At 40.1% G+C, this 72089-nt stretch overlaps 1 protein-coding gene across 1 annotated transcript; it reads left to right on the forward strand.

The window, feature by feature from the left end:
* Positions 1 to 16993: 16993 nt before the first annotated feature.
* On the forward strand, positions 16994 to 23392 carry LOC116759632 (cytochrome c). The gene is made up of 3 exons (XM_032643629.1): positions 16994 to 17125; positions 18494 to 18670; positions 18784 to 23392. Exons 2-3 carry the CDS (start codon positions 18502 to 18504, stop codon positions 18930 to 18932), a joined length of 318 nt encoding a protein of 105 aa, XP_032499520.1. The 5' UTR covers positions 16994 to 17125; positions 18494 to 18501; the 3' UTR covers positions 18933 to 23392.
* The last annotated feature ends 48697 nt before the right edge of the window (positions 23393 to 72089 follow it).

Genomic DNA, 72089 nt, shown 5'->3' on the forward strand with positions numbered 1-72089 from the left:
CAAATGAAATGAAGTACAGCCAGTATTGCTTCAGTGAAAGAGCAGTCACTACACCAGTGTTTTCATGACTCCCAGGGACATCAGTCAGTTGGAATTCAGGAATGCCCTGATTCTGTGTTCTTCTGTCATCACAGAGTTGACAACCTTATATTCAATACCTTGTACCAAGCTGTCTAGTAGTTGATGTGACACTTTTTAAGCCAAGTAAATAAACTGGAAAAGTGTTTAGTGACTAGCGGTAAAATAATGCTATATACCCAATTCAAAAATGTGTTCAAGTGACAAGAGCAAGAAAACTGAATCACTTTACACAAAAACAAAAAGAGCTGACTGGCCTCAGAAATGACTTTTGCCTAGAGTCCAGGCTTTTTCTCTTACAAATCTTAACTTCTTGTAGCGTCTGTAAGAGACCAGGAACTTGCTAAGAATCGTGAAGTGCGAGGTATTTCAGAGAGCCCACCAAGATGCCAAGGCTGCTAAATTCAGTACAGATTTGCATCGCGTCATGAGAACACATGGCCAAACCAACCAAAAATGACTGGGATTGAAAAATATCATATGATGGAAAAGCAATGAGACATTTAAAAATATGTTTCTTATAGAAATTATTCTCATTATTTCATAGTCACACCATCCATAGTGACTTGCAGAAGCTATTATATAAACTCTGCCAATACTTAGATGGGTCATAGTGAAAGAAAAATTTCTGTAACAAGACACTAACATGAACATTTACGGCATAACCTGTACATTTACTTTGGCCTGGTAAATACAGACGTTACACAGCTTTCCCATAGCTTCTGTGGGTTCTCACTATGAGCACTAGGAATGCAGTTCATCTTTGAAAACCTTTCTCTAGCTCTTCTCCTTTAAGAGCCCAGAGCACCTGTACTCCTAGTGTGTGTTTCCTGTTCACTGCTTGCATGTGCTCTGTTGGAAGTCTGAATTCTCTCTGGTTGTATTTGCTGGGGGAAAAAAAAAAAAACAACGGAAATTTACTGTCTTACAGTTCTGGAGACTAGAAATTCAAGATGAAGGTTTCAGCCAAGTTGGCTCATTCTGAGAGCTGTGAGACACCCTGTTTCATGCCTCTCCCCTGACTTCTAGCAGTTTGCTGGTAATCATGGGTGTTCCTTGGCTCACAGATGCATCACCCTGATCTACCTTCATCTTCACATGGCATCCTCCCTGTGCGCATGTCTGTGTCCAAATTTCTCTTTCTTATAAGGATACCAGTCATATTGGATTAGGGGTTCACCTTATTCCAGTATGACCTCATCCTTACTAATTACGTCTGCAATCACCCTCTTTCCACATAAGGTCACATTTTGAGGTACTGTATGTTACAACTTCAACATACACATTTTTTTGGTGGAGGGATGTAATTCACCCACTAACACTGGTCTTGGATTTTTTACTTTATTTTCTAATTATATGTAACATTTCTCTATTCCATGGACTTCCTAATCTTGATTCTCTTCTAATTTAGACAACTCTCACACAGTTTTTTTTTTAAACCTCTCCTAGTTCTTTTTAAGAACTCTGCTAGTTCTTCAAATGATAGGAAAATTGTATCCCCATGGCCTTTTTTAATTGTTGGGGATTTTTTCCTTTCAGTATATGAGCTATTTTTGGCTTTTTGATTTCTAAACAGTACTTACTGTGTACACTGTGTATATAAACAGGTGGCATATTTTGTTGATTGAGTGCTTAAAGAAACAGATGACCTGGTTGAAAGGTCAGTCCAAGATGGTAAAGGATCATTTTGCACATTGAAACTGAATGCCTAAAAGGATTCTATAAAATAAAGTACTGGGATCCTCTAAAAACAAGGGGCAGGAATGGAAAGCAAAGAGAAATTCTTCCTGTAATGTTCCAAAAACGACAAAATTCATATATCTTCCACTTCATATTTTTATATCAGTTGCAAAAGTTATGCACTGATAAAGAATTCAGTATGATTTATTTTAAAAATAAAACTTATTTATTTATCTAGAAAAATTAAGAAAATTTCATGTTTTATATATTCCACCAGAATGCTAATTCCATGAGTATAGGCACTTTGACTCACTGTCATATCCCAGGGATTAGAACAGTACCTGCCACAAAGAAAGGGTCCCAATAAATATTTGATGATTAAGTTGTTTCAATTGTACTTCTTTGTATTCTGTTTTGTTTTGTTGGCTCAACTAAATCTCAGAGAAATCTGCTGCCCGTACCTGCCTGAACACCTCTACCACACACACAGCTCTAGCGGAGCCACGTTCCTGATGTCTCCATCACCTGAGGGTCTCTACACTGGCGTTAAAGCCCAAAAGCCAATAGCCACTTCCTCCCACTGTGCCAGCAAGGCCTTACGATGCAGTAGTTTTGAAAACAAGAGGTAAAATGTGATTTGAAATCAGAACAGCATTAATTCTTTTTATATTTGGAGTTTATTCAATAATAAAATTAAAGAAAGGACCCCGTCACAGACCAATGAAATCAGATTCTCTGAAGATGCCCTTTTTTTCTTTAGACAGAGCTTCCCATGATAGAACCAGAAACTAAACATTGTAGAATTAGTTGTTTTTATCCTACTTGTATTTTCAATTTTTATTTCCTTACCATTCTCTCTATGGTTTAACTTTTAAAAATTCCATCCTAGCTCAAGTGATCAGCACAAAGGTCAATGTTCGGTTCAGAGCATCAGAGTCTAGACATGGGTGTAGCTGTTGCAATAAAACTGAAAAGATCATCATGGAAATAAGACTCAGGAAGTAATGAGAACAATTTGATCAATTCCTCTTAACGCCTTGGAGTGTCTTTTCGTGGATGCAAACCTTGGGGTCTTCCCAGATATGTTTCATTAGAGAGGATGGTAAGCTCATACACTAGCCATCAATTCCATCCCACACTAGACACCTCAAAACAGAGAAGAAACCTATGGAGAAAGACAAGATACTAGAGGGAAGGTAACTGAAGGTGACAGAAGAGGTACATGGTAGACAGAGATAATATTTGTTGAATGAATTTAGGCTGTGAGGTAGGTAAGACACAAGAACTGTGCTATATAATGCAGCTCCTCTGTACATGAATATTTGGACCCACATATAGGAACACAATACTGCCATCATCAATATCAACATCAGCATCCTATTAGGAGGCAATAACTTTTGAGAGATATTATGGTGGAGTGTTTAAGAGCATGGACTAGAGAGTCCAACTGCATGGGTAGCATTCTGGCTCTGCCACTTACTCACCATGGACCATGGGAAAGTTCCTGAACTTCTCTGCCTCTACTTCCCAATCTGTAAAATGGGAATATTTGTACCTACTTCACAGATAACAGAGATTAAATGTTAGCAGCTACTATTTTTATTATATACTCTGCTACCATATAATGATTCTGTATGTGTGCAGCATGCTGAACCTTTCCATTGATAAAAGGTAGTGAAAGCTGTATCAAATACATGTATATATAGACACATACATATATAGGTATGACACTAAGTGATACATACATATATATACATGTATGTCTATATGTATAGGATGTATACAAGGTAGAATATCTAAGCAGTTGAAATTTTTATGATCTTATTAGGTAAATCATCAAAGTAAACTAATATTTTTCAATCCCTAAATTAGATAATTTTTGAAATTACATGAAGTGCATACAGTTAGGAAGAAATCACAGAAATGTGTGTTGAGTTTATAAAAACACTTTTCAGTGCAGTTGTAGACCAGGGACTGAAGAAGTAGCCAAATCCAACCAGAAGTCAGAGAACAAGGGGACCCAGGTGATGCAGTTCTTAGATAACAATGTCCTAAGGCAAAGAAGGGGGAAATGGATCTATAGAGGCAAAAAGAGGACAGCCAGCACAGTGACTCCTGAGGGCTGAGAGGTGCAGCTCCCTTCCCCGCCAGGCTACCAGAAAACTGACAGACATCAGCTCTCCAGGAGAAAGAGTTCCCAGCTAAGGTTGAACAAGGCAATGCTCTCCCTTCTTGTCTCAGCTCTCATATTGTAAACATGTGTCCTTTTTGCAGTCTACTTCATGCCACGTTTTTCATATTTTGTGCCCTTTGTTGGTGATTTTGCTGTGTAAAATGGCCCAGGATAGTGCATGTGCACTGTTCCTAAGTGCAGGAAGTCTGTGATGTACCTTACTGAGAAAATATGTCTGTGCTTCATTCAGGCTTGAGTTCTTAGACTTGACACAAAAAACATGATTCATAAAAGAAAAAATTGACAAATTGAACTTCATCAAAATTTAAAACTTTGGTTGGTGAAAGGATGAAAAGATATGCTATAGACTGGGAGAAAATAGTTTGCAAGCCATATATATAACAAAGGACTAATATCTGCAATTTATAAAGAACTGTAAACATTCAACAGTAAAATAACAAACAATCCCGTTAGAAAATGGGCAAAAGACATAAAGAAACATTTCACCAAAGAGGATACAAATGGCAAATAATCATTTGAGAAGAGACTCAACATCATTCATTAACCATTAGAGAAATGCAAATTAAACCACAATGAGATATCATGACACATCTATCAGAATGGCTAAAATAAATAGTGAAAACACCAAGGGCTGGTGAGGATATGGAGAAACTGAATCATTCAAACATTGTTAGCAAGTGCTGGAAAATAGTTTGCCAATTTCCTAAAAACTAAACATGCAACTTCCATATGATCCATAAATTGTACTGATGGACATTTATCCCAAAGAAATGAAGACTATGTTCACACCAACACCTGTACATGAATATTCATAGTAGCTTTGTTTGTAATAGTCCCAATTGGAAACAACCCAGATATCATTTAATGGATGAATGGATAAACAAATTGTGGTATATCAATACAATGGAATATTATTTGGCCATAAAAAGGAATGAAGTTCTAATATATGCTACCACATGAAGGAACCTTGAAAACATTATACTAAGTGAAAGAAGCCACAAAAGACCACATACTACATGATTCCATTGATACAAAAATCCAGGATTTAGTAAGCTAGAGAGACATAAAATAGATTCATGGTTGCTTAGGGCTGGGGGATTGGGGTGATATGAATGGGGGGATAGAGGGGCAGAGGAGTAATAATTAAATATATGGGGTTTTCTCCTTGATGTGATAAAAATGTCCTGAAATTGACTGTTGTGGTGATTACTCATATCTCTGACTATATTAAAAATCACTGAATTATATAATTTAAATTGTATGGAATGTGAATTACAGCTCAATAAATTATAAGGTTAAAAAATAAATTTGTGAAGGGATTACAAACTTCTTTGAAACACAATGAAGTATCTGTTAACTGAAGGGAGAATTCTGAATTGAAATGGGTTCCCTGATTTTAAAGGGGATAATAGAATCCCTGGTTAGCAAAAGCCAAGCTTACCACTCACTTCAGAGGCAAAATGGGAATGGCTATTGTAATAGGCAGCAGGATGGGAGGGTAATCAGAGGAGTTTGATACAGAAGGATGTTGGGCACTGGTCAGTTGCTCTTGGGTTACTCAGGATTGAAACAGACAAGCAGCACACTAAGGTCTATGTGCTGTGTATAACAAAAAAACATTAAAACTAAAAAGGATCCAACTTGAGTCACCGAAACAGAGTCATAATCCCTTGCCAAAACTCAGCTCAGAATTAGTTCACAATTCCTGAGCATGATTAATGAGGGTGAAACTGATTAATGAGGTGAGGAAAGACCCAGCAAATAACAAGTATCTATTCTAAATCTTCTACCTAACCTTTCACAAAGAGATCCAAGGGATAACTGTGCACTGCAAAAAAGGAAATACCTATTCATTTCAAGATTATTAAGCAATGGCTCTTACTAATCCCTTTAGACCCAGAAGACCATTGTGAGCCACCAGTCAGAGGAGGGAGGCCAAGTTTACTTCTTGATGGAGCTGATAAGAACCAAATTGTAATTATTTCCCCAGTTCTTGAGTGTGTCTTTGGAACAGATAAACTCAGCAACTGGCAGAATCCCTTCTTTGGCTCCCTAACCCATAAAGAAAGAAAAGGTCAGTGGAAGTATCACTGTAATAAGGAAGAACAAATCTGACTCCATATTGGATCTGTTTCTTTTACTTTAAGCTTTGAATTCTATTGCCATTGCTACAAGTTAATCACAAAAGGGATGTTGCCTATAAGCTTAAATTATACATGATGGCATACATCTGAGAATCTTGCCTCCCATGTAATGAGCATTAAGCTAAAATTTGTTAGTTTAACAATAAATTGTTTTGCTCACAGGAAACATCCTGACCAGGCCTATTTGTGAATGGCTGCAGGCAGGAAGAAATTAACACATCCCCTCCGAAGTCTGACCTGAACCAGGACTTTACCCCCTCCCCTTTTAGTATAAAAGAAGCCTGAATTCTAACTCAGGGAAGATGGTTCTTTGGGATACTAGTCCACCATTTTCTCTGTCTGCTGGCTTTCCAAATAAAGTCGCTATTTCTTGCCCCAGCGACTCATCTCATGATTTATTGGCCTATCATGCAGTGAGCAGTATGAACTTGGACTCAGTAACATATTGAGCACCCTCTCTCCCCAAAATAAAGTTAATGTCAAATCTTGCGGAAGGGGGTGAGGAAGGCACACTAGTATCAGGGCCACTATCCAAAACTTGAAAAATGCAGGGGTAATTATTCCTGTCACATCCCATTTAAATCACCTATGTGGCATATTCACAAGACAGATGGATTTAGGGGAATGAGAATATATTATTTTAAATTTAATAAGGCTATAATGCTAATTGAAGCTGCAGTTCCATATATATACATAAGTATACTCTTTTTCTGTCCTCCAAAAGAATGTATTAGTTACTGGGATTATTTCTTTCTTAAATGTTTGGTACAATTTACCACTGGGGCCATCTGGGCCTAGAGTTTTCCTTGTGGGAAGACTTTAAATTATGGATTCAATTTCTTTAATTTTAAAGAATTTTTTCTTTTCTATTCTTTTTTTAAAATATTTATTTATTTGGTTGCACCAGGTCTTAGTTGCACCAGGCGGGCTCCTTAGCTGTGGCTCGCTGGCTCCTCAGTTGCAGCATGTGGGCTTCTTAGTTGTGGTTTGAGAACTCTTAGTCGTGGCACGCATGTGGGATCTAGTTCTCCGACCAGGGATCGAACCCAGGCCCCCTGCATTGGGAGCATGGAGTCTTATCCACTGCACCACCAGCAAAGTCCCCTCTTTTATTTTTTTAAATAATACTATTTGTTTGCTCTTTATTCCTATGTCAGTTTTGATATGTTCACTTTTCAAGGAATTTTCATTTGATCTAAATCTTCAATAAAATAAAGCTCTTTTTTTCAGTGTCTACATGATTTGTCATTTTTCACATGAATTTTTAGTGCCTTTTTTCTTCTTCTTTCTTATCAGACATTTATCTGTTATATTACTCCATTCTTTTACTTTCAAACATTCTTATGCTTTAGATACACTTTTGTAAAGAGCAAATATTTGTTTTTAGAAAAAAAATTTTTTTTGAAATCGTTTGTCTTAAAACTATAGAATTAGACTTCCCTGGTGGCACAGTGGTTAAGAATCCACCTGCCAATGCAGAGGACACGAGTTCAATCCCTGGTCTGGGAAGATCCCATATGCTGTGGAGCAACTAAACCTGTGCACCACAACTACCAGGCCTTCGCTCTGGAGCCCATGAGCCACAACTACTGAGCCCACGTGCCACAACTACTGAAGCCCATGCGCCTAGAGCCCATGCTCCACAACAAGAGAAGCCACCACAATGAGAAGCCCGTGCACCGCAACAAAGAGTAGCCCCCACCCGACACAACTAGCGAAAGCCCACGAGCATCAACGAAGACCCAATGCAGCCATAAATAAATAAATAAATACTTAAAAAAAAAAAAAAAAAACTACAGAATTTAGGGAGTTCCCTGGTGGTCTAGTGGTTAGGATTTGGTGCTTTCACTGCCGTGGCCCGGGTTCAATCCCTGGTCAGGCAACTGAGATCCTGCAAGCCGTGTGGCCTGGCCAAGATTTTTTTAAAAAAGCATAACAAAACAAAACAACAACAAAAGACTACAGAATTAAGTTCATTTAATATAACAACTGATCTAATTGGGTTTTACTCTACCATCTTACAATGTGGTGGGGTTTTTTCCTGCCTGTTTAAGTTATTTTTCTCTTTTTTCTTGTCTTTTTTAAAAAAATTAAACACCACTTTATTTTTCCCATTACTTTGAAAATATACTATTTTAATATGATATATTACCTTATTAGTTTCCCTAGAAAATAGGGAATTCTCTGGCAGTCCAGTGGTTAGGACTCATCACTCTCACTGCCAGGGGCCTGGGTTTGATCCCTGGTCTGGGAACTGAGATCTCACAAGCTGCATGGCCAAAAAAAAAAAAAAAAAGAAGAAAGAAAGAAAGAAAGAAAATATACCCTCTTCCTGGAAATGCAAGGATCTTAGAATATTTCAATTTTATTGACTTTTCTATTGACTTATATGCTATTGCTGTCATGTATATATTTCAACTACAAAGGACATTACTCTTTGACCAGTGTTCATTTGGATTCAACCACATATTTACCTATTTTATTGCTCTTAAACACATTATTGACTGGAGACATGTTAATACATTTTTAGAGAGTGATACAATTAACATCACCATGCGAAGCTGTTAGAGCTTAACATTTATCAAGCGTTCATTATACAACTTGTGATTGTTATCATTCACATTTTGCTCCATTAGGTTTTTGTTCCAACCTTGTGTATATTATAAAAGTAAATTTTTCAAAAATGACCCATCACAAAATTTTGAGTGAAGAAGAATTTTTCAGTGAATTTTATGCAGATACTTTCTCTGATTGTCTCAGCAACATATATAATAATGTCTCAGAAGATGATAGTTCTTTGGAATATAGTTCTGATTCCGACGATGTGAATATTAGGCCAAGAAAAAGACAAAAAACCTTAGTGATTGGTTCTGATGTGGAAAGTAAAAATGAAACTCACGGTGCTAGAGAATGCTCCTTTGCTTCTATAGAAGAGTGGATTGAAGACATTTCACGAAAATTAGAAGACTTTACAGGTGTGTCAGGTGTAACTATTGAATGTAAATAACCTGCAAAGTAATAGTGAAATAACAGAATTAATTTTTGGCCAGCCAAAATAAAAATCGCCGGTCATGGGCATTAGTTTCTGCAAAAATCCCCTGGTCAATAGTGAGTTAATCTCGGGACTTCCCTGGTGGTGCAGTGGTTAAGAATCCACCTGCCAATACAGGGGACATGGGTTCGAGTCCTGGTCCAGGAAGATCCCACATGCCGCGGAGCAACTAAGTCACAACTACTGAGCCTGCGCTCTACAGCCTGCAAGCCACAACTACTGAGCCCGCATGCCACAACTGCTGAAGCCTGCGCACTTAGAGCTTGTGCTCCGAAACAAGAGAAGCCACTGCAATGAGAAACCTGTGCACCACAACAAAGAGTAGCCCCCGCTCGCTGCACTAGAGAAAGCCTACGTGCAGCAACGAAGACCCAACGCAGCCGATAAATAAATTTATTAAAATAAATAAATAAATAAGTAAAATGCCAATACGATCATGTATTTTTAAAAAATGAGTTAATCTCTAACTTCGTCTCTGATCTCCCAATCTGGAATCATTCTCCTTTTGTCTAAAGAACACCTTTCAGAATTTCCTTCAGTGTGGATATGCTGGTAGCAAGCTCAGTTTTTGTTTGAAATGTCTTTATTTTTCTTTCATTCTTAAGAGATATGTTTGCCAGATAAAGAATTTAACTTGACAGTTATTTTCTTTCAGTACGTTGAAGCTATCCATATACTGTCTTCTGGCTTCTGTTGTTGCTGTAGAAAACTTAACTGTCTAAAAGGTCTTCGAATGTGTTTTTCTCATTTTGCTTTAAGTTATTATCTTTGTCTTTGGTTTTTTACAGATTTGGGAATCACAGGGTTTCTTGAATCTCTGGACGTATATCTTTCAAATATTGCTTCTACCCCATTCTCTCTTCTCTCTTTCTGGGACCCCACGAAAAGTACATTATATGTTAAAACTGTATTCTCTTAAAATTTTTTCTTTTTTCTTTTTTTTGTATTATTATTTTAACAGCAGTTTATTTATTTATTTATTTTTGCTGTGTTGGGTCTTCATTTCTGTGCGTGGGCTTTCTCTAGTTGTGGCGAGCAGGGGCCACTCTTCATTGCAGTGCGCGGGCCTCTCACTGTCGCAGCCTCTCTTGTTGCGGAGCACAGGCTCCAGATGCACAGGCTCAGTAGTTGTGGCTCACAGGCCTAGTTGCTCTGCGGCATGTGGGATCCTCCCAGACCAGGGTTCGAACCCGTGTCCCCTGCATTAGCAGGCAGATTCTCAACCACTGCGCCACCAGGGAAGCCCTATATTATATTTTTAATTTTGTATTCTCTTTTGTTTTTATCAGTTCCAAAATTTCTATTTGATTCTTTTTCACATTATGTCATATTTTTTGAAAATATACTTTCCAGTTCCCTTCTAAAATTTTCAAGCCTGTCTTTTACCTCTAGAACATAAAAAACAAATGTTTTATAGTCTGTCTGATAATTCTAAAATCTGGAGTCCCTATGATCTCTTCCTTGCTTCTGCTGGTTCTCACTCATATTGTGTATCTAGTTATCTTTCTTTCTTTGCTGAGCACTTTATCTTAAAACTTTATTGTAGAAATAATTTGAGATCTAGTCTGATTTTATCTTCTTCCAGAGAGAATTTTCATTTGGTTTTGCCAGGTGGCTGAAGGCAACAGAATTCCTTATTCCATATTCAAAATTTTAGGTTTCCCTTGGCCAACCAGAAAAGAAGTCAGGCTACAGACCTCGTAAGAAGTTTTCCTTCCAGTTCACCCTCACACCCAGGGTGTAGCCCTTTGAAATGCTGACCTAATGCAAGAGTTGTTTACCAGGTACCAGGTTCCACAACCTCTGCAACAGCTGAATTGATATTATAGAGATATAGGTAGATATCTAGATATCTATAGATAAATAAGCATGTGGCTATTACCACCCAGTGTGTCCAGTGATCTCTGCATCATAGTATTTACACACTTGGGAAGGCCCCTCCTACATTGTACCAGCGTTAGTCTCTGTGACCAATGGTAGAAGTGATGGTATATCATAAGATTATAAAAGGTTATAGAAGACTGGCCTCTGTCTTGGGTTCTCTCTCAGTCTGGGGGAAGCAAGCTTCTACAGTGTAAGCAGTCCCAACCAGAGGCCTTCAGCCAAGAGCCGACAAGGAACTGAAGCCTGACAACCATACAAATGAGCTTGGAATTGGATTCTCCAGTCCTATTTGAGCTCTCTGTCCAACAGTTTGTGATTACAAACTCCTGAGACCCTGAGCCAGAATCAGAACACAGCTGAGCTACTTCCAGATTCCTGACCCACAGACATTGTAAGATGATAAATATGTTTGTGTTTTAAGCTGCTGAGTTTTAGGGTGAGTCGTTATGCAGTAGATAACTAAAACACCCGGCTTTTCAAATTGTCTTCAGCAAAGAGTTCGTCTGCATTAACTACTCTGTTGTTCCTGGAAGCAGAACTTTTGACATTCTGTTTATTTTTCTCCTTCCCTAACATCTTCAGGATTGGGTAAATTTTTAAATTCCATTTTACCTTTAAGTGTTTCAGAAGTTATACACTCTATTCCTATCCATTTAGTGGTTATGCTTAAAGTGTTAACATGACTACTTCAAGAACAATATACTGAACTTAAAACTAAACTCTGATCATACTCTCCCATCTTAAATTTTATAGTGAATATTTTAACTACTTTGGCTTTTACTTTCCAAATTAGACATTTTTATTTTTTATACAGTTAATGTTTTCATTAGATTTATCCACATATTTACTTTTTTCACCCTTCCTTCTTGAATTTCAGGCTTCCTTTCGGATAATTCTCTACCTTTTTTGAAGTACATTCTTTAGAGGTTTTTCTAGTAAGAATCTGTTGGTGATAAACTCTCACTTTGCTTTTCTGTTAATATTTTTTGCCTTCATTCTTGAATAAAAGTTTAGCTAGATACATAATTCTGGCTTTACACCTATTTTTTCAATCAGTTGAGATGTTAAGGACTTCTATTTTTTACTCTACTGTTTTACTTTACTGTTCAGCTACTCTACTGACTTCTGGTTTTCACTGTTGCTATTGAGAAACCTGTTTACGTCTATTTGCAATCTTTTAAGTAGATAATATTTTACATCTGATTTTTTTTTTTTTTTTTTTTTGGCCGCACCGCATGTGGGATCTTAATTCCCTGACCAGGGATCAAACCTGTGCCCCCTGCAGTGGAAGCACAGAGTCTTAACCACTGGACCTCCAAAGTAGTCTCTATACCTGATTATTTTAAACACTTCTCCTTGTCTTGAGGGTTCTGATGTTCCATCAACATGTGTCTTAATGTTGATTTTGTTTATCCTGCTTGCATTCATGTGCTTCCTGAATCTGAGACTCATGTCTTACATAAGTTTTGGAAAATTCTCAGACACTATATTGTCAAACATAGGCCTCTCCTCAATTTTCTCCATTTTATTGTTCTGGGACTCTAAATAGACCTCCTTGTTCTATCTTTCCTATGTCTTAACTTCTCTAATTTCTCTTTTCTATAGTCTACCATTTTTTTTCTATATTACCTTTAGTAATTTCTTTATATCTACCTTCCAGTTCATTATTCTTTCATTTGTGTCTTTTTTTAAAAAACTGTTTTTAAAATGTGCCTTGTGGCCCATTCTTTTGAGTTTTTAATGTGGGATGGCTGGCCATATTTATTTATTTTATATTTTTTAAAAACCAATTAATCTATAATCCAATCACTCAAATATTATCAAAAACCTCTATCTACCTATATGCTCCTCCTCATTCCATTCCCTGGCCTGCCCTCTCAGAATTACAGTATGTATTTGTGTTTATCATTTCCTTTAGTTGTAGCTATGGCTTAGATTTGCTTGTCCTTGAATTTTCTATAAAGCTTATCATACTATATTAAGTTTATTTCAATGATTATAACTTTCATTTATCCAAGTTATCTTTGGCTCTTTTTAAAACCTGCCACATTATTTTTGATAGTCCCTTGTTTGTTGCACGTTTTTGTTTATCTAAATGTTTTCAATGTCATTTCATACTATACCTTGTAAAGATAAATAAAAATTTTTTCTGTTTATAAAGGAAAAAGAAACCATTTCCGCTCTCTCCCTCCTTCTAAGAGTGTTTCCTAGGAAAATCTAAAGAGCCTAAATTCTCACTCTAACATTTTGGAATGTAAATAAGTCTCTCTGAAGGCCTGGGCTTCAACTGTTTTGAAATGTAAACACCTAGGAAGATACAGCTTCACCTTGGGAGCTTAATGTAGGTGTAACCATTTGTTTCTCAGGAAAATAAAAGTTTTATTTTTCTTTTGAATGAGGACAACTAATTAAACAAATGGCTACCACAAATCCCAAGTGAACTTAGGGTGAAGGAATGTGAAAAAATAAAAACTTAACTAAGAAGGATCTGGCCACAAACTGTGATGTCAAATCCTCCTATGGAAAACAAGTTACTATTAATCCAAATAATAAGTGATAGTCGTGCTGCCAAATGGAAAATAGGGTACTACTGATCCCAAAGCCTCATGTTATATGCTAGCTAAAAATAGCGTGAGAGAAAAGGATTATAATTAGCTTAGCTGTATAAATTGTGTGAGGTCTTACTCTGATTTGGTAGTTTCTTGTGGATTACCTATATACAGCTATTTTATAATGTGCTTATTCAACAATAAATGTGTTTGCTTTCTTTCCACAGTGATGTGAAGAGGTCTCTCTTTGTTGATAAGGTTTTTACTTCCCCAACGATATCTAATAATTCCAACACCTATGGACTGTAATTTTTCTCTTTGTTGTTTCTCATCATCATCTCATGCTTGGCATTTCTTAAGAGTGTGGGAATTCAAGGGGCCTGGGTTGAGACATTCCTCTGGAAATTTGAGTTTGTTTTTGCCAGACACCAGAAGACACTGCCCATACACAACTACTTTGCTCATTTTTCTGCTAGAGGTTCCTTAGACCATGCAGGTAAAATAAAATCAAACCCTAAACCTGCATGAGGGCAGACCTGTGGTTATGAATTATCAGGGGATACTTTTTCCTCCCACCCAGTACCTAAGGCCAAGCCAGACAAGACTAACTTGGTTCTTCCCTTTGCCAGTAAGCAGACTATATTTTATCCTTTAGATTCAAGTGTTCTAGTGTTATGCAGGGGTCTCAGCCAACCTTCCCCTCCCCTCTCCCCCACTCCTCCCTTGTATAAGCTTTACTTCTATTCCACAGAGCTGTTCTTAAAACCTAAGGCTCGGGCTTCCCTGGTGGCGCAGTGGTTGAGAGTCCGCCTGCCGATGCAGGGGACACGGGTTCGTGCCCCGGTCCGGGAGGATCCCACGTGCCGCGGAGCGGCTGGGCCCGTGAGCCTTGGCCGCTGAGCCTGCGCGTCCGGAGCCTATGCCCCGCAACGGGAGAGGCTACAACAGTGAGAGGCCCGCGTACCGCAAAAAAAAAAAAAAAAAAACCTAAGGCTCTTTCCCTTCAGCAAACGTCCATAAGGTGGCTCTAGAAATCAGCTTATGCTTATCACAGTTTTCAGTTCTTATCCCCTGCCTCACCCCTGCCCCCAACCAGATTCCCTCACTTTCTTGCACCCTCATTATAGTTTGATTGGAGGGGGTGGTATTCTACTCAATTTTTTTCATCACGAAGGTTTTTAAAAATATGTCACCCATTGTGTTGCTGGAAGGAGAAATCTAAGGCATTTGTTTTATAATGGTTATACCTCTTACCAGCCACTACTCTAGGAAAAGATGGAGGTAGAGAGAACAGATATGTGAATATGAAACAGAGCAACTTGCAGAATATTACTGTTCTCCTCAACTAATTCTCTCAGGTATCTTGAATATACTGTGAGCACTATGAATCTCTTTAGAACCTGAATACATGATATTAAGCACGAATTTTACGCTATCTGCTTTACTACAGGAATGTGCCAAGTGTTCATTTTTGCTCTTGTTCTCTTTCTCCTCGTTTTCCCAATACTTTCAATAACAAGACCCTTAATCCACAATTTCCTTAGTTAAAAGTATTAAGAACTTCTGGTTTTCTATTCTCCCCCTCATAGGAATAAACTTGAAATGTCAATCAATTCACTAGGCCAGTTGATTTATTGCTACTTCTACATGACCTGCAGCACCAGCACTATGCTGTTACTCCCCATCAGTCCATTGAACAAAGACTAGCAACTTCTGCTACCACAAACACAGAAGATTTTACCTATTTAAGGACCAAGTATTCCTTTAAGGGATATGGGCGGCAATATCAGGACTTGGCTTCAGAAGTATAGGCTGAATTTGCAAAGTGTTGCTAAGCTTGGTCTTTCAAAAACTTGGGTACCTAGCCAAATGAGCCTACTTCAGTAGTACACTTAAACACTACCTTGGTCCCCTCCAAAAGGCACAAAATGTCTTGAATATTCAAGTTGTGATTTCTGCTCTGTTTTATAGCACACTTCTGTGGCAGCAGTGTGTGAGATTAGAGAGAGGGAAATGGGAAATCGGGACACAGTTAGAAAACAATAAAAATAATCTAGTCATATGGGGAAATAAGTGGTCTGGAGCAAAAATTATAGGAACTGTGGTTTAAGAGGGATCTGAGGCAATCTAGGTTAACCTCCTGGTATCTATTGCTTAATCTGGAGGCGAGAGGAAGATGGTAGAATGTTAGCTCCACCAGAGAAGAAGTCCCTACTGATTTACTCCACGTTTCTAGACATAATTTTCTAGACACGTTTCTAGACATAATTTTCTAGACACGTTTCTGGCACATAATATGCATTCAATATACACTTGACTGAATGAATACGGCAGCGTTAGACAGAGTATGGGAAAGGAGGAAAAATGCATTCGAACTCGGGGGCTTAATTTGAGGGAGAAGGGAGTCGAGAAATTTCCCACTGACAAAACGGAGCATGTCAGGAAGGGGAGCTAGTTCTGGAGGAAAAGTATGATTACTGGAAGTTGTAGTGATCAAAACTGCATTTCTAATATTAGAATTAGAATTTCTAATATTAGTTACCCAATAAAGGGTTATTTATCTAAAGGCCAACCACATTAGCTTACTTGAACATGACCTTCGCCTAGGTTAGCTGGGATGCAAATTCTCTCTAGATTTCCAAGAATTCTCTAACCACGTAAAAATTTTTCTTCCTGGAGGCTGTTCGCACATACTCCTCCCTCTTTCTGCACACAAACGCGAGAAGCAGGTGTTGGCAGAAAAGAAGCCGGCAGCTGAAAGACCAGAGCTAAAATGCAGTCTCTGCCTCAACTGCCGCACCTGCCCCTGTCTTCTGGGCTCCACCAAGGGGAGATTTGGAAGAAGATGACTTAAAGTCACAGGGTGGAAGCAAAACCAGAACAAGGTCAGGAGCTCGTGTCCAACTCTTTAACTCCTGGTTCCGGGTTATTTCTCTGGGGTGCATCTGGCGCCAGCCGCGGAAATACGACCGAGTCTGGGTAAAGGTCGCCAGGTGAAGGGATGATAGCCAGGAGACCTCTACGTTTGTCAAAGTTGACCGTCCCCCTCTAAGCAGGCAAAACGTGCGGCTCAAACAGCATTAAGTCAACCAGCAAGAGACCTGTTACCTTACAGGCTAATGCCCTCGATCCACCCCTCGACTCCGCTCCACCCTCCCCGTCGGCACGCGCATGCACCCTAAGGCCCGAGGTTGACGTCAGCCCCTCCGGGCACAACCTCGGTGTCGTACCTCTAATGGCCTGTCGTAACTGCCCGGAGGGAAAGGCCGGGAGAGGAAGGGCATTCACGCTGTTCCCCTCACAGTACTAGCAAGTATGCGCGCGCGCAGGGTCCTAACTCAGCCTCGGAGACCCGAGCCAATGGGGCGCGGCGACGTCACTACGTATCAGTTCGCCAGGCCGCACGTCAGGAGGGCAGAGGGCGGAGCCAGTTTGGTTGCATTTTCACCCGTACATAGGCGCGGACCGGCGTGTCCTTGGGATTAGAGAGCTGGACGTTTGGCTTGCGAACGGGAACGGCTTAGTCGTACACAGAGAAAGAACGGTGGGCGCGGGGCGCGGAGGGCACGGCGGGCGAGAAACCGAGCCATGAGGGCGCGCGCCTGCGTGGGGGGCGCGCGGGTGGACTGAGGCCCGTGAGCGGGGGCCGGGTGGGGGACAGGAAATGGGGGGGCCCCGGACTGCGCCCACCCCGGCGGGCTACGGCGTGAGGTGGGGCGGGACCCTAATTAGGTCGTGGCGTGGTCTCGGTCAAGGTCCTGAAAGCTCGGAGGCGGCTTGTTCGCGGTTCCTTCCGAGACGCGGGCCCTCCGTTGTCGGGACTGCGGGGCTATGGCAATGATAGACAAGATTTCTTCTGGAGTGAGGGCGGGAGTCGGGGGACGATGCGCAGCGCGTCACGTCCTCTTTCCAAGAGAGCAAAAGCTGCTGCTCTTCCAATAAGTCATTACTTTTCCTGGCCACCTGTCGCTCCCCCCCTTAACCTGCTCAGGCACCTCGGAGAGGGAGGTTTCATCACAGTGTCCTTGAAACCGGCTTGGATTGATGACCTCGTGGTCTCCCCCGGGGAATCCCAGAGCTGGAGAATGGGCATTACCGGGGAGACCTCAAAAGCCTGCTGCTGGCCTCCCACCCACAGCAAGGCAATTTAGAGGGACCTGAGCAGGCTGAATCAACCATTATCTCCCTTTTTGTAAAAATGTATTTTTCCTTATCTTCAGAGGTGGCTTTAAATTGTAGTATGAATAATTAGACCGCCGTAAAAGTTGGAATTTTGGTGGTTTGGGTTTAATATATTCATAGTTCAGCGTATTCAGATTTGTGACTTTGTGACCTTGATGTCATCTTTTGAAATGGTTTTGAAGTAGGTTCCTAATTTGCTTTCATCACGTATGTCAACTGGAAAAAAATGCACAAAGTAAGAGCTGTAAGTTCTGTTTGGGGCAAAATGGGGACTAGAGACGGGGAGACAGCATTTCTTTTTTTTTTTTTTTTCTCGGCCCCAGCATGCGCTTGTGGGATCTTGGTTCCCCAACCAGAGGTTATTTATCTAAAGGTCTCTTTTGCCAGTTTTTCCCAGACCACAGAGTGCCTCATTCCTGATCTCTACCCTGAACTTTTCAGGATGTGTTGAAGGTCAGCAGCTGCAGTGGCTTGTGCCTTAACGCTTGTAGAGGCAGATGTCAAGTGTCAGTTTTTAGTTGACACACACACAGAGACGTGTTTTTAAGGAAGTTCTTCCAGATAGTGTTTTTTGTGTTAAAGAATCTTTTGCAAGTGAACTAAGTAAAACAAAATTCAACCTGGTATATAATGTCATAAGTTTGCAGTGCGTTGGTGGCTGGAGTTGATCATTGGTTTACACTTTCTTTACTTGGAGAAAAAATTAATTAATTGAGTCTTTCATTTTTAGATTTAAAAATGAGTGATGTTGAGAAGGGCAAGAAGATTTTTGTTCAGAAGTGTGCCCAGTGCCATACTGTGGAAAAGGGAGGCAAGCACAAGACTGGGCCAAATCTCCATGGTCTGTTTGGGCGAAAGACAGGTCAGGCTGTCGGATTCTCTTACACAGATGCCAACAAGAACAAAGGTAAGAGGCGGGCCATTGTTAACTAACACAAGCACAAATTGCATGAATGTAACCTTTGGTAAACACTTTTTCAGGAGTGTGACATACTTAACAATACATCCCTCCTTGTTTAGGCATCACCTGGGGAGAGGAGACGCTGATGGAGTATTTGGAGAATCCCAAGAAGTACATCCCTGGAACAAAAATGATCTTCGCTGGCATTAAGAAGAAGTCAGAAAGGGCAGACTTGATAGCTTATCTCAAAAAAGCTACTAATGAGTAATAGTTGGCCACTGCCTTATTTATTATGAAACAGCTGTCTCATGACTTTTTATGTGTACCATATTTAAATTGATCTCATACACTAGAATTCAGGTCATGAATAGCTGATGTAATATTTCTGTCCTGATTTAAATAAGATTGGCTTGTGGCTAAATGAATATGGTCAGCTTTTTGAATTTTGATAGTAATTCTGGTTCAGCAAGTACTGTCAGTGTTTTCCCCTTCTAAAGAGATGATTAAACTTGAATAAGGAATGTTAAACTTTTCAGGGATATGGTGAATGCCTTCTCAAACCCTATAGGAGATTGGTTTTATATTTAGATTTCTATAACTGGTTATATTAATATATTTAAATATTGAGAAGCTCCCTTCACTGTCTCATAGACCAGCAAGATTCACCTGTGTTTCAAGTTGTGTTCATTCACCCGTTAAGGCAAGGGCTGAAGATACACTGACAATGTCCACTTTATCTTTTTGGTCTTAAATATGCCAATTTAATTAAAATTCTCCGTCTAAAATATTGCGTTTTACTTAATGAAGGGCATTTTAGTGTGGTTTATGTATAGCATCAGATAAAGAATATTTAGTACTTCTCACATTTTAGAGATGATCTTTAAGATCAGATGTTTTTAAAATTCACTGTGACATGATAGGTTGGGAAACTTGCTTGTGAATTCTTCACAAAGTCAGACTAAGTTATAATTCAGGATTGTCTTTTAAACAGGTATTCAGAAACACAACTGTAGAACTACTGTAGGTGTGTGATTGGTAATGATGCTTTTGCCAACTCAGAAGGGTTAAGGTAGAGGAGCTCTATCAGCACAGATTTGTAAATTATCTGATCGTAAGGCTTGAGAATTAAAAACAAAGTCACAGATCATGATTTTTCTAATGTGCTTGATTTAATGACATACCAAGATGGTTGAAAAATATAATACCTCAAAATACGCAGCATTGTTACTAGTCATAGTACTAGATTGTGTTTACTTGGTCTTCTAGGACAGCCTGCCCTAGAACACTTCCGTAATCCACCCGGTTTCTTTGGCCAGAATGAGCACTGCAGCATTTATGCCAAATGTAGAAAGAAGAATGTGTTTCTGGCCATAGTTTTGTGGTATGTATAGTACATGGTTGTAGTATATGTACTAAATTATTTCATATACAGTTTGTGCTGTACATGTTTAGAGCAGTCCCTAGAAATTTTATGGAATGGTGAGCTTGAACTAAGCCATAAAGAATACTGAGAGAAATTCTCGGTGGGGGAAGTAAGTCTGTGCCGGTGGTGAGAGCCATCTCTTTGTGTGACAGTGAGGAAACCAGGAAGAAGCCTTATCAACAGTGATGGGGATGAGTGGGTAGGCCTGTAAGGCCTGGCAAAGCACTTGTAACTTGTGAATCTTATTTTCAGTCATTGGAGAAATGTGAGAAAGCAGTCAGTCTGGAAACATGTGCAGAAACAGTTTGGGGAAGCAAAAGAAAGCCTGCTGTAATTCAGGTGGTATCCAGAGATGGTGTAGCAATTAGCTTCTGAGAGAGCTCTGGACCAATATGGGAAGACATGGAGACCAGGGAACTGATTTATTTCTGTGTTTCCCAAGTCAACTAAGGCCTATGCTGGCAGAGAATTGCTGAGTCCCTGCTGCTTTCTAGGCCAGTTGTACTCAATAAGTGCCTCTAGTGATTTATAAGTTCCTATAGTTAATTCAAAAGAAGGGACATTCCTAGCTGTAAGGGGTGTGTGCTCTCTTAGAAATAAAGAAACCCAAAAAGCTAGCACTGTATAACCCACATGTCCTCATTCCTAGTGTCTCTTCATAGGTGGCTTGGTGAGTAGTATCAAAAGTGAGAGCCAGGTGTATTTAAGAAGTGTTTCTTCCAGGTGCCCCCTATATTCTGGATTTTGTCTAGAATAGCACTATCCAATACAACTTTCTGTGATGACAGACTGAATATGTGCTGTCCAGTTAGCCACCAGCCAGGTGTAGTTATGGAATTTGGGTAATGTGGCTACAGAACTGAATTTTCCATTTTATTCAGCTTTAATGAGTTTAGGTTTGCGTAGCCACATATGGCGAGAGTGTTAACAGCACAGGTCTAGAACTAGAGCCATGCGTGGTCTATAACAAAAGTGCTTCCTCTGAACTCTTTGTTTTCCTAATCTAGGATTCTTACACTAAGTGCCCTTGAACACTGATTCCAATTCCTGTCTCTAAATCTGATATGCTCACCTTTATAATTTTACCATACATTCTACATATTCCATTCATAAGTTGGCAATTTATTTTAGTTAGGTGTTATTCTCATGGTATGTAGGGATACACCTTTTGGTCATCCTTTTCCTCAAACTTTTCTTCAGTTTCTTTTTTTATTTTTTTTTAAATTTATTTTTGGCTGCTCTGGGTTTTCGTTGCTGTGCACGGGCTTTCTCTAGTTGTGGTGAGTGGGGGCTACTCTTCATTGCGGTGCACGGGCTTCTCATTGCAGTGGGTTCTCTTGTTGCGGAGCACGGGCTTCAGTAGTTGTGGCTCATAGGCTCTAGAGCTCAGGCTCAGTAGTTGTGGCACACAGGCTTAGTTGCTCCGTGGCATTTGGGATCTTCTCGGACCAGGGCTCAAACCCGTGTTCCCTGCATTGGCAGGCGGATTCTTAACCATTGCACCACCAGGGAAGTCCCTCTTCAGTTTCTTTATGGACATTATACTGTACATTTTCGCTTTAACCCCTAAAGATTGTTGTAAATTGAAAAGGGTGTGATGAAATTCACATGCTGTCTATGAAGAGGCCTTACCAGTGGCTTGCCCTCCCCAGTTGACTAGGCTAAAGCTATTTCATTTCAGTCAAGGTCACACAAGAGTAAACCAAAACCAACTTAGCTACAACTTAGCTTCATTTCTAGTGATGAGGTCTTTTGGCTCTTCATATTAGAGTACCTTGAGATACCAAGTAAGATTGCTGAGCACAGAATAAGAGTGGCTATTATGGTACAGTTCGTACAGGCAAGGCTGATGCCTATATGAACTAAAGTTGGCTATTTTAGTCACATTAGAGGTCTCAGTATTGGAACTGGAAGAGATCTTAGAGATTCTTAGAATCCAGCTGCACTATTATACAGATGAGAGGTGAAATTAACCTTTTTTAGGCTCAGGGAACTATGGGAGCTACTCAGTTGAGCTGGACCACTAACAGGACCTTGTAGTCCAACCTAGCAAATCACAGAGCAAGGGAGCTGAGGCATATGGCAGATACCTGGGTTTGGAGAGGAATAGAGTTAGTAACACCTATTAGTAACTCAGTCCTGAAACACCCCTACAGTGAGCTGTGACACCTTCCTCTTGAGGGGCTGAGGTATGCTGTGGGCAGGAGGCAAGTAGCCTGGGGTGGGACATAGCCCATACCCTTTCCAGAGTGTTGCTCCCTTCCCACATGTGAGGAGCCCTCCTGCCTGGGAGCTTACTTGAGGGGTTCTGGACCCAAAGTGACCATAGTCAGGTGCTCTTGCTCCAGTGACCTGGTCACAAAGTCCTCACTTAGGGGAGGGGAGCATGCCCTGCCTCCTTTTCCATCCTTCTGGATTTGTTACCATTTTTCTTGCACTCAACACCTGCCAATAAAGATTGTCTACACTGTAAAATAGTTGGCTAATGGGAAGCAGCCGCATAGCACAGGGAGACCAGCTTGGTGCTTTGTGACCACCTAGAGGGGTGGGATAGGGAGGGTGGGAGGGAGACGCAAGAGGGAGGGGATATGGGGATATATGTATACGTATAGCTGATTCACTTTATTATAAAGCAGAAACTAACACACCATTGTAAAGCAATTCTACTTCAATAAAGATGTTAAAAAACTGTATACTAAGAAAGATTAAAGAAGTAAAAAAAAAAACCACATTATTTACACTGGAAAAAACTAGCTGAGTGACATAGCTGAAACCACCACCAAGATACTTTGACCACAGTTTGGGCTTAGTCTAACCCCATTTTACCGGACATATTAATGGGCTGCTTCCTTTTTGCTCTTTCTTTTTTTTTTTTTTTTTTTTTGCTGTACGTGGGCCTCTCACTGCTGTGGCCTCTCCTGTTGCAGAGCACAGGCTCTGGACGCGCAGGCTCAGCGGCCATGGCTCACGGGCCCAGGCACTCCGCGGCACGTGGGATCCTTCCGGACCAGGGCACGAACCGGTGTCCCCTGCATCGGCAGGCGGACTCCCAACCACTGCGCCACCAGGGAAGCCGTTGCTCTTTCTTTATTCATTAGAAATGTGCCTGTGTTCACATTGGTGCCATTAAATATGTGTCTGTAGCTGGAAGTGTCCTTTGAAAAACGACCATTGGACTAGTTAATTTTATTTGTGGTATAACAAAGAATGCTGGGTTTGGGATTGGAAAATATGTGTTTAGAGTAGGGGTTAGTAAGCAGCCCATTGTCCCAAAGTTTTTGTAAATAAAACTTTATTGGAACATGGCCACATTTATTCATTTATGTCTTATCTAGGGCTGCTTTTGTGCTACAACATCAGAATTGAGTAGCTGCAACAGACTATGGCCCACAAAGCCTAAAATAGTGACTGGTGCTCACAGAAGTTCTTGGCCCCTGGTTTAGAGCTTTGCAGTTACTTTTTTTCTGCCATCTGGAGAATAGGAATAACCTGTACCTCATAAAATTGCTGTTGAGCGTTCACTGAGTGGCATCTGAAAGCTCTTAACTGGTAAGCACTGAAATAATTTGTTTATTTTATATCCTCATCAAATTCCTTGAAAGTGGAAAATTCACATAGTGGAAAATTAGGTTAGCAGTTACCTAATTGTCGTGTCTAGCTTTCTTTTCTATTCTCAAATGGCTCTGATGACTCTAGGACATTTGACACCCTAGACTGCTCTTATTTTTTCTACCTCCCTCATTTAAATTAATTTCACGTACTCATGGAATAAAATACATAGGCATCATAAAACCTTTATACACATATAGCTGTAACTGTCTGTTAGTAATCCAAATCAGCATGACATTTTACCCAAATTCTAGTCCCATCACTAAATTGCTTTATAGTTATAATGTATATTCACATTTCATTTCATCCTCACTAACTCATAAGGTATGTGGAACAAGAATTGTCCCTATTTTATAGCTAAGTAAATAGGCTCAGGTTGTTACTGCCAAAGGTCACACACAGGTACCTTACCTTGGTAGTATCACATGTACTGACACTGCCTTTTCATGGTTACGAAACTTCATATTAGGTGAGTCATCTCTATTAGCCTCTTTTTTTTTTTTTTTAATTTGGCTACGTTGGGTCTTCATTTGCTGCTCGCAGGCTTTCTCTAGTTGTGGCGAGCAGGGGCCACTCTTCATGGTGACAGGCGGGCTTTTCATTGCGGTGGCTTCTCGTTGCAGAGCACGGGCTCTAGGCACACAGACTTCAGTAGTTGTGGCACGCAGGTTTAGTTGCTCTGCGGCATGTGGGAACTTCCCGGACCAGGGCTCGAACCTGTGTCCCCTGCATCGGCAGGCAGATTCGTAGCCACTGCACCACCAGGGAAGTCCCTATTAGCCTCTATATAACTCCCACACCTCCTTTTGTTGCTAAAGACAGGGCCTTTAGCACTAGGCCTCTGCACTAATGCAGCCCTCACAAGTGGAGCCTACATGTTCTTCACACTGTCCACAGCAGAGGCTTTGTGGTCTTGGTATCTTCCAGATCTGCATTCTCCATTTCCACAGCTGATCTGGGTACTGTTTGAGAAAATCACACACTTCTATTGATTGCACCCCTGTAAACTTATCTTTGATTCAACTGAATCAGCAGAAACCCTGTGCAATTGTCCTTTTATATATTCATTCTCTCCCTGTTTTCCTCGCGGTTAATTTAGAAGGTCATCATGCTCCTCAAGCTTGTATCACTGGTCTCCCCTGCTCTCACAGCAGATGACCTTGCCTCCCATTTCAGATAGGAATTTTCTACTTCCTGAATACAGGGAAGGTTTTTGTCAAAACCTTTGAACTTCACAGAACTTCTTTCTGTGAAGTTCTAGGCATCATAAAACCTTTTGTCCCTACCTTCAACAATGTTGTTCTTAATTCAGATATGATTCAGAATGTTCAGTTACATCGAAACGTAGCTCCAGATGTTACAGATGCCCCAGCATGGTCAGTCTAACACCCATTCCCAACCCCCTTGTCCTCTGCCTCCCTCTCCCATAGAAAATGAAAGATATAAATGCTTGCTTTCATTTCAGTACAGGAACTTTGCATTGGGAGCTACACTCCAACAGAACAAGTTCACTGCCTGAGTTCTGGAAATTATGCCTTTTCTTATTCAGTTTATAAGTTGAATGAAATTCGGGATACCTACCGGAATCAGGCAGGGGTAATATGTCTGGACCAAGAGATGACAAATCTTTCCAGTTTGGGATAATAGGGGAAATCTGTAGATTTCTGAGTCACCTGCCTATGGTATGAGTTGGGGCATACCGTATTGTCTGTAAGACAAGAATTTCTTGTTCTTTTTACTGGTTAATGTTGGAAGACAGCCTAAGGGTCTGATTTCTCTGTTGATGCTGCTTAACAGAATCGTAGACACATTAGCTCTTCTGTGCCTTAAGTTTCCTCATCTGCAAACTGACCTTAATTATATTAGTCCTTAGGGTTATTGTGAGGCATACACAAGTGAATGTGCTTGGCGTGTTGCCTTGCACTCAGTAAATCCTTAAATGTTAGCTAATTTTGAACTGGTTGGATGGGGCAATTTGTCAAATTAACAGTTGGGCAGATTGCACGGAAGGGAGAGGACGCTTACTGGAATGACTTTTTTAACTGAAGTGATTTAGTGGGAGAGAAGTGCCTGGAATTAGAGATTTATATCCATGACTCAGGTCCATAATTCTAATAACTCACTCATTAGGTGATGTCTCATTCTCTGTTAGTGACCAGGACCAAGAATCAATGAAGTACAACCTTCACCAATGCCATTTACTTTGAGAGCTTTTTTGAGACATCTGGTCAAAAGGTTAAATGGGCACCTAATTTTCATAGACTCATCATCTAAATATGTCTAACTTTTCCGGTAACCTAACAGACATTGTTTTGTTTTGTTTTGTTTTGTTTTTTTGCGGTACGCGGGCCTCTCACCAGTGCAGCCCCTCCCGCCGCGGAGCACAGGCTCCGGACACGCAGGCCCAGTGGCCACGGCCCACGGGCCCAGCTGCTCCGCAGCACGCGGGATCCTCGTGGACCAGGGCACGAACCCGTGCCCCCCGCATCGGCAGGCAGAATCCCAACTGCTGCGCCACCAGGGAAGCCCAACAGACATAGTTTTTAATACTGTATTTACTAGGATTATGCCAGCCCTAGCCAACTTGTCCTGAACCTTTGAGGGTAATCTCAAGAAAGGAGACATATCAATATGGAAATACATGCGTTAGAGGCAGTTTAGAGTAGGAAATGTTTAGGAGGTTGGCTCCAGCCCACCACTATTCCCTGTCCCAGAAAGATTTATCTGTAGGCTTAATCCAGGTGATAGCAGAGTCCGCCTGTAAGCTTCTTACCTCACAATGGTTGCTAACTTGTCTTGAGTAACATTCAGTAGTTATAGGGCTAAAGAATGTTGGTTCTGGAAACCAGCACCTCATATAATTCTTGGATGGGGCATATGTGATATAAGAAAATATCACTATGCTAGCCAAACAAACACTGTATGCTGTGTACACAGGTTAGAGACTGGGAAGAGATCTATGAGAAAGATTTTTAACTTACAAGCCTCCTGAATCAGACTAGGTTAGGAGACTTAATTTTTTTGGTATGCATGTAATAATATTAAGGGGAAAAAAAGAACCAATGCTTACAAATAAATAACCTAAATTTACACCTAAAGGAACCAGAAAAAGGAGAACAAACAAAACCCAAAGTTAGTAGAAGGAAAGAAGTAATAAAGATCAGAGCAGATATAATGAAATAGAGACAGAAAGAGAGGAAGAAAGAAAGAAAGAAACTAAGAGTTGGTTCTTTGAAAAGATAAACAAAATTGATAAACCTTTAGCCAGACTCATCCTTAAAAAAGAAAGAGGACCCAAGTAAAATCAAGAATGAATGAGGGGGGCTTCCCTGGTGGCGCAGTGGTTGAGAGTCCGCCTGCCGATGCAGGGGACACGGGTTCGTGACCCGGTCCGGGAAGATCCCACATGCCGCGGAGCGGCTGGGCCCGTGAGCCATGGCTGCTGAGCCTGCGCGTCCGGAGCCTGTGCTCCACAACGGGAGAGGCCACAGCAGTGAGAGGCCCACGTACCGCAAAAAAAAAAAAAAAAAAAAAGAATGAATGAGAAGCCTCTTTCGACTGACACCACAGAAATATAAAGGGTCATAAGAGATTACCATGAACAACTATACACCAATAAAATGGACAACTGAGAAGAAATGGATAAATTCCTAGAAATATACAAACTCCCAAGACCAAGTCAGGAGGAAGTAGAAAATATGAACAGACCAATTACCAGTAATGAAATTGAATCAGTAGTTAAAAAAAGAAAAACAAACAAAAATACTCCTAATGAGCAGAAGTCCAGGACCAGATGGCTTTACAGGTGACTTCTACCAAACACTTAAAGAAGAGTTAATTTATCCTTCTCAAACTATTCTGGAAAGTTGAAGAGGAAGAAATGCTTCCAGATTCATTCAATGAGACCAGCATCACCCTGATACCAAAACCAGACAAAGCTGTAAAAAAAAAAATTACAGGTCAATATCATGGATGAACATAGATGCAAAATTCAACAAAATATTAGCAAACTGAATTCAACAATACAGTAAAAGGATCATTACAATGATCAAGTGGGATTTATTACAGGGATGCAAGGTTGGTTCAATATATGCAAATAAATCAATGGGATACACCACATTAACAAAATGGAGAATAAAAATCACATGGTCCTCTCGATAAATGTCAAAATTAAACATCCATTCATGATAAAAACTCATCTAAGTGGGTATAGAGGAAACATATCTCAACAAAATAAAGGCCGTTTATGACAAACCCACACCTAACATCACAATAGTGAAAAGCTAAAAGCCTTTCCTCTAAATTCAGGAACAAGACAAGGGTGCCTGCTTTCACCATTTCTATTTAACAGTATTGGAAGTCCTAGCCACAGCAATCAGATAAGTAAAAGAAAGAAAAGGCATCCAAATTGTAAGGAAAGAAGTAAAACTCACTATTTGCAGATGATGATACTATATCTAGAAAATCCTAAAGATGTCACCAAAAAACTGTTAGAACTAATAAATGAATTAAGTAAAGTTGCAGGGTACAAAATTAATATACAGAAATCTGTTGCATTGCTATACACTAACAATGAACTGGTAGAAGGAAAAAATAAGAAAACAGTCCTACTTACAATTGCATCAAAAAGAATAAAATACCTAGGAATAAATCTGACCAAGGAGGTAAAAGACCTGTACTTGGAAAACTGTAAGACATTGATGAAAGAAATTGAAGACAACACAAATATATACTGTGCTCATGGATTGGAAGAATTAATATTGTTAACATGACCATACTACCCAAGGCAATCTAGAGAGTCAATACAATCCCTATCAAAATACCAGTGACATTTTCCACAGAACTAGACCAAATTCTAAAATTTGTGTGAAAACCTAAAAGACCCCAAGTTGTTTTGTCTTTCTCAAAACAACCTTGAGAAAGAACAAAGCTGGAGATATCACACTCCCTGATTTCAATATTACAAAGCTACAGTCATTGAAACAGTATGGTCCTGGCACAAAAACAGACCCATTGATCAATGGAACAGAATAGAGAGTCCAGAAATGAACCCACACTTATATGGGCAATTAATTTATAACAAAGAAGGCAGAATATGCAATGGGGAAAAGACAGCCTCTTCAATAAGTGGCATTGGGAAAACTGGACAACTACATGTAAAAGAACCAAATTGGATTACTTTCTCACACTATACACAAAAGTAAACTCAAAATGGATTAAAGATTTAAATGTAAGACCTGAAACCATAAAACTTCTAGAAGAAAACATAAGCAGTATGCTCTTTGACATCAGTCATAACAATATTCTTTTGGAAATGTCTCCTAAGGCAAAGGCAACAAAAACAAAAGTAAGCAAGTGGGACAACGTCAAACTAAAAAGCTTTTGCACAGCAAAGGAGACTGTTAACAAAACGAAAAGGTTACCTACTGAATGGGAGAAGGTATTTGGAAAGGATATATCTGATAAGGTGTTAATATCCAAAATATACAAATAACTTATACAACTCAACATAAAAAAAAACAAACCCAACTTGATTGAAAAATGGGCAAAGGACTTGAATAGGCATGTTTCCAAAGAAGACTTACAGATGGGCAACAGGTGCATAAAAAGATGCTCAACATCACTAATCATCAGGTAAATGCAAATCAAAACCACATTGAGATAACACCTCACACCTGTCAGAATAGCTATTATCAAAAACACAAGAAATAGCAAGTGTTGGAGAAGGATGTGGAGAAAAGGGAACGTGTGTGTTGTTAGTGGGAGTGTAAGTTGGTGCAGCCACTATGGAAAACAGTATGGAGTTTCCTCAAAAAATTATAAAATGGAAATACCATATGACCCAGCAATTCCACTTCTGGATATTTTTCTGAAGAAAACAGAAATGCTAAGTTGAAAAAATATATGCACCCCTATATTCACTGAAGCATTATTTACAATAGCCAACATATGGAAGCAACCTAAGTGTCCATAAGTAAATGAATGGATAGAGAAGATGTGCTATAGCTACACAATGGAATATTACTCAGCCATAAAAAAGAGTGAAATCTTGCTATTTGTGAAAATATGAATAGGCCTAGAGGGTATTATGCTAAGTGAAATGTCAGAGAAAGACACATACCATATGATTTGACTTATATGTGAAATCTAAAAAACAAAACAAATGGACAAACATAGTAAAACAAACATCATAAATACAGAGAACAAACAGGTGGTTGTCAGAAGTCGGGTGGGGGATGAGTGAAATAAGTGAGGGAGATTAAGAGGTACAGACTTCCAGTTACAAAATAAATGAGCCACAGGGATGAAATGAATGGCATGGGGATGTAGTCAGTATAATGTAATATCTTTGTATGGTGGCAGATGGTAACTAGACTTATCATGGTGATCATTTAGTAATGTATAGAAATAATCAAATCACTGTTGTACACCTGGAACTAACACAGTGTTGTAGGTCAATTATACTTCAAAAACAGAAAAAAAAATTGGCATAAAGTAAGATTTAAGAATTACTAATAGATTTTGCTGTCCATACTCCTTTTCCTTATCACCACAGAGAAACGATGAGCTAACTGGTTTTTCAATGGGAGTGGGACTACGGAGACTCTATTAAGGATAAGTAGTAGAATGTTAGAGAAAAACAACACCAGAAGCTGTTTCTTAACTCCAGAATATGGAATAAAAATATTTTGCTTTCAAAAAAAAAGAAGAATCAGTGCTTAGTGGGAAAAGACAGGAAGGGCCTGCCGTTTTCACCACTTCTTAACCTACTATCTCTCAAGATAGGTAATGAAGAAGGGCCTTTTGTATCATAAAGCAAGGTCTTGAGTACTCTTTTTTAGCATAATAAAACAAAATGTAGGCTGTAATATATGCCAGGTTCTTTTTGTAGCTATCATGTCTGAAGATTTTGATAGCTTTCTTCTATTTTCCACCCTAAAGTTAATCAAGCAGGTCACAACCAAGCCCTATATTATTAGTAAATATGAAAAATTCAGGAAAGGTATGTGATTTTTAAAAAAATTATTTATTTATTTTATTTTTGGCTGTGTTGAATCATCGTTGCTGCACGCTGGCTTTCTCTGGTTGTGGTGAGTGGGGGCTACTCTTTGTTGCGGTGCACGGGCTTCTCATTGCAGTGGCTTCTCGTTGCAGAACACAGGCTCTAGGCACACGGGCTCAGTAGTTGTGGCTTGCAGGATCTAGAGCGCAGGCTCAGCAGTTGTGGCGCATGGGCTTAGTTGCTCCACGGCATGTGGGCTTTTCCTGGACCAGAGCTCGAGCCCACGTCCCCTGCATTGGCAGGCAGATTATCAACCACTGCGCCAGCAGGGAAGCCCAGTATGTGATTTTCTAATGGATCCTCTCAGGGGGAGCAGTTGCCCCCTCTACCCAAGCCGATTCTCCAGCAGAATACCTTGAAAGTGGAGAGGTAATGCTTTTCTTTGGCCTTCTTCACAGCAGGTGCCATATCTAGATCCACTTTCTTTTTGAATTCATTGGAAGACGGGGAACTGCCCTTCAGGACACAGCCACAAGCTCCCTACTTTTGGTTCCTCTCCTGTTTCACTGAACATTCCTTCTTAACCTCATTTGTAGGTTTCTTTTTGTCCACTCTGGAAGAGACTTTTTGCCTCCTTGATATCCACTTTCCTCTTCACTTCTAGTAACAGAACCTTGGTTATTTTTATTTTTATTTTTTTAGGGTGGTAATGGACCTATAAAAGACTACACTGTCCAACTTCCCTAGGTGTGGTCAGTGAGTCAAGTGAAAGTGAGTCACGTGGGACTTCTGGGAAGAGCAGACTCAGCTAGGAGAACTGCACTTTCGTCCCTTTTCTTCCTGCCTAGAACCTGGATGGGATTGCACAACTCCTCTGGCAGTCATCTTGGCTTGCACCATTGAGGATGGAGCTATGCACCTGAGAATGGCAGAGCAGAAAGATAGGTGGAACTGGTGTATAGGTGATCTGGTGAAGCTGCCATACTAGTCCAGACTTCTTTAACAATTTAATAAACGTCTTTCTTATTTAAGCCATTGTTGTTTGTTTCTGTTCCATGCAGCTGATTCTAATCCTAGCTGATATACCCACTCCTTATGTTATCAAACCAGGTTCATTTGCCCAACTCGCAGCAAGCCAAATGCTGAGACGCCAAGGTTTGCAGCAGAGAAACGATTTATACACAAGGCAGCCAAGCGAGGAGACGGGAGAACAAGTCTTAAATCCACTTTCATGAAGGTGAGGGGCTCAGGCTACTTACAGCATAAGGAAGCAGGGTGGTCTGAGGTGTGGGGAAAGATGGTTAAAGGTAAGAAAAATGTACAGTAATCGGGGTTCTGTACAGGCATATCTGAGTTACATGCTTCTTCATGGGATGCATGTTCAGAAAATGGTGGCATTTACATGTTCTGAGGGTGAAGTTTTTGGCCTTCTGATGTCAAAAGGTTATCCACTGGACAGTCACCCAGTCCATGGTCTCGACTGGTTTGATCTGGGCAAGGCAAGCTCTGTGTTCCTGAAAAACAATTTGAGCAACTGTTACTATAGTGACTCATATATCAGAGGTGTTATCTGTAGGAGGTGATTTAAGGAGTCTTGTGATATATTGTCTAAGCTCCATGAAGCTTGAAGGGTATGCAGTCTGCAAGAACAATTGAGGCAAGCTTGATTGAGGACAGGTTACAAGATATTTATCAAGCAAGTTATGATTTAAGGGATCTGATGACCTCCCTCAGTTTCACTTATATAATATTAGTGTTCCCCAAAGTTATGCCTTTCTTTACATTTTGTCCCCTTGGCAATATCCACACCCATGACGGTAGCACACACATGCCAGTGACTTCATAGCTATATCTGTAGTCCAAATACCCTTGAGCTCAAAAGCCTTATACTCAACTGCCTTTTAGACATCTCTGTTAGGGTCCCCCCAACACCCTACCCAGACATTGTGGTTGGCTGATTAAGGGCCTCCTCCAGATAGGTCCATGCATTAATCCCTGGAACCTATCATAAAAGTGACTTTACAACTGTGATGAAGTTAAGGATGCTGATATGGAGAGTTTATCCTGGACTATTCAGGGGGGCTTGATGAGTCAGAGAAGAAGGCAATGTAGCAATGGAAGCAGAGACTGGAGTGATGTGGGCACAACCAAGAATGCTGGCAGCCTCTAGAAGCTAGAAGAGACAAGGAATGGATTCCCCTTTTGAATCTCAGAAGGAACTACCCCTTCCAGCACCTTGATTTTCGCCCACTGAGACCCATTTCAGACTTCTGACCCCCAGACTTGCAAGATAATAAAGTTTGTGGTAATTCGCAATGGCATTGGGAAACTAACACAGGCACCTCAAACCCAACGTATCCAAAAGTATAGCTGTCCAGGGTTCCAGCAGAATCTGGGGAGTTGACTGGGCTCATCCCTAGGTGAGTCTTGATTTCTACCCTTGTCTCCTCAGTAGTACAAGACTGACACCAACTTGATTCTGTTCTTCAGAGCCCTTCTGCTTGACTTCCTAGCTTCCTGCCTTGTTCAATTGGAAAATTTGGCAAATGCCTTAAGGGCTGGGTGTTGGGCACATACTTTACCGTCTCCTTCTTACTGAGACCTTCACCTTTCAAGCCTCTGTTTTTCATTTCTTCCTCCCTGAGAAGTTTCTCTGCCTTTTAGTAGAGGCCCTCTGCCCAAGCTCTTCTCTCGCCTTCTTAGATTTTTGCCCCACACCCAGAATGGTTAACTGCTCTGAGAGAAAACGCAGCTGCAGACTGTTACCTTACCTCTCCCTGCAGTTCTCTCTTCTCCAAGATTTTACGTTATGAAGTCCTGGTTGCTTCTACATTATCTTCAAACAGCAGCTGCGAGTGACTTCATTTTAGCTCCGCACACGAGAGAGAGGTGGATACCAGGCCTCCTGAACTGCTCCCCTTGCCCTCTCTACCCTGGACCTTCAGGTAAAGAACTTGTCTGGTATCTGAGCTCTGCTTTAATAATAGAGGGATGACATTCTCTCTTTCCCCACAATCTAACAGCATCTCGGTCCTGTTTATGTCCCAACCGCCAAACTAGCCTCATTCTGCATCCCAGGCCAGAGTGTATAATACTTGGGCTTTCTTAGTTTTCCTGAAAATCAGGATTGCCTGCTTTCTAAATCCTGTGATTTTATTTTGTGGCCCTCTAACTCCTTTCTCCTTGTTGATAATTCTGGACTAAGTGCTGTGCCAGCTCCAAATCAGTCGTTAAAGAAGGCTCATTTTGACATTCCCAGATATACTGCATCCTGTTTTTCAATTTATTCCGCAAATAAGAGTCTTGATGGCAAGCACTCTCATAAGTTGCTTTCTTTCCTCTGAATTGTAAATGAGTGATTTGTGACAATATTGGTAAGCAGGGTCAAAGATCCTTATTTAAAAAAATAACGGGGGCTTCCCTGGTGGTGCAGTGGTTAAGAATCTGCCTGCCAATGCAAGGGACACAGGTTCGAGTCCTGGTCCAGGAAGATCCCACATGCCATGGAGCAACTAAGCCCATGCGCCACAACTACTGAGCCTGCGGTCTAGAGCCCACAAGCCACAAGTACTGAGCCCACGTGCCACAACTACTGAAGCCCACATACCTAGAGCCCGTGCTCCGCAACAAGAGAAGCCACAACAATGAGAAGCCCGCACACCACAACGAAGAGTAACCCCTGCTCACCACAACTAGAGAAAGCCCACTCACAGCGGTGATGACCCAACACAGCCAAAAATAAAAACTAATGAATTAATTAATTTTAAAAAACCAATAATGGTAGCTTTTTATAGCTCTGAAACTTTGTGCTTCACTGGCTGAGTATCATGTGTTTTCTATGCCTGGTCTCATTTAATTAACACAACACGTGCAACGGAGCGCAGGGGTTGGAGGGCTGGAGGGTAGAGTGGTCATTATTGACTGCACTTTGCTTATTAGGAAAGAAGCTGAGAGACGTTAAATTCCTCATCAGTGAGTGGTAGAACTAAGATTCAGACAGGTCTCTCTGACTCCGAGGCCCTTACTCTTTCTAATACAGTTCTACCTCCTGACCTGTAATTCTCAGTGTCTGATGCCACAAATAATTTCTAACCTCAGCCCCACCTAGTCATTGTAAGCACCTGTGGGCCCCTGATTACAGTGTGGATGATTCTGAATAGCCCATCACCTTGACTGAACAGTTAAAATGCAATGACGCACAGAACATTTTTAGAGGCCAATAATAAAATTTCAGAATATGATGCCTAAGAACTAGTTAGTGACTGAGAATACACAAAGAAGATTGGAGGCTCTTATGTACCTTGTGGTCTCTAAAAAGAAAAATACAGGAAACCCTTCAACAAAGAGGTTAGGGGTGCTGACCCTCCAAGCGGTTAAGAATCTGCATATAGCTTATAGTTGGCTCTCTTGGCCACGGTTCCTCCATAACTGCAGTTTTGCAATCCTGAATTCAACCTACCACGGATCGAGTAGTACTGTAGTATTGACTACTGAAAAAAATCCACATATAAGCGGACCCACGTAGCTCAAACCCATAATGTTCAAGGGTCAACTGTATACAGATTCTTGGTACAACCATTAGTGACTTGCTGTTGGAGTCTAAGGGAACTATTGGCCTTACCTGGATTATGCAAATCTGAGGAGCAAAAGGTGTGGGTGAGGAAGTGAAATTGTGGCCCACGCAAATACTATTAGGAAGATCCTGGGCTCAGTTCTGGGTATGTCTGCTTGTGCTCTTAGTTCTTAACCCTAATTAACTTTTATGTCATTCCTGTAGTTACAATTGCCTTTTTTCCCAGAATGAGTTTTCTTTTTTCTTTTTTTTTTGCGGTACGCCGGCCTCTCACTGGTTGCGGAGCACAGGCTCCGGACGCGCAGGCTCAGCGGCCATGGCTCCGCGGCATGTGGGATCTTCCCGGACCGGGGCACAAACCCGTGTCCCCTGCATCGGCAGGCGGACTCTCAACCACTGCGCCACCAAGGAAGCCCCCAGAATGATTTTTCTTTATGGAGGTATAGTACAATCGATAACAAAACATGATATTAATTTCAGGTGTATAACATAATGATTCAATACTTGTGTATATTGTAAAATGATCACTACAATATCTACTTAGTATTCATCATCATACATAGTTAAAAAAAAATTTTTTTGTGCTGAGAACTTTTAAGACCTATCTTAGCAACTTTCAAATATGCAACACAGTATTACTAATTACAGTTACTATGTTATACATTACATCCCCCTGACTTTTTTAAATTTTTATTTATTTTTTTGGGCTGCACTGGGTCTTCGTTGCTGCACACGGGCTTTCTTTTTTACTTTTTTTTTGCAGAGAGCAGGGCTACTCTTTGTTGAGGTGCGCAGACTTCTCATTGTGGTGGCTTCTCTTGTTTCGGAGCACAGGCTCTAGGCGCGTGGGCTTCAGTAGTTGTGGTGCGCAGGCTCAGTAGTTGTGGCTTATGGGCTCTAGAGCACAGGCTCAGTAGTTGTGGTGCATGGGCTTAGTTGCTCCGCGGCATGTGAGATCTTCCCAGACCAGGGCTCAAACCCGTGTCCCCTGCATTGGCAGGCGGATTCTTAACCACTGTGCCATCAGGGAAGTCCCCCGTGACTTATTTTATAATTGGAAGTTTGTACCTTTTGACTCCCTTCACCCTTTCGCCCACCCCACACACACACCCATACCCCACTCTGGCAACCACCAATGTGTTCTCTGTATCTATGGGTTTGGTGGTGGTTTTTTGTTTTGTGTGTGTGTAGGGGGTGTTAGATTCCACATGTAAGTGAGATCATATGGTATCTGTCTACTTCTGTCTGGCATATTTCGCTTGGCATAATACCCTCAAGATCCATCCATGTTTTTGCAAATGGCAAGATTTCATTCTTTTTTATGGCTGAATAATATTCCATTAGATAAATATACCACATTTTCGTTATCCATTCATCTATCAGTGGACATTTAGATTGTTTCCATAGCTTGGCTATTATAAATAATGCTGTAATGAACATGAGGTACCTTTATCTCTTCAAGATAGTGTTTTCATTTCCTTTGGATATATATATATATATATATACTCAGAAGTGGAATTGCTGGATCATACAGTAGTTCTATTTTTAATTTTTTGAGGGACTTTCATACTGTTTTCCATGATGGCTGCACCCATTTACAATCCCATCAACAGTGCACAAGAGTTCTCCTTTCTCCACATCCTCACCAACACTTTTTATTTCTTATCTTTTTAATAATAGCCATTATAACAGGTGTGAGGTAATATTTCATTCTGGTTTTGATTTGCGTTTCCCAAATGATTAGTGATTTTGAGCATCTTTTCATGTTGTGTGTCTTCTTTGGAAAAATATCTATTCAGATCCTCTGCCCAATTTTTAACTGGATTGTTTGTTTTTTAGCTATTGAGTTGTATGACTTCTTTATATATTTTGGATATTAACCCCTTATCAGATATATAATTTGCAAATACTTTCTCCCGTTCAGTTTGCCAGAATGATTTGTTTTAAACATGTTCTAGTCAGGGCTCCTAGCAAGGAAAAGAGACTTTATCAAGATATCTCAGATAAAGGGGAGTTTTGAAGGCTCATTTTGTTTTTATAAGGTATATTATCACTAGTGAAGAGTCAGAGATTTTACCCTACTTGCAAGCTAACAAGTCAGCCTGCTGCCATTTCACGGATGCTGGAAGAAGACATTAGACTCCCAGATTAGAGGCAGAGGATAGTTTATTAATTGCTGCAGTAGCAGAAGCTGGAGTATCAGCATTGTTGTGTCAGTTGCCCAAACCCCAGTTCCCACAGGGCATCACCAAGAGGCTCAGATAAAACATGCACATGCAGTGGTTTACATTACACGAAGGACCCAGGACATAGGGAACCCAAATCTTTTATCATGGGCCAAAGACTGCCTAACGTTTGCACCTTTGGGAGATACTGTCTTTATTTTACCAGTCAGTAAACAAACCTGCCTTTTGCTTCAGAAGGGCACACTATCTCTATCTTCCAAGGCTGTTCATTATACAAATATCCTTGAAAAGCACAGACAAAGGGTTTGTCCTTTAAAACAGTGCCTCTGTTCCCGTAGTAAGTAGAAACATGAGAGACCCATGGAGAATTGCCTCCAAACATACTCATAGAATTTCATGAAAATCCAAGAATGAGGCTGGGATTCACTGAGACTAGAGCTAAAAGATGGCAGGAGTTTGGGGTTTTTAACACTAAATCACTACCATTATTGGGATTCAGCCATACTCCACGTGTCCTTCTGTCCTGCTGCCAACTGGAAAATTCTTCTTTTTTTTTCTTTTTTTTTTTTTACCTTTCAGTACAAAATACAATTGGCCCAGCTCATTTTTTTCATTTCAGACCTTCAGTCACATATTCCTGACCAGTTTGGCTTTGGTCTAGTTCCACCAATGGTCTAGACAACAGTGGTTGGAGGAGTGCATACTGGGGTCTTAAAGACCTCCATGTCTTTAAGTTGGGTGTTGGGTGTTGTTGCCTCCAGGGTGTTCACATAATAATTTCTCTTCCCCACACAGGATCTGAACAAAAGGAAAAATACAAGAACAAGGCAGATGGGAAATTAAATACCACTGTGTTTGCTGATAAAATGAAGTTGGGGGCTTCCCTGGTGGCGCAGTGGTTGGGAGTCCGCCTGCCGATGCGGGGGACATGGGTTCGTGCCCCGGTCCGGGAGGATCCCACGTGCCGCGGGGCGGCTGGGCCCGTGGGCCATGGCCGCTGAGCCTGCGCGTCCGGAGCCTGTGCTCTGCAACGGGAGAGGCCACAACAGTGAGAGGCCCATGTACCGCAAAAAAAAAAAAAAAAAAAAAAAAAAAAAAAAAAAATGAAGTTGGGAAGCTTAGGTGAAGAGCCAAGTAGGCCTACTTACTGAACCCCAAAGTTAGGCAGACCTAAGTACCACTTGTAGGCAATGTTGGACCAAAGTTAGAATGTCCTAGATCCCAAAAGGAAGAAGAGAAGATTTGGTCCACACATGCCGATTTTAATTCTTCCTAAGATTAAACTTCCCCAGAGGAAGGAGTAGGGGAATGGAAGAGGCCATGATTTATCTTAACTGAACTTCCTCCACATGGACAGAAACATCGAGCAATATTCTTTTCTAATGGTAGGAAGCAGTAAGTGGACTTTAGAAGCATCTTCAGTTCCTCCCCTATTCCCTCTGCATTCTGGACATCACTTTCACACCATCCACTTCCCACTGGAGTCTCTGAGCCCCTGGAGGACAGGGTCTATGTTCTACTTATCTTTGTATCTCTAGTACTTAATATACTACTCAGCAGTAGGAAACTAATAAATATTCCATGAATTAATATGCATGATCCTCCCAACTACAATTCAAATTTTATGATAGCAGAGACTATCTCCTTTAACTTTTATTCCCCACACTGCTGTTACTTTTCTTTGTGTGAACGAGAGCTCTCACAGGTAATGGGGGTTTATTGGAATAAACTTCATTGCAAAGAGGGAGGCTGGTATCACTTTCCCTTCCAAGAGTAGCTCCATTCACAATCTAAACCAGCTTTAGGGACCAGATTAACACTTGCCCTTTCAGCAGGAGTTGATGGATCTTTAATTAATATGCTGCCATTCATATGACTCCTCTTTTGGACTTTGCTTCTCTTTTACGTCTTATCTACCACCTGTTATCAACTAGCTGACTCTTCCCCATTCAACTACCTGAGGGAGAAAATCCAGTTGGCTCTATTATCCCTGATAGGTAGAGCTTTTTAAACCAAGCCACTTCAGAGGTTTCCAGGTGCCCACTTCTGTCCTAATCAGAGGGCTTCTCTTACTACAAAACAACATAGGGATGGCCCACTTCAGTTAGCTCGGGGCTCTCAGGAAGGTACTTTGCCTCGGAAGTAGTTGATGGGCCTGACAGCCCTGTGATTGGCATGTCTGTAAAGTGCCTTACACAGGGTTCAAAATAAATGTTTATTTATGTTATCTGAAGGGAGAGCCAGAAGAATTTCATGACTATGTGTGATTTAATCCTGTTTGGTGTATCCTGGGTAATTGTTTGGGTCTTAACATTGAGCTAGGGTATAAATGCCCTATTCTTTGAGTTGTAGGGGTCATTGCCATTTTGAGATTCTGGAAGAGTTTGAATCTGTCTCTCTCTTCACAATCAGTTTCATGTCTTTTACTAAAAACCCAACTCATTTCTGAGGGTAAACGTTTTTCCCAATGAAGTCTAGAGCTGTGACACCTTAAAAAACTTTTTTTAAAAATTGAAGTATAGTTTATTTACAATGTTGTGTTAGTTTCAGATGTACAGCAAAGTGATTATATATAGATATATATTCTTTTTCAGATTATTTCACAAGATATTGAATATAGTTCTCTGTGCTATACAGTAGAATTTATTTTATATATAGTAGTGTGTATCTGTTAATCCCAAACTCCTAATTTATCCTCCTCCCCTTTCCCCTTGGTAACCATAAGATTGTTTTCTGTGTCTGTAAGTCTGTTTCTGGTGGATTTTTTTGGGCTGTATTGGGTCTTTGTCGCTGTGCGTGGGCTTTCTCTAGTTGCAGCGAGCAGGGGCTACCCTTCATTGTGGTGCGCGGGCTTCTCATTGCGGTGGCTTCTCTTGTTGCGGAGCACCGGCTCTAGGCGCACGGGCTTCAATAGTTGTGGCTTATGGGCTCTAGAGCGCAGGATCAGTAGTTGTGGCACGTGGGCTTAGTTGCTCCGCAGCATGTGGGATCTTCCCGGACCAGGGATCAAACCCGAGTCACCTGCCTTGGCAGGAGGATTCTTAGCCACTGCGCCACCAGGGAAGCCCCCGAGTCCGTTTCTGTTTTGTACATAAGTTCATCTGTATCCTTTTTAAGATTCCACAAATAAGTGATATCATATAATATTTGTCTTTGTCTGTCTTACTTCAGTTAGTATGATAATCTCTAGATCCACCCACGTTGCTGCAAATAGCATTATTTCATTGTTTTCTTATGACTGAGTAATATTCCTTTGTATATGTGTGTACCACATCTTCTGTATTCATTCACCTGTCCATGAACATTTAGGTTGTTTCCATGTCTTGGCTATTGTAAATAGTGCTGCAATCTTTTCAAATTATAGTTTTGTCTGAATATATGCCCAGGAGTGGGATTGCTAGATCATATGGCAACTCTATTTTTAGTTTTTTGAGGAACCTCCATACTGTTTTCCGTATTGGCTGCACCAATTTACATTCCCACCAACAGTGCAAGACGGTTCCCTTTTCTCCACACCCTCTCCAGCATTTATTTTTTGTACTTTTTGTTGATAGCCGTTCTGACCTGTGTGAGATGATACCTCATTGTGGTTTTGATTTGCATTTCTCTAATGCAATTGAGCTCTCTTTGGTTTCGTCTTTCCATCTAAACAACATATTTTGATGACTAATGTATCAAAATATTTCTTGGAAGCATAAAAATTACACAAATTTAAATTTAGATTATTTAATAGTAAGTTACAGGATCAAATATGATCTAGGAGCTCTGGAGGGAATAAAATGGGGGAAAGGAAACTGTTGGAGTGAATAGGGATCTAATGAAAGAAAAAATAAAAGGGATGAAAAGAAAGAGAAAATAAGGTATCTAAAGAATTTTATGTTCGGTTTTTCCTAGAGTTGGCTCTGTGTACATATGATTCTCAGGGTGCCAAATCCTTTTAAAAATTGGAAGCCAAATTCAGACACTTCCCATAAAGATGCAGTTAAAAATACTTCTGGTAAATCATGGAGAGCCCTCTGTGCCTGACTTTGTAGTGAACACAAGAGGGCGCTAAGCTCCATAGTGACGCACAGGCCACTCAGGCCCACATCTAGCATCACAGCATATACACAAATAGTTGTTTTCAAGTAATATTTCTTAAAGGTCATGCCAAGTGTTAAGCAGAGACATAGCTACTCTCCTAGGTAGGTCTAACTCTAGATAGATAGAGATACCCATCTCATTTAATTTTGTGACTTTATGTGCCTGTAAGATAGTCTGCCACCAGTTTGAAGATATTAATATTTCTAGGGAAATCAAAAGAATGTTGTCAGGCAGGAGGCATAGAAAGAAAGGTTGGTAGGGACCACCTAAGCTTCCTCAGGGGAGAGGGAGCCTTAGCGAAGACTCCAGGTGTTGTAATCCCATGAGAAGGCCCACACACCACACCATCTTAACTGGAGACATTAACTCTTCAAACCGTGTCACCCCCGTGCTCTAGTTCTGTGCTCACAAGCAACCTCTGATGATTATTTGGCTTCTCACGGGGGTCTCTGTCCATGGATGCACACTCAAGGGCAAAACAAACTTTAAAAAATTTCATTTATTATAGCAAAACCAAAGTAAAAATATTATAATTATTTGGTGGCAGTTATATTTCTTATTTTAGGAGCGTCAGAGGACAAGGAAGAGTTTAAAATAGCCGCCAGAGTTTGAATCTGAGTGGACTATTCACAGAAAAAGCCAGTAATGAAAGCGTTGGGGGACAATGGGAATAAAGGTTTTGCCATGAATTTGATGTGTAGGTTGTTTGTACAGGTGGCAGCTCTCAACGAGCAGTTGGAAATGATGTCCTGTATTGGTACCAGGAGAGATAAGGGAGAGAAATAAATCTTTAGGAGCCCTTGGAACGGGGGATTATTGCATATGGATGGGATACTGAGGAAGAGTGTGTGGAGAAAGAAGAAATGAGACCCGAGGACAGGCTTAGGGCGTGAGGAAGGAAGAGAAAGAGGGCAATGGAACAGGATTCTTCGGTGATATCATAGGGAAAGATGGAAGCCTTTTGGAAAAGAAGGGAGTAAAGTGTGCAGAGAAGACAAAAATGATAAGTACTGCATTTTCCTGTTTAAAATCATTGGTTACAGTAAAGAGAACAAGAGAAGTTGAGACAGAAGCCAAATTCTATGAGTTTACCAATAGGTGGGCCTGTGGCATCTTGTCATACTAGAAAGCAAGAAAATTCAAGGAGTTGGAAGCCAATTTGCAAAGGATATCACTGGCCAAGGATGGATCAGTATGGAGTGATAGGGATCTAATGAAATTTATCAGCTTAAAAACAACAGATCATATGGCAAATCATATAATATTTGTCTTTGTCTGCCTTACTTCAGTTAGTATGATAATCTCTAGATCCATCCACGTTGCTGCAAATTTATCAGCTTAAAAACAACAGAGTTGCAGTTCTGTAGGTTAAAAGGTTAAACAACAGAGTTGCAGTTCTGTAGGTTAAAAGCCCACACAGGGGCTTCCCTGGTGGCGTAGTGGTTGAGAATCTGCCTGCTAATGCTAGGGGACACGGGTTCGAGCCCTGGTCTGGGAGGATCCCATATGCCGCAGAGCAACTAGGCCCGTGAGCCACAACTACTGAGCCTGCGTGTCTGGAGCCTTTGCTCCGCAACAAAAGAGGCCGCGATAGTCAGAGGCCCACGCACCGCGATGAAGAGTGGTCCCCGCTTGCCACAACCAGAGAAAGCCCTCACACAGAAACGAAGACCCAACGCAGCCAAATAAATAAATAATTAATTAAACTCCTACCCCCAACATCTTCTTTAAAAAAAAAAAAAAAGCCCACACGGGTCTCACTGACCTAAAACCAAGGCGTCAGCAGGACTGCATTCCTTTCTGGAAGCTTTAGGGAAAAATCAGTTTCCTTGCCTTTCCAGCTTCTGGAGACTGCCTGCCTTCCTTGGCCCACGACCCCCTTCCTCTGTCTCAGAGCCAGCAGTGGTAGAGTCCTCACATCCCATCACCTCCTCTTTTTGCCTCCCTCTTCCACTTGTAAGGCCCCTGGTGAGTACTTGGAGCCACCCAGGTAATCCAGGATATCTCCCTATTTTAAAGTCGACAGGTTGGCGAACTTGATTCCATTTGCTACCTTAATTCCTCTTTGCCATGTAATGTAACATGTTCACAGATTCCTGGCATTAGGACATGAGCATATTTGGGGAGCTTTATTCTGCCTACCACAGTAACTAGAACAGATTGAAACATCAAATATGTTTAAATCATGAGTTCAAGATGATATTAAGACAAACAATCAAAACGATACTACGACAACAAACAAAGAATATTCACTGCTAAGAAACTGACACAGCATTTTGAAAAGTGGTACATAAAGAGAAATTACCAAGTATTCATCCTACCTTTCCTGTATACACTGTACCTTGATAACCAAAAAACTGATGAAGGAAAATTTTTCTCTGTTAAAACAGTCCAGCTAATACACGAAGAGGGAATGTCATCATTTCCCAATCCTCAGTGAATTTATGGACCTGGGTGATAATTATCAGTGATGGTTAACATCACAAAAAATGCAGCAGGCACTTGGCTATTCTGTGCTTCCTAACGGGAATACAGAGCACTGCCTATGACTTCTTCTTGCCGAAACAGCAGATCCTGAAACTGGTGAAGACTCCAGATCCAACCACTTTACAGGAAATACAGGGGACAAAGGAACATTCTGAAGGAGGCAATGGGCAAAATCTGAACTGTGCAGAACTCCACAGAACAAATGACACACATCATTTAAAAAATACAAAACAACAACAAAACAACCTCTAAGAACAAGAACAACAAAAGATGGAGGAGGAACTTCTTGTTGGAAGGCTTAGAAACATCAACCAATTGCAGTGTGTAAGTTTTATTTGGGTCCTAATTCAAACAAACTTAAAAATTTGTAAGGCAATTGGGGAAATGTGAACAGTAACAGAATACTTGATGATATTAAGAAATCGTTAGATTTTTCAAAGTGTTACAATTTTTAAAAAATTATTCTTTTAGAGCTATATATTGAAATATTTACAGATTAAATGACATGATGTCTGAAATTTACACCAAAATATCCTAGAGGCAGGGCAGGGAATAGGTTGGGGAACAGATGAAACAAGGTTGGCCAGAAGCAGAGAATTGTTGAAACAGGGTGATCGGTATGGAGGTTCTTTATACTGTTCTCTCTTTCTTTTTAAAAATATGGGCAAAGAACCTAGGTTCTGTAGTCAGAATTCCTGGGTTCAAATCCATCTATTAGTTGTATAACACATCTTATAGAATTGAAGATTTGAATTAGAACAGGTTTTTGTGGTAAAATATACACAATATAAAATTTACTATTGATACTTTAGCCAATTTTTTTTTTTTGGCGGTACGCGGGCCTCTCACTGTTGTGGCCTGTCCCGTTGCGGAGCACAGGCTCCGGACGCGCAGGCTTAGCGGCCATGGCTCACGGGCCTAGCCGCTCCGCGGCATGTGGGATCTTCCCGGACCGGGACACGAACCCGTGTCCCCTGCATCGGCAGGCGGACTCTCAACCACTAAGCCACCAGGGAAGCCCTGAAAGAATATTTTTAAAGAATTTAGAAAAGAGTTCAGCATATGAGCTTGCTAAATGGCACCTAGTAATTATTATTGTTGTTATAGGAGAAACGTTAGAAGAAAAACTTAAGCAATTTTTAAGCAATATTTTAACCATATTTGGTTTTGGGTAGAGGGATTCTGTTTTCTTTTTTTACTATATGCTTTGCATTTCTTGTTGATGTGGTTTGATAATTGAAAAATCATTTTAAATAAACATACATGCATTTTAGCTACTCCTTTCTCTCTTTATATTTTTACCAAACTATTTTTAAAAGGTGTATACCTGCTGTCTCAACTACCTTTTCTCTTTTTTTGAATTTTATTTTACTTATTTTTTTATACAGCAAGTTCTTATTAGTCATCAATTTCATACACATCAATGAATACATGTCAATCCCAATCTCCCAATTCATCACACCACCACCACCACCTCCTGCCGCTTTCCCCCCTTGGTGTCCATACATTTGTTCTCTACATATGTGTCTCTATTTCTACCTTGCAAACTGGTTCATCTGTACCATTTTCCTAGGTTCCACATATATGTGTTAATATACGATATTTGTTTTTCTCTTTCTGACTTACTTCACTCTGTATGACAGTCTCTAGATCCATCCATGTCTCTACAAATGACCCAATTTCATTCCTTTTCATGGCTGAGTAATATTGCATTGTATATATGTACCACATCTTCTTTATCCATTCGTCTGTCGATGGGCATTTAGCTTGCTTCCATGACCTGGCTATTGTAAATAGTCCTTCAATGAACATTAGGGTTCATGTGTCTTTTTGAATTATGGTTTTCTCTGGGTATATGCCCAGTAGTGGGATTGCTGGCTCATATGGTAATTCTATTTTTAGTTCTTTAAGGAACCTCCATACTGTTCTCCATAGTGGCTGTATCAATTTGCATTCCCACCAACACTGCAAGAGGGTTCCCTTTTCTCCACACCCTCTCCACCTTTTGTTGTTTGTAGATTTTCTGATGATGGCCATTCTAACTGGTGTGAGGTGATACCTCATTGTAGTTTTGATTTCATTTCTCTAATAATTAGTGATGTTGAGCAGCTTTTCATGTGCCTCTTGGCCATCTGTATGTCTTCTTTGGAGAAATGTCTATTTAGGTCTTCTGCCCATTTTTGGATTGGGTTTTTTGTTTTTTTAATATTGAGCTGCATGAGCTGTTTATATACTTTGGAGATTAATTCTTTGTCCATTGATTCATTTGCAAATATTTTCTCCCATCCTGAGGGGTGTCTTTTCATCTTGTTTATGGTTTCCTTTGCTGTGCAAAAGCTTTTAAGTTTCATTAGGTCCCATTTGTTTATTTTTGTTTTTACTTCCATTACTCTAGGAAGTGGATCAAAACAGATCTTGCTGTGATTTATGTCAAAGAGTGTTCTTCCTATGTTTTCATCTAAGAGTTTTATAGTGTCTGGTCTTACATTTAGGTCTCTAATCCATTTCAGTTAATTTTTGTGTATGGTATAGGGAGTGTTCTAATTTCATTCTTTTACATGTAGCTGTCCAGTTTTCCCAGCACCACTTACTGAAGAGACTGTCTTTTCTCCATTGTATATCCTTGCCTCCTTTGTCATAGATTAGTTGACCATATGTCTGTGGGTTTATTTCTGGGCTTTCTATCTTGTTCCATTGATCTATGTTTCTGTTTTTGTGCCAGTACCATGTTGTCTTCATTACTGTGCCTTTGTAGTATAGTCTGAAGTCAGGGAGTCTGATTCCTCCAGCTCCGTTTTTTTCCCCTCAAGACTGCTTTGGCTATTTAGGGTCTTCTGTGTCTCCATACAAATTTTAAGATTTTTTGTTCTAGTTCTGTAAAAAAATGCCATTGATAATTTGATAGGGATTGCATTGAATCTGTAGATTGCTTTGGGTAGTATAGTCATTTTCACAACATTGATTCTTCCAATCCAAGAACATGGTATATCTCTCTGTTTTTATCATCTTTAATTTCTTTCATCAGTGTCTTATAGTTTTCTGCATACAGGTCTTTTGTCTCCCTAGGTAGGTTTATTCCTAGGTATTTTATTCTTTTTATTGCAATGGTAAATGGGAGTGTTTCCTTAATTTCTCTTTCAGATTTTTCATCATTAGTGTATAGGAATGCAAGAGATTTCTGTGCATTAATTTTGTATCCTGCAACTTTACCAAATTCATTGATTAGCTCTAGTAGTTTTCTGGTGGCATCTTTAAGATCCTCTATGTATAGTGTCATGTCATCTGCAAACAGTGACAGTTTTACTTCTTCTTTTCCAATTTGTATTCGTTTTATTTCTTTTTCTTCTCTGATTGCTATGGCTAGGACTTCCAAAACTATGTTGGATAATAGTGGTAAGAGTGAACGTCCTTGTCTTGTTCCTGATCTTAGAGGAAATGCTTTCAGTTTTTCACCATTGAGAATGATGTTTGCTGTGGGTTTGTCGTATATGGCCTTTATTATGTTGAGGTAGTTTCCCTCTATGCCCACTGTCTGGAGAGTTGTTATCATAAATTGTTGTTGAATTTTGTCAAAAGCTTTTTCTGCATCTATTGAGATGATCATATGGTTTTAATTCTTCAATTTGTTAATATGGTGTATCACATTGATTGATTTGTGTATATTGAAGAATCCTTGCATCCCGGGGAAAAATCCCACTTGATCATGGTGTATGATCCTTTTAATGTGCTGTTGGTTTCTGTTTACTAGTATTTTGTTGGGCATGTTTGCATCTATATTCATCAGTGATATTGGTCTGTAATTTTCTTTTTTTGTAGTATCTTTGTCTGGTTTTGGTATCAGGGTGATGGTGGCCTCACAGAATGAGTTTGGGAGTGTTCCTTCCTCTGCAATTTTTTGGAAGAGCTTGGGAAGGATGGGAGTTAGCTCTTCCCTAAATGTTTGATAGAATTCACCTGTGAAGCCATCTGGTCCTGGACTTTTGTTTGTTGGAAAGTTAATTACAGTTTCAATCTCATTACTTGTGATTGGTCTGTTCATATTTTCTATTTCTTCCTGGTTCAGTCTTGGAAGGTTATACCTTTCTAAGAATTTGTCCATTTCTTCCAGTTTGTCCATTTTATTGACATACAGTTGCTTGTAGTAGTCTCTTAGGATGCTTTGTATTTTTGCGTTGTCTGTTGTAACTTCTCCTTTCTCATTTCTAATTTTATTGATTTGAGTCCTCTCCCTCTTTTTCTTGATGAGTCTGGCTAATGGTTTATCAATGTTGTTTATCTTCTCAAAGAACCAGATTTTAGTTTTATTGATCTTTGCTATTGTTTTCTTTGTTTCTATTTCATTTATTTCTGCTCTGATCTTTATGATTTCTTTCCTTCCGCTAACTTTGGGTTTTGTTTGCTCTTCTGTCTCTAGTTCCCTTAGGTGTAAGGTTAGATTGTTTGAGATTTTTCTTATTTCCTGAGGTAGGCTTGTATAGCTATAAACTTCCCTCTTAGAATTGCTTTTGCTGCATCCCATAGGTGTTGGATGGTCGTGTTTTCATTGCCATTTGTCTCTAGGTATTTTTTGATTTCCTCTTTGATTTCTTCAGTGATCTCTTGGTTATTTAGTAACGTATTGTTTAGCCTCCATGTGTTTGTGTTTTTTACATTTTTTTCCCTGTAATTCATTTCTAATCTCCTAGCGTTGTGATCAGAAAAGATTCTAGGTATGATTTCAATTTTCTTAAATTTACTGAGGCTTGATGTGTGACCCAAGATACGATCTATCCTGGAGAATGTTCCACGCACACTTGAGAAGAAAGTGTAATCTGCTGTTTTTGGATGGACTGTCCTATAAATATCAATTAAATCTATCTGGTGTATTGTGTCATTTCAATCTTGTGTTTCCTTATTTATTTTCATTTTGGATGATCTGTCCATTGGTGTAAGTGAGGTGTTAAAGTCCCCTACTATTATTGTGTTACTATCGATTTCCTCTTTTAGAGCTGTTAGCAGTTGCCTTATATATTGAGGTGCTCCTATGTTGGGTGCATATATATTTATAATTGTTATATCTTCTTCTTGGATTGATCCCTTGATCATTATGTAGTGTCCTTCCTTGTCTCTTGTAACGTTCTTTATTTTAAAGTCTATTTTATCTGATATGAGAATTGCTACTCCAGCTTTCTTTTGATATCCATTTGCATGGAATATCTTTTTCCATCCCCTCACTTTCAGTCGGTATGTGTCCCTAGGTCTGACGTGGGTTCCTTGTAGACAGCATATATATGGGTCTTGTTTTTGTATCCATTCAGTAGGCCTGTGTCTTTTGGTTGGAGCATTTAATCCATTCACGTTTAAGGTAATTATCAATATGTATGTTCCTATGACCATTTTCTTAATTGTTTTGGGTTTGCTTTTGTAGCTCCTTTTCTTCCCTTGTGTTTCCCACTTAGAGAAATTCCTTTAGCATTTGTTGTAGAGCTAGTTTTTTGGTGCTGAATTCTCTTAGCTTTTGCTTGTCTGTAAAGCTTTTGATTTCTTCATCAAATCTGAATGAGATCCTTTCCAGGTAGAGTAATCTTGGTTGTAGGTTCTTCCCTTTCATCACTTTAAGTATATCATGTCACTGCCTTCTGGCTTGTAGAGTTTCTGCTGAGAAATCAGCTGTTAACCTTATGGGAGTTCCCTTGTATATTATTTGTCATTTTTCCCTTGCTACTTTCAATAATTTTTCTTTGTCTTTAATTTTTGCCAATTTGATTACTATGTGTCTCGGCATGTTTCTTCTTGGGTTTATGCTGTATGGGGCTCTGTGCTTCCTGGATTTGGGTAGCTATTTCCTTTCCCATGTTAGGGAAGTTTTCGACTATAATCTCTTCAAATATTTTCTCTGGTCCTTTCTCTCTCTCTTCTCCTTCTGGGACCCCTATAATTCGAGCGTTGTTGCACTTAATGTTGTCCCAGGGGTCTCTTAGGCTGTCTTCATTTCTTTTCTTTCTTTTTTCTTTAATCTGTTCTGCAGCAGTGAATTCCACCGTTCTGTCTTCCAGGTCTTTTATCTGTTCTTCTGCCTCTGCTTTTCTGCTATTGATTCCTTGTAGTGTAGTTTTCATTTCAGTTATTGTATTGTTCATCTCTGTTTGTTTGTTCTTTAATTGTTCTAGGTCTTTGTTAAACATTTCTTGCATCTTCTCGATCTTTGTCTCCATTCTTTTTCTGAGGGTCCTGGATTATCTTCACTATCATTATTCTGAATTCTTTTTCTGGAAGCTTGCCTATCTCCACTGAATTTAGTTGTTTTTCTGGGATTTTATCTTGTTCCTTCATCTGGTACATAGCCCTCTGCCTTTTTTCTTGTCTGTCTTTCTGTGAATGTGGTTTTTGTTCCACAGGCTGCAGGATTGTAGTTCTTCTTGCTTCTGCTGTCTGCCCTCTGGTGGATGAGGCTATCTAAGAGGGTTATGCAAGGTTCCTGATGGGAGGGACCAGTGGTGGGTAGAGCTGACTGTTGCTCTGATGGGCAGAGCTCAGTAAAACTTTAATCCGGTTGACTGCTGATGGGTGGGGCTGGGTTCCCTCCCTGTTGGTTGTTTGCCCTCAGGCAACCCAACACTGGAGCCTGCCTGGGCTCTTTTGTGGGGCTAATGGCGGACTCTGGGGGGGCTCACACCAAGGAGTACTTCCCAGAACTTATGCTGCCAGTGTCCTTCTCCCCACGGTGAGCCACAGGCACCCCCCTCCCCACCTCTGCAGGAGACCATCCAACACTAGCAGGTTTGTCTCGTTCACTCTCCCCCGGTGTCACCGCTCCTTCCCCTGGGTCCCCATGTGCGCACTACTTTGTGTGTGCCCTCCAAGTGTGGAGTCTCTGTTTCCCCAGTCCTGTCGAAGTCCTGCAATCAATTCCCACTAGGCTTTAAAGTCTGATTGTATAGGAATTCCTCCTCCCATTGCCAGGCCGCCAAGCTGGGAAGCCTGACGTGGGGCTCAGAACCTTCACTCCAGTGGGTGGACTTCTGTAGTATAAGTGTTCTTCAGTCTGTGAGTCACCCACCCAGCAGTTATGGGATTTGATTTTACTGTGATTGCGCCCCTCCTACCGTCTCATTGTGGCCTCTCCTTTGTCTTTGGATGTGGGGTATCTTTTTTGGCGAGTTCCCGTGTCTTCCTGTCGATGATTATCCAGCAGCTAGTTGTGATTCTGGTGTTCTCACAAGAGGGTGTGAGAGCACATCCTTCTACTCCGCCATCTTGGTTGATTTCTCAATTACCTTTTTTAATGGCCTTTTAAAAAAGTATAGACTATTGCCCAGTTTGTTCTAAGTAAAGAGCTGCATTACATTCTGTGCCCAGTTGGTGGCAGTATCAACATTTGATCCAGCCTACCACATAAATCCTCACAACCAGAGCCCTAGTTAACATACACTCCAATTTAATATAGTCTTTAAAGTGTAGGCAGTAGCTGTCTACTTTTTGCAGACAGTATTGTATACCACCACCATCAAAGACAGCAGTTCCAGATTACATTTGTGAAGTTCCACCTGTCCTGGTTCTAATCAGTTGCATCCCAAGTCCTCAACCCTGTGAACCGTGGCGTTTCCAGAGCCATCCTGGTGTCTGGGAAGGAGGAGCAGCAGGTACAGGCAAGGAAAGAGAAGCTGAACTTCCCTTCTTTCCTCAGTTTGGGGTAGAGGAAAGGCTTTAACATGAAATAAAGTTTAACATTTTTAATAACATACAACATAAAACTTGAATCAGTGACTTGGCACTAGACATCATCAGAGGAATTTTTTTTAATTACCTAGGAATAAGGCTGATCCCAAGCCAAGCCAGTAGGGCTGGTGCAATCATCAAACTATAACACATAAGCACTACTTCTGTGCCAGGTGGTAAATGCCCCAGCCTTAGCCCTCTGACACACACACACACACACACACACACACACACACACACACACACAAACACACACACCCCTGCCGTGACCCTCCTCCTGGGCTCAATAGGCTCCAAGAAACAGAGATTAAAGAGGTAACATGTAGCCCAGCAGGGGGCCTCCAGGAGCCTCCTCCAGCACTTGGGCCAGAGTAAGGTTTGGGCCCAGCCAGAACAGTTGTCAAGGATTTTTAATAACACACCCACCTAAGACTGACCAGAGAAATCATGAGACCTGCCATGAGATTTTGTCCAGAGGCAGGGAAGGAAGGAGCGCAGTTTAACAAGTAGTGGGGAGAAAGAATAAAGTTCTTTTCTGATTGTACTTGCTTTGGGCTAATATTACCTGTTACACTATTATTCATATACCCAGGGAAGTCAACAAATAAAACAACTAAATGAAGAAAGTGAAAAAGCTAGAGTTGCAGAATATAAGAGAAATCCACAGAAATCAATTGCATTGGTGCACCAAGTTAAACTTTATAATGACTACAAATTCCACTCATAACAAAAAAAAAAGCATTAATAACTCAAGATAGGAGATTCTGTCAAGGAAGTAATTTTAAAATCCTGGTAGAGAGAAAAAAAATAACAGCAAGTCACATCAGTATGCATGGAAAGTTTGTGTCATGTTTAAGAAGACTAAATACAGAAAGATGGTAATAGTCTATAGGTCTCTGGTTCTCAAAGTGTGTTCCTCAGACCAGCTATTTTATTAGGAACTTGAATATGGTGTCAGTCTTTTTTTTTTTTTTTTTTTTGGCTGCACCCTGCAGCATGTGGGATCTTCCCTGACCAGGGAACGAACCTGCAGCCCCTGCAGTGGAAACACAGAGTCTTAACCACTGGACTGCCAGGGAAGTCCCTATGGTGTCTCTTTCACTGTTCATAGCTGGATATCATCACCCATACTTACCAATGAGGAATGGAGGTTAGGGGAGTAAAGTACTCAGCTCCTGAAGTCCCAGAGTTGCTGAGTAGAGGCACCAGAATTAAAATACAGCTCTGCTTTACTCCAAAGCTATGTGTTTCCCACCAAAGAAGCCTGCCTCCCAATTAATATGATGTTGGTAAAAGTATTGGGTTGGCCAAAAAGTTCGGGTTTTTCTATAGCATCTTGCAGAAAAACCTGAACGAACTTTTTGGCCAGCCCAATAATTTCATATACGTACTGCTGAAGCAAGCACAAAAAAATAATGTTGTAAATAGTGGGGTGATACAATGAAAACCTGATTATTAAGTATGGCCTGACTTATTCCTCTGCTCCTTAATGCCAGGAAGCCCTAGAAGCTTCCACGTGTCCTATGTGTCTTGCTTTCTTACATGTTCTATTAATACAACCTCAGATGACAGTATTTTTAGAGCTGATTTTCCTGCATTTGACCAGTGAGTACAGAATGAGTACCTTGTGGCCAATTAGGTGGGTCTCACTGCAAAAGGGAAAACCAAATTGCATCACTGGACGTGCTGGAGCTAGAGGAGGAAAACAAGTCTAGTCAGAGGAGGTTTCTGTGAGGTCATGAGCTGGCTCCTCTCCAGCAAACCCCTTCCATGCACAGCTCCGGCCTCTGCTCTGCCAGTACTCTTATTGGGCCCTCTCTGCCCCTGGCAAAACACAGAGACAGTAGAAGTTTCTCCTTGGCAACTACATCAGGTGACAGTAAGAACTGAATCCCCTGAGGGAAATGGTTGAGACTAATGTGGCCAGTTGACTGACAACATGGAATATCTCACCCTTGAATTTCTCCCACTGATTAATCTGCATGCTAAACACCAGTGACTGTGTGGCTCTGGCAATTTCCAGAGAAAAAGGGCATTCCTACAAAAAAATATTTCTGTTTTCTTTTCTAAAGGACTTTACCCTTATAATATTTGTTTTTAAAATTACCTTAAATAGAACCATATGGGGACTTCCCTGGTGGCACAGTGGTTAAGAATACGCCTGCCAATGCAGGGGACACTGGTTTGATCCCTGGTCCAGGAAGATCCCACATGCCATGGAGCAACTGAGCCCGTGTGCTACAACTACTGAGCCTGTGCCTTAGAGCCTGTGAGCCACAACTACTGAGCCTGTGTCCTAGGGCCCGTGAGCCACAACTACTGAGCCCATGCACCACAACTACTGAAGCCTGTGCGTCTAGAACCTGTGCTCCACAACAAGAGAAGCCACCACAGTGAGAAACCCACGCACCACAACAAAGAGTGGCCCCTGCTCACCACAGCTAGAGAAAGCCCGCAGGCAACAATGAAGACCCATTGCAGCCAAAAATTAAATTAATTAATTATTTATTTTTTAAAAAGAACCATATGAGTTTATTAACTAATAAATGACATGCTGTATTTCAACTTTTAAAAATCCCGTGTCCTCCCTTTTGCAAAATTTATCAAGATTTGCCACTCTTGCCTTTGTTCAAGATATTCCCCAAAGCTCCTGGTTTCACTAATTATAAGTGGATTTTTTTTTTTTTTATAAGTGGATTTTTTTAACATCTTTATTGGAGTATAATTGCTTTACAATGGTGTGTTAGTTTCTGCTTTACAACAAAATGAATCAGTTATACATATACATATGTTCCCACATCTCTTCCCTCTTGCGTCTCCCTCCCTCCCACCCTCCCTATCCCACCCCTCTAGGTGGTCACAAAGCACCGAGCTGATCTCCCTGTGCTATGCGGCTGCTTCCCACTAGCTATCTACCTTACATTTGGTAGTGTATATATGTCCATGCCTCGCTCTCGCTTTGTCACGGCTTACCCTTCCCCCTCCCCATATCCTCAAGTCCATTCTCTAGTAGGTCTGTGTCTTTATTCCTGTTTTACCCCTAGGTTCTTCAAGATATTTTTTTTTCTTAAATTCCATATATATGTGTTAGCATATGGTATTTGTCTCTCTCTTTCTGACTTACTTCACTCGTATGACAGACTCTAGGTCTATCCACCTCATTACAAATAGCTCAATTTTGTTTCTTTTTATGGCTGAGTAATATTCCATTGTATATATGTGCCACATCTTCTTTATCCATTCATCCGATGATGGACACTTAGGTTGTTTCCATCTCTGGGCTATTGTAAATAGAGCTGCAATGAACATTTTGGTACATGACTCTTTTTGAATTATGATTTTCTCAGGGTATATGCCCAGTAGTGGGATTGCTGGCTCATATGGTAGTTCTATTTGTAGTTTTTTAAGGAACCTCCATACTGTTCTCCACAGTGGCTGTATCAATTTACATTCCCACCAACAGTGCAGGAGTGTTCCCTTTTCTCCACACCCTCTCCAGCACTTATTGTTTCTAGATTTTTTGATGATGGCCATTCTGACTGGTGTGAGGCGATACCTCATTGTAGTTTTGATTTGCATTTCTCTAATGATTAGTGATGTTGAGCATTCTTTCATGTGTTTGTTGGCAATCTGTATATCTTCTTTGGAGAAATGTCTATTTAGGTCTTCTGCCCATCTTTGGATTGGGTTGTTTGTTTTTTTGTTACTAAGCTGCATGAGCTGCTTATAAATTTTGGAGATTAATCCTTTGTCAGTTGTTTCATTTGCAAATATCTTCTCCCATTCTGAGGGTTGTCTTTTGGTCTTGTTTATGGTTTCCTTTGCTGTGCAAAAGCTTTGAAGTTTCATTAGGTCCCATTTGTTTATTTTTGTTTTTATTTCCATTTCTCTAGGAGCGGGGTCAAAAAGGATCTTGCTGTGATTTATGTCATAGAGTGTCCAGCCTATGTTTTCCTCTAAGAGTTTGATAGTTTCTGGCCTTACATTTAGGTCTTTAATCCATTTTGAGCTTATTTTTGTGTATGGTGTTAGGGAGTGATCTAATCCATACTTTTATATTTACCTGTCCGGTTTTCCCAGCACCACTTATTGAAGAGGCTGTCCTTTCTCCACTGTACATTCCTGCCTCCTTTATCAAAGATAAGGTGACCATATGTGCGTGGGTTTATCTCTGGGCTTTCTATCCTGTGCCATTGATCTATATTTCTGTTTTTGTGCCAGTACCACTCTTGCCTTTGTTCAAGATATTCCCCAAAGCTCCTGGTTTCACTAACACTAATTATAAGTGGATTTTTGATGGTTCGACTATTCCCCGTGGCATGAAGACAGAAAGGACTTCAAGGGAAACAGCACATTTTCTCAGATTTTTTGTTCATTTATCCTTTTCCGTCTCTCACAAGTGTTTTTGCCTGGCCTCTCAAGAGTTAGAAAGTCACAATCCATAGAAAAAGTAGCACCCACCAGCAGATTAACAATTAATTCAGATTCCATATATGTGCATTAGCATACGGTATTATCAGCTCGATGCTTTGTGAGGACCTAGAGGGTTGGGATAGGGAGGGTAGGAGGGAGGCTCAAGAGGTAGGGGATATGGGGATATATGTGTACTTATAGCTGATTCACTTTGTTATACAGCAGAAACTAACACAACATTGAAAAGCAATTATACTCCAATAAAGATATTTTTAAAAAATGAAAAAACAATTCAGAACTGCCCACTGAGTGAATCATAGGATTTCTAGCAGTGCACAAAATTCTCAATGGGACTTCAGCTCTGGCTTCAGCTAATAGCTGGAAGGAAGTTCAGGAACCAAATTAAGAAAGGAAAAGAAGTTTTCCTTGGACTGTCAAGCAAGATCAATGCAACCTTAAAATTGCGTGTATAAAATGATTAATATTTAGAGAGGAAAAACATCTATGATTCTTCCTCCCTTTACAATTCTGAGATTTTCAGTCTACTCTCTTTATTCTTCTCCTTTTGGATCTGTGAAAAAACACATTCATCCAGAGAAGACTGAGAGATGGGTCAAAGTCTTGTGGCCTGCTTCAGGGATATTAAACATCAGCCCAAAGTCAGATATGCCATCAGCAGTTGCAGCTTAAGCTGGAGTTAGAGGGGCATCTTCTTAATCAGGACCTCCCTGGGGCACATAAGAAAGGGTAAAGGTGGTCCATTTATCATCAAATGAATCAGGTCCCGCTGCTCACTGCTTATAAAATCAGTACTCACAGATGTTGACAAAAGGAAAGGTGTCTTTAATCAGAATGCCAGCAATCTAGGGAGATGGTGGACTCAACGTTCCCCAGAAACCACCTCCCAAGATTCTGCTCGGCCATGAAAGTTTTAAAGGGAAGAAGGGAAGTAATCTCAGTTAATCACCGAGATGGGGGCTCAGAGTCGTCGCCGTCCTCCACTGTGTGCAGGCTCATTCGTCGACTTCTTGTGATCTTGTTCTAGATGCTATCTTAGTCACACAGTTTGGTCGCACAGTTTGTTCACGAGATTACTGAAGGGGAAGCTAGGGAAGCGATCTGGTCATCCGTTAATTACTTATTCTTCATTTCTACTTCTTCTGTCTATGGAAAGAACCGACAAGTTAGGCAAGGGTATTGTGTGATTAAAAGATTTGCAAGGTGTGCTTGGGCTGGAGATGAGTAGAGCATGGGGGCACCTGGTTAAAAGTTAGTTACAATATAGCTTTGCTAAAGTGGCAAGAAAAGGGGCTCCCTGCTAAGGGCGGTTTCCTGCAAAGAGCTGCTTTCACATTTTTCAGGGCCTCTTTCTGAACATATTAGGAATGTTTAAAACAGGGACAAAAATATTTAAATCTGATACCATTAGATGTAAAGCCCAAGTGTCATCTTCGGTCTCAAGAAGACCCTTAAAAATAGGCCATTAGTGGAGAGCACTTGCAAAGCTCCAGGGAAAAAGGCACTCAGAGTAAAAAGGATTATGATCTTTAATAGGCACATTTTGCACATTCCAAGAGGTTGAGGGTGAGGCAAGAAGCATTGCTAAGTGCATCAGTGTGCATATATTATGGCATATAAAGCTTGTCATTATAGTCTGGTTTTGGTTGGCAAAGCCTGAATTAGACCCACATGCATTAACCATTGAAAATGTTTGGAGTCTCTTAACAGAAAATAAAGCGCTGCTATGCTTATAAATGTTGGAAACAGTGATGGGTCAAATCAAATCTGTTGAAGCCTGGTAGTTGATGGGTGGGAGGGTCCTTAAACACAGGGTTAGATACAGCTAGGCTGCAGGTGACATACTTGGGAGGAAGGAAACACTGTTATACATGGGAATTTGCTTTGCTAAAACCTTTGGGGAAACACTCAGGCAATATTTATTAAATTTGGAGTTACAAATATTTGGATTTCAAGCTAGCTTTCTGTTACTGGTTTCTAGTTTAGTTCCATTATGGTCAGAGAGCATACTCCAATTCTTTTAAATGTGTTGTTTTGTTTGAGGGCCCAGAAAATGTTTCACCTTGGTGAATGTTTCATGTGCACTTGGAAAGAGTATGTGTTCTGCTAGGGTTGTGGGAGAGTTCTATAAATGACAATTAGATCCAGCTGGTTGACAAGAGTCCTTCAGATCTTTTTTTTATCAGTTTCTGTCTACTTACTCTAACAATTACTGAGAGGAGTGTTGAAGTCAATTATAATTGTGGATGTGTCTCTGTGGAATTTGCAATTCCATCAATTTTTGCTTCACACAGTTTGAAGTTCTGTTATTAGGTACATACACAATTATAATTCTGTTGTCTTAGTCAATTAACCTTTCATCATTATGTAATATCACTTCTATCCATGGTAGTAGCCCTTGTTCTGAAATCTACTTTGTTTGATATAAATATTAGTACCCAAGCTTTCTTTTGATTAGTGCTTTTCATGGTATATCTTCATCCATCCTTTACTTTTAACCTGTGTATATATTCATATTTAAAATGGGTTTCTCATAAATAGCACATAGTTGGCTCTTGTTTTTATTCAAATTGACAATATCTTTTAATTGTTATGTTCAGACCATTTCTATTTAATGTAGTTATTGGTATGGTTGGATTTGTCTGCCATTTTATTATTTTGTTATCTGTTTCTTCCCTCTGTTTTTTGTTTCTCTGTTCCCCTTTTCTGCCTTCTTTTGGATTATTGGAAAAATTTTTTGTATTACATTTTCATTTATCTATTGGCTTTTTGAATATATCTCTTTGTAGTTTTTTTCCCGTTAGTGATTACTCTAGGATTACATTCACATTTCTAAACATTCGATTTATTTAGTGTTTTAAAGAACTCAAGAGAAAAAAAATCCATATTTATATATATTTTATATTTATATTAACAGATAGTTGCTATCTTTGTGGCTTTTTCTTCACTCTGAAGATACAGATTTCTTTCTGGTATTCTTTCCCTTCAGCCTGAAGGACTTCCTTTGACAATTCTTTTAGAATAGGTCTGTAGGAGACAAATTCCATTAATATTTTTCCTCTTAGAATGTCTTTTACTTCACCTTATTCTGGAAGGTTGTTTTTTTTTTTTTTCTTCAAGATATAAAATTCTAGGTTGACAATTCTTTTCTTTCATCACTTTAAATATATTGTTCCATTGTCTATGTTTTCTTTTTCTTTTTTTAATTTTTAAATGTTTATTTTTTTTTATATTGCAGGTTCTTATTAGTCATCCATTTTATACACATCAGTGTATATATGTCAATCCCAATAGCCCAATTCAGCACACCACCATCCCCACCCCACCGCGGTTTTCCCCCTTGGTGTCCATAAGTTTGTCCTCTACACATGCCTCTCAATTTTTGCCCTGCAAACCGGTTCATCTGTACCATTTTTCTAGGTTCCACATATATGCGTTAATATACAATATTTGTTTTCCTCTTTCTGACTTACTTCACTCTGTATGACAGTCTCTAGATCCATCCATGTCTCAACAAATGACCCAATTTCGTTCCTTTTTATGGCTGAGTAATATTCCATTATATATGTGTACTACATCTTCTTTCTCCATTTGTCCCTCGATGGGCATTCAGGTTGCTTCCATGACCTGGCTATTGTAAATAGAGCTGCAATGAACATTGTGGTACATGACTCTCTTTGAATTATGTTTTTCTCTGGGTATATGCCCAGTAGTGGGATTGCTGGCTCATATGGTAATTCTATTTTTAGTTTTTTAAGGAACCTCCATACTGTTCTCCATAGTGGCTGTATCAATTTACATTCCCACCAACAGTGCAAGATGGTTCCCTTTTCTCCACACCCTCTCCAGCATTTGTTGTTTGTAGATTTCTGATGATGGCCATTCTAACTGGTGTGAGGTGATACCTCATTGTAGTTTTGATTTGCATTTCTCTAATAATTAGTGATGTTGAGCAGCTTTTCATGTGCTTCTTGGCCATCTGTATGTCTTCTTTGGAGGAATGTCTATTTAGGTCTTCTGCCCATTTTTGGATTGGGTTTTTTGTTTTTTTAATATTGAGCTGCATGAGCTGTTTATATATTTTGGAGATTAATCCTTTGTCTGTTGATTCATTTGCAAATATTTTCTCCCATCCTGAGGGTTGTCTTTTCATCTTGTTTATGGTTTCCTTTGTTGTGCAAAAACTTTGAAGTTTATTGTTTATTTTTGTTTTTATTTCCATTACTCTAGGAGATAGATCAAAAAACATCTTGCTGTGATTTATGTCAAAGAGTGTTCTTCCTATGTTTTCCTCCAAGAGTTTTATAGTGATCGATCTGACATTTAGGTCTCTAATCCATTTTGAGTTTATTTTTGGGTATGGTGTTAGGGAGTGTTCTAATTTCATTCTTTTACATGTAGCTATCCAGTTTTCCCAGCACCACTTATTGAAGAGACTGTCTTTTCTCCATTGTATATCCTTGCCTCCTTTGTCATAGATTAGTTGACCATAGGTGTGTGGGTTTATCTCTGGGCTTTCTATCTTGTTCCATTGATCTATGTTTCTGTTTTTGTGCCAGTACCATATTGTCTTGATTACTGTAGCTTTGTAGTATAGTCTGAAGTCAGAGAGTCTGATTCCTCCTGCTCTGTTTTTTTCCCTCAAGACTGCTTTGGCTATTCGGGGCCTTTTGTGTCTCCATACAAATTTTAAGATTTTTTGTTCTAGTTCCGTAAAAAATGCCATTGATAATTTGATAGGGATTGCATTGAATCTGTAGATTGCTTTGGGTAGTATAGTCATTTTCACAGTATCGATTCTTCCAATCCAAGAACATGGTATATCTCTCCATCTGTTGGTATCATCTTTAATTTCTTTCATCAGTGTCTTATAGTTTTCTGCATACAGGTCTTGTGTCTCCCTAGGTAGGTTTATTCCTAGGTATTTTATTCTTTTTGTTGCAGTGGTAAATGGGAGTGTTTCCTTAATTTCTCTTTCAGATTTTTCATCATTATTGTATAGGAATGCAAGAGATTTCTGTGCATTAATTTTGTATCCTGCAGCTTTACCAAATTCATTGATTAGCTCTAGTAGTTTTTTGGTGGCATCTTTAGGATTCTCTATGTATAGTATCATGTCATCTGCAAACAGTGACAGTTTTACTTCTTCTTTTCCAATATGTATTCCTTTTATTTCTTTTTCTTCTCTGATTGCCGTGGCTAGGATTTCCAAAGCTATGTTGAACAACAATGGTGAGAGTGTATATCCTTGTCTTGTTCCTAATCTTAGAGGAAATGCTTTCAGTTTTTCACCGTTGAGAATGCTGTTTGCTGTGGGTATGTCATATATGGCCTTTATTATGTTGAGGTAGTTTCCCTCTATGCCCACTTTCTGGAGAGTTTTTATCATAAACGGTGTTGAATTTTGTTAAAAGCTTTTTCTGCATCTATTGAGATGATCATATGGTTTTTACTCTTCAGTTTGTTAATATGGTGTATCACATTGATTGATTTGTGTATATTGAAGAATCCTTGCATCCCTGGGATAAATCCCACTTGATCATGGTGTATGATCCTTTTAATGTATTGTTGGATTCTGTTTGCTAGTATTTTGTTGAGGATTTTTGCATCTATATTCATCAGTGATATTGGTCTGTAATTTTCTTTTTTTGTAGTATCCTTGTCTGGTTTGGGTATCGGGGTGATGGTGGCCTCATAGAATGAGTTTGGGAGTGTTTCTTCCTCTGAAATTTTTTGGAAGAGTTTGAGAAGCATGGGTGTTAGCTCTTCTCTAAATGTTTGATAGAATTCACCTGTGAAGCCATCTGGTCCTGGACTTCTGTTTGTTGGAAGATTTTTAATCACAGTTTCAATTTCATTACTTGTAATTGGTCTGTTCATATTTTCTATTTCTTCCTGGTTCAGTCTTGGAAGGTATAACTTTCTAAGAGTTTGTCTATTTCTTCCAGTTTGTCCATTTTATTGGCATATAGTTGCTTGTAGTAGTCTCTTGGATGCTTTGTATTTCTGCGGTGTCTGTTGTAACTTCTTTCTCATTTCTAATTTTATTGATCTGAGTCCTCTCCCTCTTTTTCTTGATGACTCTGGCTAATGGTTTATCAATTTTGTTTATCTTCTCAAAGAACCAGCTTTTAGTTTTATTGATCTTTGCTATTTTTTTTTTGTTTTTTTTTTTTTTTTTTTTTTTTTTTAACGGTACGCGGGCCTCTCACTGCTGTGGCCTCTCTCGTTGCGGAGCACAGGCTCTGGACGCGCAGGCTCAGCGGCCATGGCTCACGGGCCCAGCCGCTCCGCGGCATGTGGGATCTTCCCGGACCGGGGCACGAACCCGTGTCCCCTGCATCTGCAGGCGGACTCTCAACCACTGTGCCACCAGGGAAGCCCTGCTATTTTTTTGAAAAAATTATTTATTTATTTTTGGCTACATTGGATCTTCATTGCTGCACGCGGGCTTTCTCTAGTTGCAGCGAGCAGGGGCTACTCTTTGTTGCGGTGCACGGGCTTCTCACTGCAGTGGCTTCTCTTTATGCGGAGCACGGGCTGTAGGCACGTGGGCTTCATTAGTTGTGACATGTGGGCTTGGTAGTTGTGGTTCGCGGGCTTTAGAGCACAGGCTCAGTAGTTGTGGCGCATGGGCTTAGCTGCTCCGTGGCATGTGGGATATTCCCAGACCAGGGCTTGAACCTGTGTCCCCTGCATTGGCAGGCGGATTCGTAACTACTGCACCACCAGGGAAGTCCCTTTGCTATTGTTTTCTTTGTGTCTATTTAATTTATTTCTGCTCTGATCTTTATGATTTCTTTCCTTCTGCTAACTTTGGGTTTTGTGTGTTCTTCGTTCTCTAGTTCCTTTAGGTGTAAGGTTAGATTGTTTATTTGAGATTTTTCTTGTTTCTTGAGGTAGGCTTGTATAGCTATAAACTTCCCTCTTAGAACTGCTTTTGCTGCATCCCATAGGTTTTGGATCGTCGTGTTTTTGTTGTAATTTGTCTCTAGGTTTTTGTTTTTTTTTTAATTTCCTCTTTGATTTCTTCAGTGATCTCTTGGTTATTTAGTAATGTATTTTTTAGCCTCCATGTGTTTGTGTTTTTTACGATTTTTTCCCTGTAATTCACTTCTAATCTCATAGCATTGTGGTCAGAAAAGATGTTTGATATGATTTCAATTTTCTTAAATTTACTGAGGCTTGATGTGTGACCCAAGATGTGATCTATCCTGGAGAATGTTCCATGCGCACTTGAGAAGAAAGTATAATCTGCTCTTTTTGGATGGAATGTCCTATTAATATCAATTAAGCCTATCTGGTCTATTGTGTCATTTCAAGCTTCTGTTTCCTTATTTATTTTCATTTTGGATGATCTGTCCATTGGTGTAAGTGAGGTGTTAAAGTCCCCCACTATTATTGTGTTACTGTCGATTTCCTCTTTTAGAGCTGTTAGCAATTGCCTTATGTATTGAGGTGCTCCTATGTTGGGTGCATATATATTTATAATTGTTTTATCTTTTTCATGGATTGATCCCTTGATCATTATGTAGTGTCCTTCCTTGTGTCTTGTAACATTCTTTATTTTAAAGTCTATTTTATCTGATATGGGTATTGCTACTCTAGCTTTCTTTTGATTTCCATTTACATGGAATATCTTTTTCCATCCCCTCACTTTCAGTCTGTATGTGTCCCTAGGTCTGAAGTGGGTCTCTTGTAGACAGCATATATATGGGTCTTGTTTTTGTATCCATTCAGCAAGCCTTCGTCTTTTGGTTGGAGTATTTAATCCATTCACGTTTAAGGTAATTATTGATATGTATGTTCCTATGACCATTTTCTTAAAAGTTTTGGGTTTGCTTTTGTAGGTCCTTTTCTTCTCTTGTGTTTTCCACTTAGAGAAGTTCCTTTAGCATTTGTTGTAGAGCTGGGTTTTTGGTGCTGAATTCTCTTAGCTTTTGCTTGTCTGTAAAACTTTTGATTTCTCCATCGAATCTGAATGAGATTCTTGCCGGGTAGAGTAATCTTGTTTGTAGATTCTTCCCTTTCATCACTTTAAGTATATCATGCCACTGCCTTCTGGCTTGTGGAGTTTCTGCTGAGAAACCAGCTGTTAACCTTATGGGAGTTCCCTTGTATGTTATTTGTTGTTTTTCCCTTGCTACTTTCAATAATTTTTCTTTGTCTTTAATATTTGCCAATTTGATTACTATGTGTCTCAACGTGTTTCTTCTTGGGTTTACCCTGTTTGGGACTCTGTGCTTCCTGGTGTTGGGTGGCTGTTTCCTTTCCCATGTTAGGGAAGTTTTTGACTATAATCTCTTCAAATATTTTCTCTGGTCCTTTCTCTCTCTCTTCTCCTTCTGGGACCCCTATAATTTGAATGTTGTTGTGTTTAATGTTGTCCCAGGGGTCTCTTAGGCTGTCTTCATTTCTTTTCATTCTTTTTTCTTTAATCTGTTCTGCAGCAGTGAATTCCACCATTCTGTCTTCCAGGTCACTTATCCATTCCTCTGCCTCAGTTATTCTGATATTGATTCCTTCTAGTGTAGTTTTCATTTCAGTTATTGTATTGTTCTTGTCTGTTTGTTTGTTTTTTAATTCTTTTAGGTCTTTTTAAAACATTTTTTACATCTTGTCTTCTCGATCTTGGCCTCCATTCTTTTTCCGAGGTCCTGGAACATCTTCACTATCATTATTCTGAATTCTTTTTCTGGAAGCTTGCCTATCTCCACTGAATTTAGTTGTTTTTCTGGGATTTTATCTTGTTCCTTCATCTGATACATAGCCCTCTGCCTTTTCTTCTTGTCTGTCTTTCTGTGAATGTGGTTTTTGTTCCACAGGCTGCAGGATTGTAGTTCTTCTTGCTTCTGCTGTCTGTCCTCTGCTGGATGAGGCTATCTAAGAGGCTTGTGCAAGTTTCCTGATGGGAAGGACTGGTGGTGGGTAGAGCTGACTGTTGCTCTGATGGGCAGAGTTCAGTAAAACTTTAATGCATTTGACTGCTAATGGGTGGGGCTGGGTACCCTCCCTGTTGGTTTTTTGGCCTGAGGCAACCCAACACAGGAGCCTACCTGGGCTCTTTGGTGGGGCTAATGGAAGACTCTGAGAGGGCTCACTCCAAGGAGTACTTCCCAGAACTTATGCTGCCAGCATCCTTGTTCCCACAGTGAGCCGCAGCCACCCCCGCCTCTCAGGAGACCCTCTAACACTAGCAGGTAGGTCTGGTTCAGTCTCCCTTGGGGTCACTGCTCCTTCCCCTGCATCCCAGTGAGCACACTACTTTGTGTGTGCTCTCCAAGAGTGGAGTCTCTGTTTCCCCCATTTCTGTCGAAGTCCTGCAATGAAATCCACTAGCCTTTAAAGTCTGATTCTCTAGGAATTCTTCCTCCTGTTGCCAGACCCCAGGTTGGGAAGCCTGACATGGGGCTCAGAACCTTCACTCCAGTGGGTGGACTTCTGTGGTATAAGTGTTCTCCAGTCTGTGAGTCACCCACCAGCAGTTATGGGATTTGATTTTACTGATTGTGCCCCTCCTACCGTTTCATTGTGGCTTGTCCTTTGTCTTTGGATGTGGGGTATCTTTTTTGGTCTTTTCCAGTGTCTTCCTGTTGATGATTGTCCAGCAGCTAGCTGTGATTCTGGTGTTCTCACAAGAGGGAGTGAGAGCACGTCCTTCTACTCTGCCATCTTGGTTCCCGATCCCATTGTCTATGTTTTCTGATGAGAAAATCTTTTGGTTTCTAATGAGAATTCCATGCTGATTCCCCCATATGTAATGTGTCGTTTTTCTCCAGCTGCCTTAAATTTTTTTTTCTCCCTTTCTCCTCCTCCTTCTTCTTCTTTTCCTTCTCCCTCTCCCCATCCCCCGCCCCCTCCCTCTCCCTCTCTTTCTCCTTCCTCTTTTTGGCAATTTGATTATGAAGTGCTTAGGCATTTTAAAAAATTTATTCTGTTTTGGGTTGGCTAAGCTTATTGGATCTCTAAATTTATGTTTTTCACCAAATCCAAGAAGTTTTCAGCCATTTCTTTTTCAAAAATTTTTTCTGTGCCAAGTTTTTCACCTCTTCTTTTGGGATTCCAATGACATGTATTTCCAACCTTTTAATAGTGCCTCACAGGTTCCTGCCTCTGTTTGGGTGGGTTGTTTTTTTTCAATCTTTTTTTTTTTTCTCTACTCTTTAGATAATTTCTGTTGATGTATCTTCAAGTTCACTGTTGCCTGTCCATCCCTCCAAACTATTGGTCACAGCCCATGAATTGATATATAATCACATGTCTGGCCATTTTTCCTTCCAAGCATAGTGAACAACCAAGTGCCCCTTCTCAAGTTCTGCACATTGGGAGGACTTCCCTTCACGAGTGTCCCTCAGGGATGCCCCAGAAAGGGCTGGAGTGCTGTGGCCATTCACTTTAGGGTGGTACTTGCATATCATGCAGAGAACTGTAAACCAGGCCTGAGTTTTCTCCTCCTCTGTCAAGTAAAATCATAGAGAATTCCCCATGCAGCTGTAGGTGCAGTCTGGGAGAGGGAAGGGAAGGCAGTATAGCAGGAGTGGGGACTGTGGGTGTTTGGGCCTTCAACAGATTGGGTGATGCCCACCTACACTGGGGATGGCCATCTGTTTTACTCAGTTCACCAATTCAACTGCTAATCTTTCCTGGAAATACTCTCAGAGACACATCCAGAAATAATGTTTTACCAGCTATCTGGACATCCCTTAGCCCAGTCAAGTTGAAACATAAAAATAACCATCAAAGATATAGAAACCTTTGTCTCATTTAAATTTCTATATTTCATAGTATCTTTGATATAGCAGCCGAGCTTATATCCTAACAAATATATCCATTGACCTGGAGAGATACATTCAGTATTATCAAGTGAAAAAAACAAATTGCTGAGCAATATGTACACGATGATCCTATATTTGTAAACATCAAACCACAAAATAACAAATACATATTTGTGTATATTCATAAGGTTATACATCAGCTATTAGCTTCAGTTACCTCAGGTGTGAAAAATGGAAAGAAACTAGAAGTTAATATTTGTTTTTATATATCTGGGTTGTTTCACTTAAAATGAGCAAATGTTACCTTTTATAATCAAATTAAACTTTAAAATTTTGTATTTAATTATAATTATTAATTAGCAATTATTCTTTATTATAATTACTATTTAGTAATTTTTTTAATAATTAAAACATATAAAAATTTTTTTTTAAGTCTCAATGTGCTCTACAAGTAAGGCCCCCATGAAGAAGATCATGGATAATAAAGAGATAGAGGGTAGATTCTCTAAGGGTCTGATAGCATCAGAAAGGCTATAACGGTTTTTGGAGTCACAAGTTCAGGTCCTCAATCCCCACACCAAAGAGGTCAGCAGAAAATGTCAGTCATCTTTTTCTGTCTGTGTTTTCCATGCCAGAACCACCCTGGTGCTGAGTCCACCACAGTGACTTAGCTCAGGCTACTCATTAACTGAGGAGATCTACTGTTCAACAGTCTGAAACATTATAAATCCAACAAACAGAGGGATGGGAGCTAGGGACTAAGGAGTGACCAGAAGCAGTAGAAGGGTTCCCTATGAGTGGTACTGTAATGGACCCACAGTCACTGTTACTCTTGGTTTCCATTATATGCTGCAACAAAATGTGTTTTCTCCTCATGTGTATGAATTCTTTCAGTGGACGTGGGAGCTATATCATGTGCATTGTTCTGCTGAATTCTTAGAATAAGTCCAAACCCCAGGGGCAGTGAGTCAAGTCTCCCCTACGGGGGGATGGACATTCATGGGAAGAGGTAGAACTTTAGGCTTCTGTCTAAAATGACAAGTCAAGCTTTAATGGTGATAAAAGGGGATTTGTGTCTCTGTCTGGATTCATTTTCCTACTAATAGCTCAGAGTAGTTTCTGCTTGGTGAAGGATAGAGAGCTTCTGCCTGTGTATATGGTAAAGAACTGACCTTACCCACAGAGGCCTGGCCTTTGCCCTTAGCTCCTGATCTCTAGGCCCTTGGAATGTGCTACCTGATAAGAGTGTTTCTGTTTACCAGGGAGTCTTGGATCATACCAGATAGTCTGACACTGGGATTTCCAGTGAGGGCTCTAGGCCATGCAGTATCTGTTCTGCCTCCAGAGGGGTTGGAGACTAAAGGTCAGCCACCTGGGCAGTCAAGTATGTTCATACACCCAATAATAACTGTGGCTATCACAGCTCAGTGAACTTCCCTGGTTGCCAATACTCTGTGCATGTTGTCACACATTGTTGCCAGGAAAGTTAGTGCTGCCCACAGCTCCACTGAAAGAGAACAACTTTCCTGGACTCTGCCTCCTGCGTCTCTTCCCTTTGCTGATTTAAATCTCTATCCTTCCTTTATTAAAAATAATTATCACAGTGACTATCACAGAGTTCATTGAGTCCTGTGAGTCCTGGTGAATTACTGAAACTGATGGTAGTCTTGGGAGCCCCCAAACTTGCAATTGGTGTAAGAAGTAAAAGTGGTCTTGTGGACTCTTCCCTAACTTTATATTTTTATGTCCTATCTAGTTGTGTATTTATTTCTGTGTTTGTTCTAGCTAGATCTCACCAGGCTTATCAGAAATCAAGGAACCAATTGTGTCTATGATTGGGCCAAAGCATTAGAGATAGGTCAGGGAGGTCCCCTTCCTCAAGCCAGTGTAGGGTGAAGCTGGGAATCTCTAGTAGGGGAAGGTGAATTAGGGAGTAGATGGGCAAAATGGGGGCTCTGAAGTTTTGACACCCTTTCTCCACATGGAAGTTGTTCCTCATCAATCAAACTTAGAGAACCCACCCTTTGAGCTAATAGATTTCCGTATTAAATTCATCTGGGCCAAGGACCCCATCTTATACTTCTGCATCCATCATAGCACCAAGTACAATGTAAAGCATAGAGTAAGTACATACTAATTCTTTTTTTATTAAATAACTTTAAAAATTTGAAGTTTAGTTGATTTACAATGTTGTGATAGTTTCAGGTGTACAGCAAAGTGATTCAGTTACATATGTACATATTCCCTGTGTTATATAGTAAATCCTTGTTGCTTATCTATTTTACATATAGTAGTATGTATCTGTTAACCCCAAACTCCTAATTTATCCCTTCCCCCGCCCTTTCCCCTTTGGTAACATAAGTTCATTTATTATGTCTGTCAGTCTATTTCTATTTTGTAAATTAGTTCATTTTTATCATTTTTTTAGATCCCACATGTAAGTGATATCATCTGATATTTGTCTTTGAGTTACTTCACTTTGTATGATCATCTCTAGGTCCATCCATGTTGCTGCAGTATTTCATTCTTTTAAATGTCTGAGTAATATTCCAGTGTGTGCATGTGTGTGTGTGTGTATACATACATACCACATCTTTTTAATCCAGTCATCTGTTGATAGGCATTTAGGTTGCTTCCATGTCTTGGCATTATAAACAGTGCTGCTATGAACATAGGGGTGCATGTATCTTTTCAAATTAGAGTTTTCATCTTTTCCAAATATATGCCCAGGAGTGGGATTGCTGGATCGTATGGTAACTCTATTTTTAGTTTTTTAAGAAATCTCCATACTGTTTCCATAGTGGCTGCACCAACTTACATTCCCACCAACAATGTAGGAGGGTTCCCTTTTCTCCACACCCTCTCCAGCATTTATTATTTGTTGACATTTTGATGATGGCCATTCTGACTGGTGTGAGGTGATATCTCATTGTAGTTTTGATTTACATTTCTCTAATAATTAGCGATGTTGAGCATCTTTTCATGTGTCTGTTGGCCATCTGAGTACATACTAATTTTTGATTTTTAGATTGATTCTTTGGTATATAATATCTCACAGGGAAAAGAAGACTTTTTGAAGAACTTAGGCTGAAAAGATGTTATAAATGCTCACTTTCTTGTTGCAAATTTTAATTTTTCTCTTAGTTTGGTTTTGATTGGAAAAGAACATTTTGAAGAGAAAAGCACCCATAATCATACTCCATTATCATAAACATTTTTCTATACAATTACATAGCCTTTATATCATTACCTGCAATCCCTATAAGAGTCGTGATCGAAGTATGCCTTAGGAAGGAAACTGGCGCTGTGCAGAAGAGAGTTTAGAGGGTTCAGTTGTTGATCAGACTCAATGGTGGAGCAGCGGAAAGAAGCCGAGTCCTAGAGTCACCACATGAAGGAGAACACCACCATCCTGGAATGCCTACCTTGCTGGACTGATACAGGAGTCAGAGGAAACATATATTGTATTTAAGCTACTACATCTTGGTTCTAGTTATTACAAAAGTTGAACCTACCCTAAATGATGTGAAAATTGATACCTTGAAAAAGGGTACTGCCATAAAAAGAGACCAAAAATATGTGGCATTGTCTTGGTGGTTGAGCAGGAGGAGAAAAGATTTATAGCGTGCTGTAAATCTGGAGATTCTAAAGGCTGTACTCTCTCAACCATGCTGCATTGCCCAGATAGGGCTTCCTGACTCAGGTGCTGTGAACAGTTACCACATGTGCTGAGAAAACCGACGTCCTGTGCCCTCCAAGATTAGTCAGGCCCAAGGTGCCCCTCATGCTGTTTGCCTCCAGCCAAGAGCAGTCTTGTGTTTACCTCCAGGGAGCCATTTAAATGTGTGTTTTTGTTGGGGGGTTTTTTTGTTTGTTTTTTTTTTAGTATTGCTGACAAATTTTTTTTTGTTTTTTGGTTTTTGTTTGTAGGGTTGGGTTTTTTGGAGCAGAATATCTTTTTTTTTTTAACATCTTTATTGGAGTATAATTGCTTTACAATGGTGTGTTAGTTCTGCTTTATAACAAAGTGAATCAGTTATACATATACATATGTTCCCATATCTCTTCCCTCTTGCGTCTCCCTCCCTCCCACCCCTCCCTATCCCACCCTTCTAGGTGGTCACAAAGCACCGAGCTGATCTCCCTGTGCCATGCAGCTGCTTCCCACTAGCTATCTATTTTACATTTGGTAGTGTATATATGTCAATGCTACTCTCTCACTTCGTCCCAGCTTCCCCTTCCGCCACCGTGGCCTCAAGTCCGTTCTCTATGTCTGCGTCTTTATTCCTGCCCTGCCCCTAGGTTCATCAGTACCGTTTTTTTAGATTCCATATATGTACATTAGCATACGGTATTTGTTTTTCTCTTTCTGACTTACTTCACTCTGTATGACAGACTCTAGGTCCATCCACCTCATTATAAATAATTCAATTTTGTTCCTTTTTATGGCTAAGTAATATTCCATTGTATATATGTGCCACATCTTCTTTATCCATTCATCTGTCGATGGACATTTAAATTGCTTCCATGTCCTCCTGGCTATTGTAAATAGTGCTGCAGTGAACATTGTGGGACATGTATCTTTTTGAATTATTGTTTTCTCAGGGTATATACCCAGTAGTGGGATTTCTGAATGAATGAAAAAGAAGCTTTCTTTTCATTGCTCTTGAATGAAAAAGGGAACAACCTCTCTAAGCTCTTTTATAAAACCACTCAGACTTTTTTCTGTCTTGAGTTATACAGATGATTAAAACCCCTGGCCAATTTTAAACTAGTCCTTTCCCCTTTTTTTTTTTCAACTTCCTAAAGCAAAAGCTATCAAAATCAGCATATATCACAAGTCCCCTGGATTAAGTTGACTCCTCTGATTGTTTTTCTTCCCTGCTTAACTATAGTTACAGGTCACACGGTAGTTACAAGGAATTTCATTTTTGAATTCCCTTTTCAAAAATTTACTTAAATCAAGGATTTGTGGTTTCCAACAGTGACAGTAGGAAGTGGGGTAATCCATGTGCAACATATTAATGCACTTTGTTCCAAACTGTGAAAATGGGCTAGCTAATGGAGAACCCCGAGGGAAAATTGATTCCCAAGTGGGTTAAATTCTGAACTTGGGACATGACTGAGATACCACTGTTTCCTGAATCAGTTGTATTT

This window comes from Phocoena sinus, chromosome 9 (assembly GCF_008692025.1).
Source record: "Phocoena sinus isolate mPhoSin1 chromosome 9, mPhoSin1.pri, whole genome shotgun sequence".
Taxonomy (NCBI): Eukaryota; Metazoa; Chordata; class Mammalia; order Artiodactyla; family Phocoenidae; genus Phocoena; species Phocoena sinus.

What these genes read in the sequence shown, in the direction of transcription:
- LOC116759632 (XM_032643629.1), top strand. Translation starts at nt 18,502, where the DNA reads ATGAGTGATGTTGAGAAGGGCAAGAAGATTTTTGTTCAGAAGTGTGCC. An exon ending in AGATGCCAACAAGAACAAAG is followed by an intron (nt 18,671 to 18,783) that starts GTAAGAGGCGGG and finishes CTCCTTGTTTAG; the next exon opens with GCATCACCTGGGGAGAGGAG.